The sequence below is a fragment of the Electrona antarctica genome (genome assembly GCF_951216825.1).
Source record: "Electrona antarctica genome assembly, chromosome: 7".
Taxonomy (NCBI): Eukaryota; Metazoa; Chordata; class Actinopteri; order Myctophiformes; family Myctophidae; genus Electrona; species Electrona antarctica.
The window spans coordinates 33,138,043-33,210,131 of record NC_136812.1 but is presented as its reverse complement, the minus strand read 5'-3'; the positions used below and the strand labels follow the sequence as shown (position 1 = coordinate 33,210,131).

Genomic DNA, 72,089 nt, shown 5'->3' with positions numbered 1-72,089 from the left:
CCCCGCACTCTGTCAGTACTCTATCCCAGGGCTGCACACACATTAATGCTACACTAATTAGCAAAGGAGCTGACCACCCAATTATGCACAGTTCAGTCAAGATTCAGAGGTTAAAGGGTGCTCTAATGCTGCATCACACACTTCAAAATGATCTAAATTAAAGAAAGTGAGGAGACTTTGGGGGTCAGCCACAGTTTTTCAAACATACGTTCTGCACTATTAAACACTTAGCTACTAGTTGAAGCACATATACTGAACTATTATATTACAGAATGATACAGTAGGTAGTACAGATCAATCAGTAATCTTTCATTCGTTTGGTACTCGGCGAGCCCGAAATAGCTGGCGAGCCCAGCTATTTCATCAAACAAAACATATTACACTGTACCATGTTGAGTAGGCTGACTGGTGATATTAAACTGTATTTTATATTACATACTACTACAGTATATAATTATGAACTAAATCATACATGCCAGCAGCAGCATCCTGAGAAGTGTTTCTTCTTTCTTTCTTTGAAACATTAATGCTCATTATCACATTAACTTATTATCTATAGGCATCATGTTAACATGTACTACGCCAATTATGTTCAACGATGAATGAATAATGAAGTAGTCCAACTGCACCAGGGAGAATATCATTCATTTTCATAGAACCAAGAATACAAAAGAGTCATTCTCTAAATAAACAAATCTGCTTATTCCATTATGAAATATCCTGTGTGCAAATATATGACAGCTCTGTCAATTCTGTGAGAATGTGTTACAAATTGCTAGGATTCATTCATCATACATCAATGCACTCAGTAAGTTTCACGGCAATCAGCAAATTCAACGTTGAGATCTTTTGTCTGCAATTTTGGCCCAAGGGTGAAGATAAGATAAGATAAAGACCATTACTGAGGAGGCGCTAAAGGCCGCGAGGATACCAAAACCAGTGGGGTTTTGGTAGTTCTCAAGATCTTATACTTGGGAACAAAGCGTTGGATGAATGCCTGGACAGATGGACGGATCGACTGAAGCTGGTGTGTTTTGCAAAGAGCAAGTCAAAATGGAACATGAAAGGATATCAAAACAGGGCTCTGTGGTATAATAGCTTTTGAACATCTACTTCTTCCCAAACTTTTTCAACAACCCCCAAATTGACACTAATTAGCCCAGACCCCCATTTGACGAGATTTGCCATAAGAGAAGATTTTTACGGCTCTAGCAGAGATTCTCAACCCGTTTAATTTCAAGGACCCCCAGTTTGACATGCATTAGTCTACGGGGTAACAGGTACGGTCGCCCCTATTCCATCTCGCTCCTGCTTTTTTTCACGACCTCATGCCGACCACTCGGTGCGGCGGTTCTTGTATTCTTTATTTTGTTTTACTGAGAATAAGGTTAGAAATACGTTTAGGGTTAGGCATAGTTTTACTAGAGTTAAGTTTAGGAATAAGGTTAGGTTTAGGCATAGTTTTACTGAGGTTAAGGTTAGGAATAAGGTTAGGTTTAACCGTTTCAGCATAATTTACTTAGGTTACTTTAGGAATACCAGGTGGCGCAGTTCCACCGGCTGTACGCCCGAGGCGAGTTGGTAAAGGGGCGAGTTGTTTGGTATTCATCTACGGACCCCCATTTAATGGCATTTCTATCTGTGGGACCCACAATTTATATTGTAAACTCAATGTTAATTTAACTCAGTGTACAAATGGAACATTTGTACACTATGGTGGTTCCAAGCTATCATTTAGCTGGGGACCCCCTGGAACTCCCTCAAGGACCCCTAGGGGTCCCCGGACCCCACTTTGGGAACCACTGTCATACAGTACTACTTTCTGAATGCAATCCATCCCAGCATCAACCAGCTTAAGTAACAACCAGACTTCCAGTTAGTGAACTTCAAGGTAAGATCAAAAAGCTATCGTACATATTTCTTCTTGTAAACTCATTAACCAGTGAAAGTGAGTGGCAGGATGGACTTGAGCCTGATTTATACTATCCAAATAGCTGATCTACAAGCTCACAATGTGTCGATGTAGATTGGCTAGTTGAACCATTTTAGGGATAAGGGGTAAGGGGTGGCGCAAGATAGAGCCCAAAGCCTGCAGTCTTAATGTTCTGCAGGCTTTGCAGTTAAACTTTAAATATACTGGTTGTTACATGTTGTATAACTAATGACAATTTTGTTTGAATGTTTTCTACATAGTCATTTGTCAATGTCAGATTAATATGCCTCAAATGACAGCAACAACAGTCTTTGTATGGGACACTAAATTCTAAAGCCTATAAGGGCTTATTGTTCTGTTCAATTTCTGTATAACTTCCTGCATGCATTTGTTAAGGTGGCCTTACACTAGCCGATAATTGGGCATTTTTGACGCTCGGGGGGTGCCCGACCGCTCAAAGCGCGATCGGGATCGGCCCGATCAACATCAAGAATGTTTGATATTTGCTCTGCCCCGCTCCGACTATCCTGTAGTGTGTGGTGCTATCAGATTTCAGATTGAAAAAAATCGGCTAGTGTAAGGCCACCTTAAGGCTATGTTCCAAGGAGTCAAACAATTTAAAAAAGAAGTAAACAGAAATAATTAGTTATACAAAAAATGATCACAAGGGTTGTCATATAAAGCCATGAAAAGTGATAGTGATATGTATTAAAATGCCCAGTGTCACATCATTAAATGGAGCCCTTATTGAAACCCCAACATTTTAGTGCACCATATTTAATATTCAGTACAAACTCAATAAATTACATTAAATTCCACCTCTGCACACATTATTCTCCTTCGTACTACATATATGTATAAAGCAGATTCTGCAGCACCTTGCAATTCTCCTATTCAAAAGATATTTTACACAATATATGCAATCAATAACCATGCTGCTGTCATCCAATATGCTTGTTAGAGAGCACTGTGATTAAACCCTGCACCTTGGCTATCATTTCTGTCGAATAGAAACCTTGTATCTCCATATTTCTTTTTATGCAATACTGTACTTTGTCATATACTACAGTGTTACACAACAGTAAAAAAGTAGCAGATCTAAAAGCACACAACACTTTGCACACATTGTGAGCCGGTAGATCTGCTATGTTTTTTTGCTATTTCTTGAGTGTCAAAGTGTTGTCCGTGGGTTTTATAAATACTGAACCCATAAATAGTATTAACAAGAGCTTGGATCCATTGGATCCATCGGAACACAGGTTCCTTTTTCCATTCCCTGAAAAGTAACAGTTTTGGACATACAAGGTTTCCGCCCAACAGCAACGCTTTGAAAACCAGAGGAAAGCTGCTCTCCATAGTCTATAACAACATATGAGTTATACCCACAGCCCAATTAGGAGGGATGTTTAAAGGAGCAGACTTGTGACCAGAAGGTTGGAATCCCACATGGGACACTGCTGCGTATCTGAGGTACTTAACCTGAACTGCCTCCGTAAATATGCAGCTGTAGGAACAGACATGGGACACACAATAGAAACAAGCGTTGCCCTTCATCTGGAACTTGATGGCCGATGAGGGTACCGTTTCTTTGCTTCCCGGCAGATAAGTTCAATAACTTTACACAAATGAAAAGTTTGCCGGTGTGTAATCAGCAACGGCAGAAGGCTACATATTATCCCCAGAGGCGACCATTGCTGCTTCTTTGTCCTAACAGGACCCACAGTTCACATCCGGTTTGTACGGCGATCATTTGTATTCCGTTCATATGGCACTGATCATCTGCCACCATCTGCATAGTTTTACTGCCTGTGATCATGGCGCTGTTCTGAGGGGCTGTCACTATGCTTTACAGCACTGTTAACGTCTGCCTCTGTGCCGCATCACACGAAATGGGCCATTCAAACAGGACTCTACACCGATGGTCCTGTATATGTCTGGATGAAATGTTCCAAAATGCATCTCTTCCTCACAGAAGTGCCTCAGGTGGACTCTGACCAGCACGTTGTGGGGTGATATACAGAGCCACTTAGGCCAGATTGAATTGAACCACTATCAACCTGGCGTCCCTATAGGGAATGTCATTTTTCAGAAATGTCACAAAACAAATCTAAAATGTTTTAAAAATAGCAAAAATATCTACAAGCTACAATCTTGTAGAATGGTAATTTTCATGATATAGTTGTATAATGTCATATAAAATAGAGCTCAAGGCTTAAGCAGTTAAAAGCGTCAATTCTTACTGATTACCAGGAGCAATATCATATGTGTTTACTTTTAACCTTCTCTGTATGGCAGAGGCACAGAAAGTATATTCCTATGTGAGATCTGCTCTCAGGGACAACACAGTCTTATGGAGTGGACCTCAATGGAAAATACAACTAGCCCTGGGATAGCTAAATGTAGTGTGGAGATAAATCATGTCTTTTACTATCCAATGAAAATAAAATTTACAAGTTCTTTGAATAATGATTTTCCAATGATCTAATGCTCAAGTCTGCTTCCTTTTGAGAGTCCCAGGTGACAGTGCTTTGCATATTGTTGCAAATAACATCCGTGTGTGTGTGTGTGTGTGTGTGTGTGTGTGTGTGTGTGTGTGTGTGTGTGTGTGTGTGTGTGTGTGTGTGTGTGTGTGTGTGTGTGTGTGTGTGTGTGTGTGTGTGTGTGTGTGCGCGTGCGTGTGTCGTGTGTGCGTTAGGGGAGTGCATAGCATTGTCCCTTTGGCAATGTAAAGCAGTCCTTTAGTGTGAATCACATAGCTGCAGGTTATATCTTCATATTCCTAAAGTGAGACTAGAATCAAAGCTGAAATGAAATTAGGCAGTAGAGAATTTTGTCATAATGTGTGTTTATCCAACTTCACATTTCACTTTTTTAATGGGTCTTGGGAAGATAAAATAAATAAAAAAATGAATGAATGGAGTGTATTCTGCCATTTTCCACTTTCCATTGTCATATTTTTTCATAACCATGTGCAGCAGGACATGAGAGGAATATGTATTGATGGTACACATCGGCAAGACACTGGGACATTAGTTGAGACCTTTCAACAGTGAAACTGGTCGACTCTTGGTCAATAATTATCTGTATACCGGTATTTAACTTTGAATAAAACAGTCCTGCTCAAAATGGCATGATGAGTGAAAAGGTGGATAATGACTGTATGCATGATACTGCATTATGATTTAGTCAACTATCAACAGTGATGAATGAGAAACTCAAACACGTAAAACAGATTAATATTCTTTTATACTTCTCCCCCAGAGACATGCTAAACACAAAAATAATAGTCTTTTAACCACTTTAAACCTGGCGTACCTATTTTGGGCATGGAAACATTCAAACATTTTCAAAAATAGCAAATATAGAAGATCTACAACATCATAACATGTCGCGTTGACAAGGCATGTTGTGAGCTTGTAGATCAGCTACCCCGCACGAAACCATCAGGGTTTATAAAACAGGGCTTACGTGGTTAACCATATGACAAGTTAAGAGAACGAACTGCCAAGAAAGGCGGTGGTGCAGCATCACTGGGGGAAGGCGTATTGATTTCTAAAATACATTCCTAAAAGGTCCCATGCCTAACTTTATCTTGACAGCAAGATTTGGCGAATACTTTGAACCCCTCTAGAACAAGGGCGCTAAAAGAATGCATAACAAGACAGCTTTCGCTGGTTGGTGTGGACTGGGTTAAGAGGGCCTTAAGGAGACACGCAGAACCGTCGAAGACGCTGCCTGTCTACTTTTTTTAAAAACGTGTGTGGAGGGGCGTCCGCGGGCCACAACCACTAATGGTATGGGAGGATGCAGGAAAAATGCTTGGCCCAAATTTGCATGTGAAAAGTGCCAATGGCGTGTGCGGATAACAAGACAACAGTGGAGGAGGAGGAGGAGGAGGAGGAAGAGAGAAATGGTGGGGACAGAGTCAGCAGCATCGTTAATATCATGGAAAAGTGGGTAAAATGAAAACTGTGCCTATAGGTACGAGGGGCTAATTAGCAAAGTTTTGTCTGCAAGTGGAATCCAGGGCAAAAGAGAATGCTTAGATTCAATATTCCCAAAAGATTGTCTTCAAAGCTAAAAACCGAGGATATTAAATGCATCAGAAATGATAACAATAATACGAGAGCGGGCGTGTGACACTGCTGGCGGCTTACGTCTCCCTCTCGTGCACTCTGAGTAGTCACATGTGTATGCTTTTAATATCCACAGTGAGATGATGCCTTTAAATAGACTCATTAGATACTTGTATTGTTGATGATTAAGAAAGAATATTATCATAGACATCGCTACAAACTTTCACTTAAGATAATGGTCATCGCTCAGAGATTGCTATTATCTTCTAAAGACACACACACACACACACACACACACACACACACACACACACACACACACACACACACACACACACACACACACACACACACACACACACACACACACACACACACACACACACACACACACACACACACACACACACACACACACACACACACACACACACACACAGTCAGTCATTCAGGGTTTGGCAGTGTGGTTGATTTGGCCACAGCAGTGCAAGGTGGAACCACTCATGTAATTTCCACTGTCCTTCTGTAAGGACTGGCCTCTGGAGGCTCCCGATTATTACTAATTAAAAGCCTTAACAAACACTCTGTCTGCTAGGACACGGTCACTGTGGGATCCTCACCCACTGATGATGAGATGGCACACTATATCATTTAACCAAGGTATATTTATTCTTTTTATAACACAGGTCCATGTCAGAAAGACAAGCCAAATCTATCTCTGCAACAATTAAGGCCGCTCCCATTGCCATTTTTTCAAATTTATCAAAATGTGGTGACAGCCACTGTCATGTAAATGGGGTCTCATGGTGCGGCTTGCCTGCTGGTAGGGCTGGTTTCTACCAGACAGTACTGTGTGAAAGTCAACACATTGCCTCCACTAAAACATTTCTTGGTATCATTTCATCATACTCAAAGCATTGAGTAAGTGTGAAGTGAACAGCAAAAAAAAACCCAACAACACTAGTACTGTATTAAACCACATTCCTACAGTAGGTGGCGTATAATGCAATTGAAGTCTGATTTCTAAATACAGTATGTCTCAGTCTGGATTCTCAGACACTGAAGCCTAGTTTGCCCGATGATGTCGCTCACTGAAAATAGCCGATCTTTAAGCTCACAATGTGTTGCAATGTGACGCAGCGTTTCTTACACCTATGTCATTATGTTGTTACCACAGCAACCAAAGGTCAACCATGTCTGAACCGTCTGAACACACAAATCTGATAATAATGTGGAAAGTCTGAAGTCACTCCTCAAGATCAGATTTGAGAAACAAACCGGATTTGCCTGCAGTCTGAACAAAGCCTTGGTATCACTTTCAATAAAATGGAACTAATTACATTGTTCCCACATCAGTAATTACCACCTCATTTTCATGATTGCAGCAGTATAGTTGGAGGAGGGGTGGAGGCGGTGTGAGCCTAGATCCTCTGAGGCAACCCTCATATTTCCAAGGCCAATTCAGCATGACAATAAGCGGAGAATTACCATGGCAGCACTGCTGCTCCGTGCCCTTTAGGTCCCCTCCAGCAGCTTGTTTACAGTGGGCCTGGTGAAGGTTGACTTCGGCTACTGTCAACCTTGAACAGGTCTGTGACTCCGGGGCTGTCCCATCCGACGCCTCCATCCATGTGTGGATCTTGGGAGGACTGAGGGGTCAGCTCAGTTCTTACACCGCCAAGACCTCTTGCCTAGATCCTCTGTCTGCCAACTCCACTTACTGTCTCTCCTGCATCCTCTCCGATCAGGAGCAGCCACCTCCGACCCTGATATGTAGCAGTGCTCTGCGAGACATGTATCCCTCTCAGCCAACAAGGAAGATTATGCTTTGTGTTATCTCTCACTATATGTGCCGTTCTGTGTTTTTTTCCCCCCTCTCTCAACTGTCTGCTCACATTGCATTACTGTGCTCGGTGCTACAAGACTCCAAGCCATTGCAAAGGATCAGCTTCTATTAGGGCACCTATTATCATCCCAATTCAGTTGCGTTTTAGCATTTAAGTGTCGAAAGTTCATGCTGAATTTTCCGGCGCTGTGCCTCGAGGTACGGAAGGCACATCAGGCATCCGCCAATAACATGTACTCTCTCTTTTCTCTCATCAAACACGCTGACTGACTGTAAAATTACAAGGGATTTCACAGGGCCAGAGTCGGGTGTGATGAAATGCTTGCCGAGAGTGCCTGGCACGGGCAATAAATGTTCACAATGTTCTGTCTGCATGCCAATGGTGCATTGTGCAACAAATATTAAGCTAATCATCACTCAATGTTGTCTTTTAGGCTACGCTGGACTTATAATCCTACCATTTCCAGTGCACGCACGCACGCACGCGCACGCGCACACGCACACGCACACACACACACACACACACACACACACACACACACACACACAATGAACGGCCCCCCACACACACACACACACACCCTCATCCCAGTCACACCCCAGGCTGTTCATCTCTAATGAAAGAGAAACTAACGCACAGACAGTCAGGATCACACACTAAGATGCCTGCCCTACATAGTGGCTTTTCTTTCACCAAATCCTTTGGCGAGATGTCACTGACATTATTTAAAGTGATTACATTTAGCAGAAGTGAATGTCATGGAACAACACAATTACTCTTGTGGCTGTTTTAGCCCTTTAGAGTTTAGACAATCTCCCCTACAGGTTACCCCCCCTCCCAGCAACCCCACCCAACCCATCAGTAAACACACGCACGCACACACGAATGCACAGGAGCACATGCGCGCACACACGTGCACAAGCACAGTCGCACACTGTATACACTACACACCACACTCCCACCACCTTTTGTGTCCTTTTTTCCCAACACGCAAACACAAAATGTCCTGTCAACCATATCATGTGAACCATATGAGTGGAAACTAATACAACTTATGTTTCAAACCAAGAGGAAGCATTTGTTGTCAGGGTGATTCTTTTCAATAAAATAGTAGGGCACAGCTAGTGCTTCAATCAATGTGCGCTTGTCTATATACTGTATATATATATATATTAATATATGCATGTATAATATTGTACATACATGTCTATACGGTACATAATGTGTATTATTTATGTATTCCTGTCTTCAATACTATACTGTGTGTGTGTGCGTGCGTGCGTGCGTGCGTGCGTGCGTGCGTGCGCACCGTGCATGCGCGAAGCTGTGCAAGATGCATGTACATGTGCGCACATAATTGAGGTTTTTCACACAAGGACATGCAGAGCCTGAAGCCAGCGCTTAATTGCACCAGCTATCATTACACGGAAAATCAACAATTTTAAAAATACACCGAACACCTTTCATCTTCAACCTCCTCTAATCGCACCAGTAAGAGCCGTCTGGAAGGGAGCTTGATGTAGTCAAACTATCTAAACAGCGCCAGCGGGTGCCTCACAATCAGCACCACTGATGCAGATACTTTTGGACACGGCGGAGTGGTGCAATGCTGCCTCCTCACACTGTTGCCATCCTATCACAAGCTCATCTCCAGTGGGGAATCACATGTGACCCCATGTGCCATGTTCGCCTGTTTAGCCCATGGTGAACAACAGAGAAACGAACCAGTCTGAAAACGCCAGCACAAATTGTTATACCATTCCCTACTGTGCTAAGCCAACATTCTTCTTTTTAAATAATTTGAAGACGAGTTGTAGCAATAATGCTTAATAATTTATGCAGTGTCGTGTGCCGACAATAACAGATCTACAAGCTCACAAACATGTCACTGATGTGGCGCACTGGAGCTTGTAGATTGGCTATTTTCAGCGTGTGACAGCGCGGTACGTCAAAGTATAAATCTGGTGTAACTGTTAGTGGCCTCCGTCTTTTGTGTAGCGGTAAGGACGCACTTGTCTCCTCCTTCCCAACTGAAGCGCTGGCCTTGGCCCTTAGGGAGATGATATAATGAGAAGCTCTATGCTTGCACTCTGTCTCATTTCAATTGTAAACGCTGCGCACACCCTGCACTTTGGACCAGTGATGGTTGCATTATGGGCCACGCTCGGAATATGACAGTCCATCATGTCCACACAATGTGCCACTTCACTTCTCACCGCTGTCTCCTCCAGTCTATTTTGCATGGACTTACAGTACAATTTTGGTTTATGGCACTTTGTGGGAGTTTATAATTTCATAATAGCTGATTTCTCATTTTGTCAACTTGTTCCCCCCCCCCCTCAGATGCATTTTTTTAACACAATATTGTATCCGTAATGAAATTACCACATGGTGAGATTACATGTGTAATCTAATTGTGTGTGGTTACTATGTACTATGTAGTAGTGTTAATATGTGTATTATTAATACAAGGTGACCTGATTGTATCACCCCACCAGTAACCTATTAAGTAATATCTCTGGACAAGTGCATGTCTAATGGTCTGTTCACAAGCGCTCTGCTTTCTATAGCAATTAGCGACAACAAGGTCAGCAAGTGAATGACAAGACAGGCCAAAGGTCAAGTCACATTTGAGGCAAGGAGTGCTGGCAAACTCCCAATTTACACACACTGGGCCAACCTATTAGCCTTAATATTGACAAATGCATAACAGCAGTGTCAAGTGCTCAGGGGTGATCTACTTTTTCCTGATGCGGGGCTCCCTCGAGTGCGGTGCAGAAACACATTCTCTTCAAACAATCCCAATGACAGCCAAATAGCCTGCTTGTCGCTTGTAAAAAACCTTCTAATGATGCGTGTCGAGGGAGCGCCCTGCCTCCTTGTAGCAGACGACTCCCCTGTGTATGAGGAAAGCAGGGGGAAAAAATAATAATGTTTCCCATTTCATTGTTCCTCATGAAGTTCAACACGCCACCAGAGCATCCAAACAAACCTCTCCTTCTCACAGGATTTCCAACTCTTCTATCATCACACTTTTTCTGATCTCCAAAGTCAACATTCATTATAATAACCATTAAATTTCCATTTTCCAACAGTTTGAGCCCTTGTGTGTTGACTTGAATATCCATTGGAAAGGAATTGGACGTGATAGGTACATGAGCGGTAGAGGAGAGGCCTTCTTCAGCAGTTCTCCTTGCATATATTTAGGATTCCCCTCATCATTCAGGCGTTACATATGCTAATTAGAACACACAGAAAATGATAACAAGTTGGATGTTGGGTGTCTGGGACTTCATGAAACGCTGGAGGAAAAGATATCATAAATATTACTTCTATATGCTGCTAATATAATGCCTTTTTAAATCCATCTCTTACTCTCTCCCTCTGCCATCATCAAACTTCAATTCTGAATCAATTTCTGCAATATTCTATTCAATATATATCAGCACCAAAGGAGTATTTTAAATGGATTTGTATTACTTTTATTTATTCATTGGGACATAAACTAAACCCAATTAAGACAATGCATCATCATGTTCATTTAAGAGAGGTGGTCTGGATATTTGATAAAAAACAATACTTTCCTGAGCAATGGACCGGTTAACAAGATCATTAGAGAAGCATAGGATAGAACGTTGATCTGAAGGGAACATGCTAGTTCATTGTCAGATCACAGAGCTTTTATTAAATACATATCTTTTTCATGTTCACTGAGCAGATGACAGGACAGCCAATGAGAGAGCGAGAGTGCTTCGGTGTCTTAATGCCAAGAAAGTGGGCGCGCTAACGGGCCCTGATTAGCTCCGTTTATCTCTAATTAATTACCTTTACCTAATTAGATGCCCTGTTTCGGCTAGACATGGAGTCAAGTAGACTAGATTATTAGTGTGCTCATCGGGCCTTTACAAAGGGCTGAAATTAATGTTACGTGCAAAAGAATCCGCCGTTTTAATTGCACAGGTGTTGCCTTATGGCAACACTTCATCATCCGCCGACTCCCCAAGATTATTAGCGGGGTTTCGTACAAAGGGACTATTCTGTGAACTGCACCCTGGCAACAGCTCATTAGTTAGGCTTGTTATTGTATTATTTATTACATTTGGCCCTCCCCCATTACCCATATTGATTCATAGACCCTATTTTTGTATTTATTTTTTACCTTTTCTTCTCTGTGGCTGTTATTTTCATAGCCAGTTAGTGAGGCCTAGGCTCACAGCCTGGTTTCATAGAGCACCAAGCAGTCATACAAAGATAACTAGCAGGTGTTTTATCATTGAACTTTGAGGTATATTTTGGAAGGCGCATGAACAAAGATTTCATCATTAAAAAAATGAAAGAGAAAGAGAAGAAATATATCTGACAGCTTCACATAGTATAGCTAGATTCAACGTGTTACTTTTTCTTTAAAGTAAACAAATAAAACTGGGGGGGGGGGGGGATTAATACATCAAATGATATTCATGTTATGTGTGTATGTTACATAGATATGTGTATACCGTATATAGACAGTAATTCAGTGTAAGGCCAATAGTTAAATAATAATATTAATACGATGACTTTCTTGACCACCTATAAAAAGTAATTACCTTGACCTATAGAGATTATCTTTACTTTTCCATTTAATATATTTTAATAAAACCAGTAAGACGCCTGGGGACGAGAAGCGACCTCGCCCTAAAGGGCGTGCACGCATCCGCCTCGTTGACGGCAGACTGCGTGGCGAGCGCTGGCGCTTTGGCATGGGGGGCATCAGCTATAGCTATAGATTGTCTCCATATAAGGAGCTCAAGGTGAGGTGAGGCCTTCGTTATTTCACCTAGAGCTCCATATATGGAGACAACCTATATCTCCATATATGGAGACAACCAATAGCTCCATGTATGGAGACAACAGCGATATCCATCGCTGACATCAGACTAGTGTAGAAACCTCATAAATGGATATACACCCCTGGCATCGTCATGGTGATACGTACTCAGTTGGCTGGCATCGTCATCATGACACGCATCTAGTGAACCATATATAAGAAGAATCCGAGGTTTAGGGAGCTAGCAGCTCCTCACGAGAGACTCCATTTCCTTCCGGACGAGACAGGATATTTGGCCTTACAACCCAAATGTCCTCAGTGATATCTGGCTTTACAAACCGGATATCGTTGGGTTAGAAATTTCTGCATCCCGGTTAAATTCGGATCGGACACCACTGCAGTGGGATCTAACGAGACAACCAGCACTGGTTCGACCTTGATGTCACGATGATGTCACGATGACCTGGGCACCCGGGGGGTTGCCTGGGGTGACCAGGGGCTGATATCACGATGACCTGGGGGCTTGCCTGGGGTGAGCGACGGGGATTTGAGTTAGGTGACATCACAGAGTGACGGGGATTGTTGTGTTGTTGAGTGACGCAAAAAGAAAACACAAGGTTTCATAGTTATCTGCGACCTTTGGTCGCAATAATAGCATTACAAGTATTTTGTGTTGTACTGAATGGCATGTGTGTTGTTCCAAAGGGCGTGTTGGACAGTATCTGCAAAGGTATTTGTGTTGTGTGTCTAGTATTAAAGAACAAGGTCTGCATATTAATGATAATTGTAACACCATGTTTCATTCACAGTTTATAAATAATTTTTACACTCATAAAAGAGCTGGGTCAAGAAAGAGCTCTCACTACCAAAAACTGTTATTAGTAGTGACTGCCAAATGAGGTTAGGGTAAAGGGCTGAATGATGAAGATAAAAATAGGATGCATGAGTGACAATGATACATATGACCATGACAGCCATAAAGAAGGATGTCCTTGAATGTCAGCGGGCGCCGGGCAGGTAAAGTTAAAACATGCTATAAGGTCTTTCGGATTGCCAGGGATTCCCTTATCGCTCTCCATCTACATCAGCTGGCTCTGTTTCTCCCATCCAATCTGTTGTTCCAGAGGAGACGCAAGGGCGACAGGTTGAGGAAGTTTGATGTCCATGTATTTAAGACCCAAAATTGCAGATAATGCAGTGGAGAGAGAGAGAGAGAGAGAGAGAGAGAGAGAGAGAGAGAGAGAGCCTTAGGGGTACAGTCTACTACTACATATGGTCCCTTCCTGGCTGTCTGCTCCACCTCTTCCTCCTCACCACCACTTAAGGGTGATTTATATTTAGTTGTGTGCCAGTGTCGCGCACTGAAAAACAGCCGACCTACAAGCTTACGTTATGCGATTGTAGATCTGCTATTGTCAGTGCAGGGCACTGTGCACAACGAAGTATAAGTCAGGCATTATGGCCCGTTGCAACCCTATCTTATGGCACCTTTGCCAATAAGGATGGGCAAGACAGCTGTAACCAAGCATGCTCAAGGCCACTGACCTGGAAACGTAGTCCAACCTAACAAGCCCACTCACTAGCCTCCGAATGGATCCGCATGGCCGCAAGACCAAGGATCTTCCCTCCCACCTCATAACCCATCACTATAACATTCAGCTTACTGACTGTCAGTGTTAATGTTGTCTTACAAATAATACACGTTGGAAATGCACAGTCTAAATGCGTATCTAGGAAAATGACAGGGCCGATTACACTGACAGTATTATCCAATACAATCTGACATTTAGCTTACCAAGTTTGAGCATTGGTGCCAAGCTGCTCGAGATGTTGCATTGGCTCTCGTCTGAAGGCATCCCCTTTTTAAGCTTTCTAACTGTCTTCAGCTACCTGTGATTGATACATTACGGTAGTGCTATAAGTGAAGGCCCCCCAACCCCCCATCTGCTGTCTCTTGTATGCTTCCATCCTTGACAAATACTTTATTTCATCACTCGTCTGTAAGATATCACACGATGCGACAATCCTTTAACAAGGACCACTTCAAATTTATTCAACGATGCCCTGTTACTACAGAGCCATGAAATTTCTCTCAGAGAGACGGGCATGCCATGTTTGTTCAATGGATAGGAATGAGTGAAATTAGCAAAAACGATGTGACACAATCTGTCATCAGACATTACGAATCAATGGGCTCTTCGCTCGCTCTGCCTATTCCCAGTGGCTTTAATTTCTTAAAAGTACAGCAGGTATTTTTAATGTGTGATGAAGGGACCTGTTTCACATCGAGCGTGAAATATATGAGGGACATGTGACGTCTACTACGTGACCCCCCTGTCTCAGAAGCTGTTTGGAGTAGATGGTAAGAAGAATTCAAGCATCACTCTGAGATGTGCAGATGGGCTTTAAACTGAGGCATCCTACTTGTGTCACGTTTAGAAACAATTATGAGTCCATTGATGTAGATGGAGAGATGGGAGACTGCTCAATTTAGATGTTTAGCGTTTCAAGTCGGCTGACAACTCTGACTAAAGAGAAAAGGATGAACCCTATTGATACTACGTAATGATAGACGTTTTGCCTTAACGTCTCTTACACCTGTGTCATAATAATCTTTCATCACTAGAGACCAGACGAAAGTGACCTAAATTTGTTCCATATTGTCATTTGATATAATAATCTGTCATTACATTATACATATATACACAGTAAAGATTCAGTGTGTTAATCTAACTATGAAAGTGTAATAATGACCCAAACAGCACCTACTTTCAGAGTTGGATTAACACCTTTTCGATGTATGCATGATAACATAGATATCCAACACAACAGCACAATATACAATCCAGTTCACAGTAGCTATGGTGGCTGTGATGTAGGCTACAGGCCGGAAAACATTTTTTTTTAACTTTTGTGCTGCAACTTCTTTCAAACCGATGAAAAGTTGGATAAGGGCTCCTCTGCAAGACAAAGGTCACCCATCCAAGAGCACAGAGTACATCCTCTTCCTCGCCACCCCATTTCTCTGGAAGTGTGGCTGAAGTGTGGGTGGAGCATCGGGGGTGTCTGCCTCACTCTTTCTCCCTGACACAGTCCCGCTGCACTGCTGTCCTCAGCATCTCCGTGGGGCGGTGACTAATTGGCCCCGTAAATCACTGCGCGGGCCGCACGATCCTCCGTTTATTTTTCCTGACAGTAATTTAGTGCTTGCTCTTTTACACACTTGTCATCGCGTGTTTTTCCTCACATTAGAGGCTGGTGGAAAAAGGACGGTAATTAACGGTGCGGCGCACAACTCGCCATGGCTCTTTCATCATGGTGTGATAATTGTGCTCCTTGTCTGTCACAGTAACCTCTCAGTTTCCCCTGGAACTTCCACAGCGCTATTTGTCAACCCCCGAGAAATGCAGAGATCTGGGGGCCGAGCTGCAATTCGGGCCCGCCTCGCTACCAGTTTTCCTATTTGTACCAGGACAGGGTCATTTATATCTCCCACCAAACTTGTCAGAAATATTAGCCTTATCCCGCGCAAGAAGATAAAAGACACATGGTAAACACACCTGAATGCTTGATAGGTGAGGATTTCCCCCACAACCCTCCCCCCCTATTCTCTTATTCTATTTTATCCGAGGAGTGGGGAGGGGGGGGTCACAAAGGAGTTGGCATGGGACAGCCTAATAAACAGTCCCTGCATTCATAGTGCTGAGATGCAAAAGCCTGGACGGTGGGGATGCGCAGAACAGCTGAGACCATAGAAAATCCATTCACTGAGCTAATCTATTTACAGGCAAGCCCGGTTCACCCATCTCTTTAGAACTTACAGCGGAATAATACAGTGTATATGCTGTAGAGCATGTCATATTCTATTTTTATCAACTGTGGGCAGGTGATTCACTGTCTACCTTGTTATCCTCTGCTGTTCCATGCTGCGGATGCACAGTATCCATCACCCATAACCTGCACCCCAGAGGTTAAGTCATCAATAACTTTTCTGCTGAAAATATTGCAGGGGACTTCAGGTTTGCGTAAGGTCCTTTGACTAGCTGTCCACGTCCCTCTCCGGTGTCCCCCTGCGCCCGTGCACCCCCTCCCCTTCTCCCAGCTCCCCTGGATTTTTTAATATCTTTATTCTCCTGTCACAGACAGGGGCTAATGGGATGTGTGGTCAAGATTTCAGGATCCATCACTGACTTGCTGAAGAATTAGCATGGGCCCCATGCATCACCTGCCAGAGCTGTCAGGCCTGGCGTCTCGTGCGCTTCATTATAGCGCTGGCACTGTGCTGCCTGTCTCCCCTCTGCGCTCGCTTCTCCCACCAGCCACACACCACAGCTGAAGAAAGGCCCTGCCACGCCCCTCAATGTCAGCCCTGGTCACCAGCCACTAAATTAGGATACACTGTCGCGTTTTTTTTAGAAATTAGGGAGCGGAGAGGACATACCTTCCCCTCTGCTGAGAATGCTCTCAGAGACAAGCGATTCTCCCCTCCCTCCTCTTATCCTTTCACTCCTCTCTCTCTGACATAGCGTTTTCTTTTTTTAAATGAAAGTTGTTGTTTTTTTTATCAGGAGTGGGAGAAAAAAAGACCATTAGGGTAATTAAGCAGCATTTGGCCCCTGTTGTGCTTGAGGAACTGTTTGATTACTCATGTCCCTGTGGTTGGGAGTGGGAGGGGGGTACTGCTCTCATTTTCTTTTCTTTTTTTTTGGTGGCTGACCCCTATGTGCCTCATTCACAGCCTGGACCCAGAAGCCCCCTCGAGAGCCATTCTTCCTGTCTCCTCCGCAGTGCAGATTAGGCCAGCAGTGCTAAAGAAGGTCACAGTGAAAATGAAGAGAGCAAGGCAGGACTACAGCTGGGGACCCTGCCCCAGTCCCCCCTCTCTCTCCCTCTCCCTCTTATTAGCAAATCAAAGCTGCCTCCACAAAGATCCGCTCTCCTCACCTGATTTTGTCCTTTTCCGCTAATCACATAGCCACTTTGCCTTGACTGACAGTTTTCTTTATAATTGGCCCATGATCTGGCAAGGATCTAATAACCAGGAAAATCCCCTCTGAGGGTCCACCAGGCTCCGTCGACCTGTCTACACACACGCTCTCCCTCCGCCAGCCCCCTGCAACCATCTCCCCCACCACCACCCCAACACCATCTGTAAGGGGCTGTTGCCACGACACACTGTTTGTGCTCGGCAGCGGCAAGCTAATCTTAACGTTCAATAATGGTGTGAATATTCAATGAGCAGCCTAGGCAGAGGATCCGCGGTAGCAGACTCTAATTACTGTTCATTTGCCAGAGTATCAAAGCCTAATTACTGTTCATTTTAATGCTCCAGAGGAAAGGGAGCAGAGTCAAGGCAGGGTTAGAGGAAGATGCCCTCGAGAGATCAGTCAGTCAAGTCTTTAGCTGTCGCTGTCTCTCTTTCACACTCTCTCTCTTTAGTACAGCCGGTTCATTGTCTGTTTATGCACGCACGTGCCTTGTTTATGTGTACTGTGTACATCTGTATGTCTTTGCCAGTGTACTTTAGCGTGCGACTATAAGCAAACATTCCGAAATGTCTTCAAACAAACACGTTAATCAATCTCAGAGACAGCATAGCAGCAGAGAGAAGCAGAGGGGAGTATGAGGGGGTAATATGCCGAAATGATGCTCCGTTGTATGACAGTGTTGAAAATAGCCGATCTACAAGCTCAAAGCGCATCGCATCTGTAACGCATTGTGAGCTTGTAGAACTACTATTTTCAGGAGCATGAGAGACGATATAGGGCCATGGTGCCAAGCTTACCATTTCTTTTGCTCGGTCTTCTTTGTCTTTTTAATGTGTTTTGGGTAAATATCAGACAAGGGAAGGGAGGGGACTGCCGTCATATCTTCCAAGCCTTCACTAGAAGAAAGCTGCTTTTTTCCTTCTCCCACTCTCACCTAATCCTGACAGAAGCCACTGCAATCACTATCTGCCACCCATTTGACAGTTTCTGTCACCAATTAGCAGCTAAATCAGCATCACCCCAAACAAGAAAACGAAGCAATTTATATGTCTATTATTTAGCGCTGTCTAAGTGGGGATTTTTTTTCTCTCTCTCTCTTTTCCTTCACACTCTCTTCCCTCTCCATTAGAAAACAGACTGCAGTGATTTTGGCTCCTCTCTGGTCCGCTCAGATCTTCAGGCTCCCTGCAGCAGAGCAGGAGGCCCCTATGGGCGGGGAATAAACCCTGTCTTCCCATATCAGGAAGTTTGTCTTGTGAATCTTTCTACCCTTGTGCTCTGCGAAATTTACAAGGCATCGACAACCCCTTTTAATGAGGCACACCAAGCTGTTCGCCGGCTTTCCCCATGATAGGATGCTAAATGAAAAGCCACATGCAGCACGTGCAGTTTGTTATCATTCAATCTGCTTGAGACCGCAAACTGGTCATTATCCAGCCATTATTTTCCTTGATTTACAATCGTGGGCGGAGGAGGCGATCGCCATGGCTTGTTCTCCCCTCTGTGGCACGGGTGGGAACCAGCTTGAAAATTAGCATTTACACGATCCAGCTGAGCAGCTTATTAGATCTGGATATTTATTTTCCACTTAAACCGATGTTTGATTACACTTTAATAAAGGACAGGAAAACCACTGAGCTGCCTGAGGCTGCTTGATCCTGCCCAGGAGTTTCTTTGGGATTTTTGTTGTAATGAAACAAGAGAGACAAAAAGATAATGAAGCTTAGGCGGTTTATAACGGTGAAGCAGTTGAAGATGATTTGCAGGACAGGGAGGGAACACAGGGATAGAGGGGGAGGACCCTGTAAGAAGAAATCATTCTCTATTCCCTCAACACGACTGAGCCATTCCTGTCAGTCAAAAAACAATCATATGGGATAACTAAGAGATTCAAAAGTAACATGCAGAGCAGATCAAAATAGTACTTCAGGATCTAATACAACAAAGGGACGGTGTGAGCCCGCTGTTAGGGAGAAAATACATAACATCCACAGCGTAAAACATGTCATGATCTACTGTATTATGTTGGTGGCAAACAACACTGCCATGTTAGCTCTGTGCAGTGCTCTAGTTCAGTCTGTTCAGAGCCCCTTCAGTCAAGTCTAAACCTAAAGATATCTCTGTGCAGTGCTCTAGTTCAGAGCCCCTTCAGTCAAGTCTAAACCTAAAGATATCTCTGTGCAGTGCTCTAGTTCAGAGCCCCTTCAGTCAAGTCTAAACCTAAAGATAGAGAACCCAATTATATCCAAGTCAAGAGAAGGAAACTTAACCAGAGGCAGTTGAGCTAATAATAAAATAGTGGATTATGTTTTTTTCCCCCTGCTTCTATTTTTTGATTACCATTATATTCTGATCATCATGGAGTTGGACCATGATAGCATAATATGGCACCATGATTGTCTTGGAAAAGAGTGTTACTATATGATTGTCTGTTGTTTTGTTTTGTTTTGTAATCCTCACATGAACACTTCTTTGCTGTGATTGAAATCACAGCAATAGCAAAGCTGTCCTGTTGGACAGGACTTATGGGACTGTAGAACAAATGGGGGTGTCAGTCAAAGCGAAAGCAGAAAAATGCAAAGTACCAACTGCCATTGATTATGGACATTCGATTTAAGCCAAGTGATGGCGCACTTGAGTTAATCAATATTTGCCTTAAGAAGCCATTTGTAACCTGGTGACATATGATGAATATGCTGCAATAGTATGTATCTCTAGTGTACTGCAAAAGGTCACCATCCATGATGGGGTAATTGTAGACCTGGGATACTTTCAGGAATACATGTGTTCACTGTTCATCTTAAATGTGATTTCGGCATAGACATGATACAGTATATATCTTGATATAATAGACAAACGTTGGCAAAATGGCCACTATAGTATATACTATATACTATATAGTATAGTATTTTTCAAATGGTTGAAATCTAAGTCTTTCTGAAACCATGGGTAAACTTGAGATATAACTTGACTACTGCCTTTCTAAGAATACCATGCTTACCCCCCACCACCGGTCCACATAATGCTCCTCTCCCACTCGCTGCAACTAGAAAGCTGGTTGGTAAACTATATTTCTACCGCTTGTTGTCCACGGAACGGCACAAGCACAGAAAGAAAATGCAGAGGTGAGCCCTTGGCCTGGAGTGCCCCTCATTTAAGACGATCGACAAAATCAATAAAGTGAAGTATGTTTCCTCGCTCTTTTGGCTCCATCCCGTCTCCCGGAGCGTTCCCTCAAGTAACCTACTCCAGCTGAGCTCTATTACTGTAGCCCTTCCCCCAAGTGTATACAGTGTATCCTCTACCACTCTGTCTTCCCCTCAGCAAATGAAACTACAGCAGCACAAAACTATATGTTGTGTTTTCCTTAATGGTTCACGCAGCTGTGGAAAAACAAGCTTAACCATGTGAACCCTAGCGTCCCTATTCTGAGCATGTCAACTCATAATAGGCAAAAATAGACCAATATTCTGCAAAAACAGGTGAACATACGGCAAAAATAGGCAAACATTCTGCAAAAGAAATCCGGTAAGCTTAAAACACGTCACTAACGGCTAGTTTTACTCTATAAACTAAATTACTAATGCAAACTGAGCACGAACTTCTAGCCACCCAGACCCATTTCAGTGGGTTGGGAGTACTTGCCTTGACAGACAAAATCCTTCAGCCTTCCAAGCCTTCAAAATCCTTCAGAGTAACAAAACATGTGATGCCATCACGGTACAGTAGTCTGCTTTTCAGTGGATACATGGAATAAACACAGGCCATTTCTCAGTACCACTCAAAGAACAGACTTGTAACGTTTCTTGGGAAGAATGTTCTCATCAAGTTAACTTGGGGAGAACATTAATTAGCAGTTAACAGTTAATGAGATCAGAGAAGGCATGTTTCTATTTTGAGATGGACACACTGCAACTCTTTTTAGTGGGGCAGCCCATCTCCAAAAGAGTCAGAACAAATTTTCTTTACTTTCCCCAAATGAGTAATTAGTCCACTGTAAACTGATGATTTCTCACTGTAAATGTTGTCAGAATATATTTTTTATGACAAAATAATGGTCGTTAATTCTACCAACATTAACACTCGTTGCTTCAGAAGACGACATTACTATTTTGCCAGAGGCGGACTGTATTATTACACTACAATTTCGGGAAATCGATGTGGGCAAGTGGTCTGTATTAAAAGTCGAAAAACATCTTACAAGAAACACTGGCTTCAATGCTATGTTAACTGTATCAACACAATCAGCACTAGATCTTTTATTTTTTTAAGTGTTGGAGTTTGGAAGCACTCATTTTCATGCATCGTGCTATTGCATCCTGCATTATGTGCAAATTCAAAACAAGTGGTCCGCAGGGCTGTTCAGTGACCGACGAGTGCTTCCAAACTCCAACACATTCAAAATAATCACAGAATGCACAGAATTTCTTGACAGAAAGTAGTTCATAACATGTCTACGTGGATTTTTATGAAACAAATGCTTTGCAGACTGAAAGAGCATAATTCAAACTTGCCTTAGCGAAAATGTTGGTGAGTTCAACGTTGTTTAATACAAGCAGATTTCTATTTGGATGAACTAGACCTGTACGTGCCCGTCGCAGTCGGCCACCGGCCTACTTGGGAACGATGCAACTTGGGAACCTAATGATATACGTTGTCATAGCACCCGTTTTAAAGCTGTAGTGAAATGAAAAATACGTTTTTCACACTTTTAGACCATATCCGTGGTCATCATATGGGCACCCCTAACAATGGATGCCAAAGAAAATGGGCAAATTCTAATTTGTGTGTTTTTATATCAAAAGTCCATAAAAATATATTTTTTATTACTTCCTGAAAACGAAAACGTGCTGCGTGATGACGTGTCGAGGCCCACATCGATAAAAGCCAATAAAAATGAAGCTCACCCGTTTAATTCCCCATATCTCCGCATCCGTCCAGCACAGCTGCTACTGATTACAGAAATCCTCCGTTTTTATTCCCATTCAAGATAACATCCAGACAGTGTATTACTCGGTTTCAACTTAATCATCACGCTAAAATATGTATCTGAAAACATTATAGGGTAGAAATAAGCCACATAACAGTAAACTGGTACAGCATGGCCGTCTATCTGACTTGTAAACAAACATACACCATGCGTTGCGTATAGCATAGCTACCGTCCCTAGCTACCGTCCCATCGCCTGACGCTCTGATTGGTTCAGAAACTTCATAGCGGTGTTTCAACTTGAAACCGTCTGAAACTTCAAAATAAAATGTCCACCATTTCCGTTTCACTACGCCTTTAAACTGTCAGCCGGTGGCCCACTGGCAGAGCCTAACCAGAGCCTTTTGTGGTGGTTCTGGAGAACCGTGGTTCCGACCGACTCGATACCTGGCACTGCACTCCCTGTGGGGGTGTGGAATGCGTGTGTCGAATGTGAAGTCGGTGGGTCAAACTGTTCTCAAGATACGTGCATTACAACCGTACACACACGTGCGCACGCACACTCTAGATTCAACCTAGCTCTGGTCCATATAGCTCTAATGCCATTGCATTTAAAGCTATGTTACCGATGACTTCCGGGGCTCGCATAAATGCATTTATGCGAGCCCCGGAAGTCATCTGTAACATAGCTCTAAATGCAAGTTGCAACGGCATTATAGCTATGGACCAGAGCTAGATTCAACCCAAGAGCAATATATCCATCCTACAGTATGCCGATCCTCTCATAAAGAAATAACATTGTCAACGTCACTTACAAATAGTATGAACATTTAATTCTATATTAAATGAGAACACTTTGCAAAGGACAAAGGTTTGATCATTCCCTACTGTATAGGCATGTATTTTTATACTGTACTTTATAGCAGTCAACTATTTCATTTACTATGGTGTAGTGCTCAGTTGCTCACCAACAATAGTGCCATCATCGCCAGGAATCACAGTCACCATCATCATCGTCATCACCCAGGTTGATGGTCTGGGACTCTGGGTCAAAACATTTCAGTAGAGTTCCTGAGAAGATGGTATAATTAAGTAAATCACTATCACACATTGGACAACAAACAATTTCCATGTTTCCATCCATGTTCTTTCACAGTAAAGGTCTTTCAGCTAGTCAGTGAGAAGAAAAAGAATACTGATATAAAATTAAGACTATGCTTAGCCAATGTCATCACCCTTTGCTATGACAACCTGTAGCTAGTTGGCTAATTCTCAGCTAGGTCCTTGCACAGTAATTTGTGATGCTGAGATAAAACAGGCAATTAAAAACAAAGACAAAACAAACAAGCAACCCCTGATTTTAGCTGTGTCCTCTTACATTTCTTTTGTTCATCTTCTTTCTCCAGACATAGACTGTAACCTAGCAAACTTATCAACATAGAACTGTTTGTTTACTTTTACAGGCTACAGCCACCTGACTATGGGAGGGGAAGAGGGTTGCCAGTTTGGTGACTTTTGTCAGCAGAACAGTGATGTAACTGTTGCCAGTTATCGTTTATGGATTTTGCAGACAGTCACAGTGCAGCAAGCTCTTTAAATATGCTCATGCAGGCCTAACATTAAACAAGCAAATATGCAACACAATTTGTTTTATGTTTTATTTATTTTTATTTTTAAGACTGAATAAAATATCCCAAATAAAACAGTAGAATGGCTATCTGGACAAAAGTTCATACCATGTTGTTCTCACAATGTTAGAATCAGGCTCATAAGCTATCCCCAGGCCTTTTCTGTCAGGCTCCGCTGTAAACTAAAGTACCATAAACTGATAAGCAAAAATGCTAGAAACGAATCTTTGAAATGAGCATTGTTTTAGTACAAAAGCTTTTAATACACACCCTGAAGAAAGCTTTGCCCTGAAAACATCAGCAGTTTCAATGAATGTCACACACAAGAGAAAGAGGTGCAGCTATATTCCACTTTATTCTCAGTATGCCCAATTAGCAAGCACCTTGCTGGGTGTATGCTCTTTTTCCCCCCCTTCTTTTTTTTTTCTTTAAATAGAAAACTATCTTTAAAAATGAGAGAAGTCTTTGGTCCCTGACCCTGTTTACAGTTAGACAGCATCAGTTCTTCTATCCCATTCCAAATTGAATCTTAAGACATCAGCTGGCTGGTCATAAAAATAAAGTTGGCATATATGGCAAATTTAAGTACAATGTTTTGCTAGCAATATTCAATACAATGTAAAAAATATCTAGAAGTTAGGCATCATTTTATAAAACCACTATTTGCAATATAAGAATATTCTGTGTAGAGTATTGTACTGTAATACAGAACACCCGAGTTGGAACTTTTAGTTATAAGTAAACGTGGGCTGAACAGATCCCTAGTCCACTCATGGTCTGCTCAATGATGCCTTCCATAAACAAGATGTATTCCCAACTTATCACTTGAAGAGTAATTATCAATTGAAAGAGCATATTTAACTTTTAGCAGAGCCATGGGATTTCTGTATCACTTCCTGGCAAAAATACAATTGCATGATAAAGCCTTTCTTTCATCGCCAAACTATAGCCTGTGGCCTGGGAACCATTTCCCCATCCATGTGTTAAAAAAATACAACAAAACCGTTATAAAACAGCTCTGCTTACTTCAAAATATCTTTGTTCTCTATGCAGTTGCTCTAATAAGTGCTCTTTGGTGTACGTGTAAGAGATGAGGTGGGAAGAAAGGCTTGAGTCTCTCAGTCTGCAAGGTCAGATCTTTGGGTTTTTCTATAGACCTAGACCCCGAGGAGGTAAATTGATTGTTGAGTGTTAGGGGAGGGGTGGGAGGTAAGCATTTAACTGCTGACAGACAAACTCAGGCCCTGCAGGGGAGAGCAGGAATCACATTGCTTGACACCATTTCCACAGGCCTGTGTTCCACAATCCTCTTCTGTTCAATGGGGCAAGACCCTGTGCTTTTGTTACAATTAACCTATTAGCGGAAGCCTTTCATTCACAGGTGATTCGGCACTCCCTTGTGTCCCGGAGTTGTGAGTATTTTTGATCTGGAGGCCCCTTGCAGGCTTGGACCCTTCAGACATTGGCTGTGTTAATGTATTATGTTGTGTAGGTTACATGCACTGTAGCATGCACCCATACCATATTTCATCAGAAACACTAGGTTAGCAAGAGCACTGTTCTGTTTACATGAAACCATGTTCTGTTAAAATTACTAGCATTAACTGTGCAACGTATAGCCTTCCCCTTTTTATTCAGAATAAATGTGATATTCCTGCCACATGTATGACACGCTATACAACCTACAATGAAAACAAATGACTCTTATCCTCGGCGTAAAACATAAAAGTATTTAAAAATTGACCCCTAGGGTCTGCTTTGTCCGTGGCTGGAGGCATTATTATACCCTGGTTGTCACAAAGTACCCCCTCAGGTCATTACTCCCGAGCAGCCGTGGAACGCTTGGCAGAGAGCAGTAGAGCTCCATTATTTGGGATGTGGAGGAGAGATGAGCAGCACCGAGAGGAGAGGAGAGAGAGGGGAAGGTAATGTTACTGGCTATGGATCTGAGGAAAGGGAGATCTACATGTAGCAAGAGATGGCACTACTCTGACATTTTTTTGGGGCCTAGCCCAGGCCTGGATGCCACCCATTTGGGACAGGTTTCTCGGTTGTAGGTAGCTAGCTGGTACTCAGCTGGCACAGAAATACTTGACCCAATCATGGACATAATTGCATATTTTTTCATCTGTTTTTCATTTGATGCATATATTCTCTTTAGTTAAATGGCTTCCATCTCTCGAGTTCCAGCTCATTGGAGTGTAGATGAAAGTGCCATGTTTATTTGTGTATTAAATCAAAGCAAAAGCCCATTGAAATGGATGTTAGCGTTATTATTTTCTGAACAAAGTAAAGGAATATGTGTCAAGCAACACGTGTCATGAGGCAGAATGCAAAATCATAGTAAACTAGAAAAAAAACAAACATGAAACAGTAGGGATCTAGTGCCCATCCTAATGAGTAAATGAAGAGCAGAGGACACATTTTACATAATTTTCAAATGTACTGTAAAAATCACACCCGTGTGAAGTGAGCGCTCATCATCATCGTACATCATCATCAAGAATGGTGGTCCCTTATTGGCCAAGCGTTCCCACCGACATCCGTTTTGTTAGCCGATTTGCTCGTTTACATATGACGTAAATTTTCCCTTCTTTGCCAATGGCGTTTAATGTTTTGATGTTTAATTTACGTCATATTTGGTGGAAATTTGACCTAATTTTTCCTTTCATTGTCAATGGCAAATATTGAGATGTGTGGGGACAAGATTTAGCGGACATTTTACCTGAATTCCACTTTTATTGTCAAGGGACAATAAAAGGACAAAAGCTGTATATAGGAGGGGCTAGCGTCCCTCAAAATACCCCAAAGTACTAAGTAAGGACTAAATTATTATTGTCTCCACCAGGCCGAAGGCATGGGGAGAGCGTATGTTTTGTTGTCTCCACCAGGCCGAAGGCATGGGGAGAGAGTATGTTTTGCACTCCGTCAGTGTGTGTGTGTGTCCGTCCGTGTGTCCTTCCGTCCGTCCGTTACCAGCTAATCTCCGGCACCGTTAACCCGGTCGATGCCAAACTTTGCACACACACTCCCTGGATGCCAACGATGAACCTCTGCCCCGCATTTTCCAGAACGGCCTGTTATAGCGCCACCATGAGGCAGCTTTTCACATTTTTTACCTAAAACTGCACCGATCTGCGTGAAACGTTGCATGCACACTCCCTAGAGGCCAAGGACAAACCTTTGACCTGCATTTTCCGCATCTGCCTTTTATAGCGCCACCAGGAGGCCGACTTTTGTAAAACACATTTTTTTATATTACTCCTCCAGATTCTGTCCAAAAATCTCACAAATCGTTACACAGTATCTCTATGGTCATTTGCTCAAGTCGGATCTGTCCGATATTTCATATTCCATCCTAATTGGCTATAATTGGCTTTCACAGTTTGCAAGATTGCCCCGTTTTGAACAAAAGCCTCAAATCATGAACACAGCATGCAATTTACGTGAAATCTTTCACACATTTTCTTACTAGGCTGAGGAATATATCCCACCCTTTTCACATTGGCCTGTTATAGCGCCACCAACAGGTTGATTTTTGCAAAACACATTTTTGGAACAAAATGCCTCAAATCATCCAATTGCCATCAAAGGCAAACATGTTTATATTACTCCTAAACATTTTGCCAAACATCTCACACAGTCCTATCCTCCTGGTGGAGACCTGTGCCCAGAAGGGCACTTTTTCTAGTTACATTATGTGTCTGTAATCATAACCTACAGTAGGCCTGCCTACATGTGTTCATGTCTATCTACCAAACATGAGATACCATTACCACTACCATGCCTATGCAAAGCTAGCTCCAACAAATTAGGAGTCTAGGACACCAACATAAAGCACATTAGTGTATGTTTTGTTTCTTTAATGCAAGAACAGATCAGATAATGGGATGGATCATAATGATTTCATCATATCAATATGTTGGATGTTACACAGCGTCGGTAAATGCTGTATTTATAACAACTGTGAAATGCATCATTGGGCTTAATCTCACAGGTTTTTATCAATGCTCAGTAGCCATGGTTTTGGAGCCTTGTTTGCTTCACCCAAGCATGAGAACCAGTGATAGTTCGCAAGTTGTGATTTGAAAAATAAGGAAATACTTATCCTTTATGTTTTACATAAAGATACAAGACAATTAAGGATGTAATGTAGTAACATTTTTGACTTTCCATTCAATTACACATTGCGCTGCATGCAGTGTGTAATAGGACTTTGGTTGGAGACCAGCGTTATCATGCACTGTGTTCTCATTGAATCTCTTTTTCCATGGGTATCACAAGTGCATGTCAGAGCGTCAATCAAACATGACGGCTATTTACACTCACAGGGTGAGATGAAAGGTTGCAGGCCCATCACTCAGGCCCCTTTCAGCTAAGAGAATGGGAGATAAGACAGACTAAGAGAGAAAACCCTGTACATTTTTATATTCTGGCTGTCTCACATGCTTTTGGTAGACACACAACCTCACATCTACACCTGGCGCAGGTACTTGAAGCATGCATGCCTACACACACACACATGCACGCACGCACGCACGCACGCACGCACGCACGCACGCACGCACGCACGCACGCACGCACGCACGCACGCACACACACACACACACACACACACACACACACAGTATGCTTGTTACTGATACACATGTGCGTTTTTTGGTCTTTGATGTTCAAGGTGCCATATCTGTTGTGTACGTATGTTGGTCCTTTCAAATCATATCCAGCACTAGGAGCAAAACATGTAACAAAGGCAAAAAAAAAAAAAACATATTCAAAAGTGTCAAATGACACATTTGGTCTTTGATGCTAGGCAGATCTTCTGTGACATAGCAGCAACTTGATTCAGTCCTATTACAGGGCAGGATAATTGACACCGGCTGTTGCAGGAAGTGGAATACAGTAGGCTGGTCTGCAGGTTAGAGAGAGACAGTCCTAGGCTGTGACAAATGTCCCAGTTCAATAACATACGACGAATTAGACCGTTCCTCACCCAGCCCAGCTCCTAATCCAGACAACAGTCTTGTCAAAACTTGACTATTGAAAGCCGTAGTCTGAAAACCCACCTTTTCAGACTCATGGCCCGTAGCACTTGCCCTATCCCCTTAGATAGCACTTTATGTAGATTTAGATAGCATTTTATACAGACTTATAGCATGTTACGTAGACAGTACTAGAATTGCATTTTATGTAGTCATAGCACTTTATAGTACATATGTATAGTATAATATAGTATAGTATGTATAGTTTATATATATAGTTTCATTATATAGGTACTCCACTGTTATGTTCTTAGCTTACGCATGTTTCATGATAACTACTTTTTATGTATGTGTTGTATGCCATGCTTTTTGTTATTGCTTAATGTAAATTGCTCTGGATTAAGAGCGTCTGCTAAATGCCTAAATTGTAATTGTAAATTGTAATCCCGACTATCTCCGTCTACCACCATTTCAAGGTGTCTGACACTGAATGTCGCTTTGCATGAGGTCCACATTCCGCAAGTAACTTAACCTGCATTAAAGGGCCCGTATCTTGTGCCACCCCTTATATTACCCCTTATTATCCCTAAACTTATTTTGAATGTGAATGTGATATGATCTATGACACACATGTGTAATAGTTCAACTAGCTGATCTACATCGACATGTTAAGTCTGTCATTCACTGTCAGTGGAGCTGCTGCAGCAGACATCTCATTATGACATCAGCAATTACAGTCTTGGCTCTCTTCTTTCCAGATTTGACAGAAATGTCTCATTCACAGTACTGGCTTAAATCTATCATTATATTGTATGTCATTTCTGATTTAGGACAGGTGTTCCACTGAGTTCTTGGAGGCCAGTCTATAGTACTATGATTTCATGATTTCAGGGATCTTCATATATGGGCAGGGACACAAACAGACACAGACAGATGTATATGGGCATACATGGGATACAGACAGACAGAGAGATTTGGGGATTTTTGGATGACTTTCCAATCAGCACAACACACCCTCCAGTTCTTACAGAGGACAGTTACACAGACAAATATTCTGTGTGTGGAATTCTTTGCAGCTAAAGTAGCTACTGTTATATTTATTGCATCTTAATTTCAATTTTAGGCTTTCAGACACCATTTCTGGTCAAAACAATGAATGTAAAATGACCTTTCTCCAACAACAGCAGTAAAATAATGTCTCACAGAATTATTTGATTGAAGCATTAATCTTATTTGTGCCATTTGCATTAGATTCCATTACCAATGTCTAAACTACAGAGGCATAACCAACTCACCTGGCTTAAACTGGTTTGTTGTTCTGTTAAGATTCCTTGTACCCAAAATGACAATATAGACAGTGTATGTACAAAGAGACGTCTAGCTGGGAAAGTGTGGGTGTGAATGTGATATGATCTACATTCTACAATCTACAAGTATACCCATTTCATTTCCAAGCAAGCATTGGTTGCAACTGAACACTTGAAGCATAGCCTATACGTGCAAGTCAGCATCATCTTTCGTTCACATACTTCTTTTCTTACTTACTTACTTAATTTCCAGATAATATTTCAGTTTATGCCAACATTGCAAATATTGACTCTGAAAATATACTTTTAGGATGTCTAGCTCTATGTGTCAGTATCACCAATCAATCTAAGGTACATAAACCAACCAGTACGTGAAATCTTTACTGACTGGCTGTGATAGGAAATACAGCATTGAAATCCTGCTCTCTAAGCTGTGATCAGGCTTGAGAAATGCCTAAGGGGTTGGAATAGAGCAATATGGGCTCAGCCATTTATCTAAAACCCTATACCAATCAGCTAGTCAAAAAAGGAATCATGGAAATGAATTTAAGCATTCATTTGAAAACACCAGAATACATGTTCTATAATTAATTTCTGTAAAAATAATGTATGCTTGAATTAATTTGCTAATTATCGGCTGAGGAGAGCTTTTCAAATAAACAGCCTTATGGAAAGTCATAAATTGTAGCACTTGGCGGTTCATCATATGATTGCCACTGTATAGTGCCAGAAGGTGGCACATTTATTAGTATGCAACAGATGGAAGTGTGCGTTTTTCTCTGTGAGGATTCGGAAATTGGTCTTTTGGTAGCAATATAAATATGATGAACGGTAGCCTATAACAGGCGTTGGATTGCACGCAAGGACAAAATGTCCAAATGTGCAACAAAAGTCATGCTGTACCTGCTTTGCAATCGTGCCATCAATGATTGATCTACACCCTGCTGAGCCACTACAGGAAAAGAGGGTTGCAGAGCCTATAATTTAGAGAGAAAACAATGCATGAGCCCGTCAGGTTGTGCATCCATTTCAGCACAAGGCATTCCCCGGTGAAGATAGATCATTAGACAACCAGGCGCTCTGCAATATGGCCTAGTCAATGTCACTGAAAAGATGGGACAATAAAGTGAGGCAGGGGGTTGCAATGGCGGAGAGCGCATGGGGATGTATTAATGTCACATAGGCTTTAGCCTACCTCCTTAAGCCCTGCAAAGAGTCACCCAAGCCAATTTCCATTATCATATTGATTGAAATAGTTCATCACAGTGTAATTTTAGGTTTATCGCCACTGGGTTGGGAATAAGACCAAAGCATTATCCCACAAAAGCTATTGTTCCTGGGGACGGGTTTCGCTGTTCCAGTTCATTGATGGAGTTGATTAAGTTTAAATGAAGCAGACACTGGATAAAAGTGAGGGTATTGACCAGCGTGCGCTGTGGTGCGCTTGAAAAAGCCTGATACATGCGGAAAAGCAAGATTTGCTAAATGCTCTAATCTTCAATCAAATCTAACATCAATACAGACAAAGTTTAGTAATGAGAGATTCAATGAAGCATGTAGCAGAGAGAATTAATCCCCCTCGCCTAAACTGAGTTCAACTTTGAAGCTTGCTCCTCGGGATAGATAGTTATCTAAATGCTAAATAAGAAACGTATTGTACTTTTCACAGCATGCTAATCAGTTGTTCATTTTGCCTCCATTATTTGTTCTCTCATACATGCCTGTTGTTGATCTGGTGATTAGATCAACCTTGGATGGCTGAGGAGAATGGAATAAGGCACCTCCCTGTGGGATTTGATGCACACCATCCAGGCCTGTATGGGACATAGCCACATGCTCCTTTACAGTTAGATAGGAATATGGGAAATTGGGCAATTAATAGCATTTCAACTATTGTTGCATTCAGGCAGCATACTCAACACTGACCTACAGGTTAATTACTGCACACAGTGAATCTTGAGTATTAATTTAACTTCGAGAGTACAAATGGAACCAAGTACACTCCCAGAGTTATAAGGATAAATGAACACTGAGCATTTGACTGTGTAGCTGTAGAAAGTAGGCCTACGGCAGGCCAAATGTGAGAAATGTGAGTGTTTAACTGATGCATGCAGTTAAAGTAATCACTGTAGACTATTCTAATTTGAAAGTGGACGATTAGGCGAATTGGGTATAGGCTAAATAGAAAAGTGTTATAATGAGGTGGAAAGAAAAAAGAGCTAGAAATGAAGTCAGACACAAAACTGTTTGGAGAGTGTGTAGAGAAAGAGAGAGAGAGAGAGAGAGAGAGAGAGAGGGAGAGAGAGAGAGAGAGAGATTATGGAAGTTGTTTTGGTTGGGAAGTTACAGTTTAAAGTGTTTTATTGTGACCGCAGGCCGCATTTACTATGAAAACGTGCATTTCCTGTCAGTTCGTTAGTCAGGCACCCCATATATGGTGACATTGTGACATCACGTGACATCATCAGGGATGGAGATCCCTGATGTGATCAATCTGGTGGTGTTTAGTGTGTTTAATCATCAAACTGAAACAGGCAGTGTGTTCTTTGACTATAGCCTATAGTCTGTTTCACAAAGAGTAAAAGTCGACCTACCGAGGATGCTTTATTATGACCGTAACCCGTAGGAGTAGTAGGACCACTAACCGTTAGGAGTAGTAGGACCACAGCATCAGTTATGACCGTAACCGTTAGGAGTAGGACCACAGCATCAGCTGGCTGGAAGATGAGGCGAGTGAATGAGTGGAAACCATGAGCCTGCGCTGACATGCAGGCCTATAACAGGTGACAACTCCCTGAAGTCGCTTTTTACACAAGCCTTAAGTTGTCAGGTTGGAATGTAGCCTATTCTTTTCTATGCAGCCGTATAAGGGTTAAAAAGACCATAACCAATTTATTACACCGAACTTAGACCATATTTCAATCTTAAGCATAGTACATACTGACTCCTCAAACTGGTTATATAGGCCTAAATCAGAAAGGCCATTTAATTTGCGCATGACCCAACGCCAGCTATTTATTTACTTGTTGTAGGCCTATTTATAGGCTAGATGCCATCTCATTATTTGCATTATTTGTAAATTGTAGGATGAGAATTGGTGTTGTCAACCGTGCTGAGGATTTGTACCCTTTTTTTGTTGATATATGAGCTTTGGGGACATGAAGTGTGCATGAGGTATATGCTGTCAGGATCTCATCTAATCTGCATGTTTGTTTCTTAAACAGGGCATGTTCGCTTATCCTTTCTTCAGCAAATCGACAGGAGATACAACCCGGAGAACAGCAATAAAACAAACTGTGCTCTCAAAGGTACGTGTGACTTTGTACTGGTGCGTCTGCCAGATAGCTGCACATGCTCTGTCTTTTCAACTGTCAGTTATTCTCCTCTATGTTTTGACATTTGCTCTATATTCGCTTGTCGCCTGAAAGTTTTAAATTCACGAATTGGCTCGAGTTGCAATTAGCCTAAATGGCTTATCGGATAAATTGAACAAGAAATGGATGTAGGTCTATATTTTGCCATAGAATCATCATGGTTTATCTTAGGATCATACAAGGACAACGTTTGTTATTACAGCTTAGCTAGAATATAGGCCCTTAACTGAATAAACTGATATAACCTAATGATGTTGAAATAACGCCATAGGCCTTCCTACATCCAGACAATTTTGGTTTTCATGAATGTGAGCATTCTTGTAGGCTATTCAGCTTTATAATGGGCTGAGTGTGCGTCTTATAGACTTTAAAAGCGTCTCTGAAACTAAAAGGCACCGTATTTGCAGCGCTAGGAACATGTGGCCCTTGAGGGCGGGGAACAACCTTACACGGGCCAAATTTAACTCTGTCTAATGTAGGCTTACATGAACTTGAACTGTTAGGGATTTATAGGCCGCTATCCTATCTGATTCCTTCAGTTTAAGCTGTGAGCAGTATATAACAACGGCAGGCCCACACCGACCAATCACAAATTAATGCACATAGAAAGTGCATAGAAATGTAGCCGACCGTAAAGCTATACCGTTACTCTCTATTGATCTGCCAGCTAGATATAGGATAGGAACATAATTTATGTTATATGCCTATACCTTAAAGCTCCTATATAGGAATTTTAGCCTCTTAAATAGTATCCAAATTATAGTGAACGTGAACGTACCGCAATAGATTTGTTCCCCCATAGGCTACTGCTATACGGGTTGGCTTCCACTGCTGACTTTCAGAACGAAAGGAGCAGTGTCCCCTGCCGTCCAATAAGATAATTGCAGTAAAATACACAGGCTATGCAGTACAGGCCTACAGGCGCTGGGGCTATTTAGCCTACTTTACTTGCAATTACTAGAAATTGGTAATGCCACGCGCCAATAACTGTTTAGACTCATTTGACTCTATTTTCTCCCACAATTTAGAAGAATGGGCTACCCTAGAATACAAATGAGCTAATTGAGGAACCAAATAAGGCTTTTTACTAATGGTGTGGCTATAGGCCATTATGGACACCATATAGGCCGTAACCAGAGACATCGTCAACGTCTAAAAAAACCGTTTTTTATGAAGGATAGGCTAACCTGTCCTGAAGACGCTTTTTCCAAAGCAGACACGTGTTGTTTCTTTCTTTTTCGATAGAAGGCTATAGGCCTACAGACAATCTAGTGCACGAAATCATGTCTGAGTCTGACTCGTCATTTCTGGCTCATATTCTGCGTTTCTCTCCACATCCAAATCAAATGTCTTTCGTTTTATGCCTGTCAAGCTTCCAGTTCAGTGATGTAAAAAAACGAGGTCAGCTTGTGCCTAGAGGGATGAAGGGCAGCTGCTCGCTGACCAGTTCTCCATCACACCTATCTTTATTTCTAAAGGCATGTTTTGAGACTAATTAATAGGAAATAATGATGTTTCCAAAGGTGCGACATGCACAATCGTGAATGTCAAGACTATAAAGCACATTGTGTTTTGCATTATTGTTCTTGTAAATCTATTATATGACACATTTGCTGCTGCATGCAGGGTTTGCAGGCTAACGTATATATAGGCATAATATATGGCTAAACAATTGCGAAATGTGTTGTTTGTATAGGCTATATGCATAATACCTAAACCAAATTGTCTGTAATTGGTCTATATTTGTAGACTATTAGGCTATAGCCTATATGTATATAGCTTGGTGGTATTTTTTATAAGCCTATAATGTTATTAGATTCAATCTATCTGCCTGGCTAAATGAAATGCAGCTGTCGGCTTGAGAGACCGACCAATATAAGCTAGCCTGGCTACTGTGTAGTAGATGATTATTACAAATAAATGTAAACGCATGCACCATATCGCACTTGTCTGCTCTGCCCAATTAGCTGGAACAATTCTATAGCCCAATAAGTCTGTCTTTAATTATGTCTCAATTTGACGCCGGCAAAACCAGTCTATAATTCAGTAATTAAAGTCCTCTCTGCCCCAGTGCCTTTAGGGCAGCGCATGATTAGGACCTGTCAGCTGCTGGAGTGAACAGAACCACTCATGCGTGTTGTGCAACATGACCCGGTATTGTTAAACCTTGTCAACATATTAACCTGAATTCCCTAGTCATCATCACTGAATTGCTTACATACGGAGGAGTCCACACAAGCGGAACAGTGTGTAATTGAAAACGAAAACTGTTGGTGTATTATAGTCCAATAAAATAACCTTGATGTCAGATGACGGCCCGTGCCGTGGCCTGCATGGGTCATATTGAAACTGTCCAGTTTCGATATAGGGCAGGCTATACCTTCATGGAATACAAGGCTTTAATGAGGTGTCAAAGACACACGTCGTAATTACTTTTTATTTAATCTATTTTAATTCAGCTGGAAGTGACTCGGCTAGTGTGCACAGTAAAAAAAACAAAAAAAACAATGACATGTGGTCATTAAAACTTGATCCAAAGACAAGACAATAATTGACAAGAGGTGAAAGGCTGTTTTGGGGCCAAAGTGGTGCATGATCCAAAACACTTTCCCCCCTTGTCAAAATATATTGATTTATGATCTTCTGAGAGACAGTTGATGTCTTCCTTATAACCAATGTCTGACTGGCCATTAGGGGAGGTCAAATGGACTGGACGTAAAAGTTTATATATATATATATATATATATATATATATATATATATATATATATATATATATATATATATATATATATATAATATTATAATATAATAGATTATATTATATATATATATATTTGTTTAAATAATTATGATTTCCCATATGTTATGGATATCACAAAGTAAATGATATTGTGCAACAGTAAAGTTTAGCAATCTCGTCTTGAAGGATAACATTTAATTGAAGGCAATTTCATGAATAATTCCATTCACACTACTGTAATGTTTAACACATATTACATGGATATAGTATTCATGGCACTATCCAGGAGCAGCTAACGAGTGTCTGGACAGGGAAGACACTGACAGAGAGAGTGGGCAATTTTGCTTCAGCCACAATCAGTGCACCTGAGTTTCCTTTGGTGTATCCAGAGTTAAATAATTGATGGGAGGATAAAAGCTTTTGTGGTGGAGAGCTAGACAGTCAGATGGTGGTAGAGGCAGGCTGGCAGAGGATCCACAACCCCCCTGCTCCCCCCCAAACCTCACTCCCACTGAGCTTGCCCCTTGCCGTGTGGTGGCCTCGCGCTGTACCTTCTCGGACGGCTGCTTGAAGTGCAAATCTGTGTTCCAACTTGTTCCTGGTGCCTGTCAGCATGTTTTCCTCTTGTCAGCAGCGATTGAGTGGGGGCCCGTGTCGCACCCTTGTACCACCACTGCAACAGGATCATTGACAGGCCAGTGACACTGCCCAACCAGATAATGGAAACCTATTGATTTTTTCTACTTCTTTTTTCCTCTCTTTTCACACAGGCAGTCTGTGGCACTTCAGAATAAACCGGCCAAAGTAAAGGTCATGATCAATGGTCCTGATGCTGCCACATACAGACAGTGAGTGAAAAAGACAGGACTACCAGACAAAGCGCTTTCTTGTGGAGCAGAGTTTAGGATGGAACACACACAGGTGTGCAAATACACCACAAACGTTTTTGTTCAGTTTTTGTTTAGACAATATAACTTGCTGTATTATGCTTCACTGGCACAGAAACTGACCAATAATTAACTTATTGTTAATTGTTATTATTTCTGCATGGTTTATTTTATTCTTCTGGTTTACAGGGTGTGCTTGCTGTTTTAATGGAGCAATCTCCAGAGAGGAGCCTATTGATATACATGGTAATCGTGAGCATGCACTGGCCCCTTCCTACTGGACCTGCATGGCAGATGGTGAGTGTGGGTTCTACGACAACACAATTCTTTATGTCAGACCTGCCCACCCCCATCTCTCTCTCTCTCTCTCTCTCTCTCTCTCTCTCTCTCTCTCTCTCTCCCTCTCCAGAGTGGAATAATGAAAAGCCCAATCCCTGGTCATGGCTAACTCAATCTCATTATAATCTCTCTTTTTTTTATTCATTCGGCCCCTTGGGATGCTGTCTGCTAGCAATGTGGCTCCAGAGAGGGCATCTTTTGAAACAACCAGGAGTCCTAATGAAGTCACAGAGTGGGACAATTATTTCCCAAAGAAGGAGCATTAATGTACTTCAAAATTCCCTCTGGAGAAACATGATGACAATTGGTTTGTACAGCTTTGATCGTTGCTTTAGACACTGCCCAGGATAAACTGCGGGGTTAGCCCCCTTTGCCACTGGTAAGTAGTGTAGCAGAACCAGATGCGACTATCAAGCACTGATTACATACTTTACAGCTTGCAGTTTCTATTGGTAAACAATGGCACACTCTGCTGTTAACAAGAGGGCACAATACAAAACAGTGAAGGAAGCATTTTATTTACATTTTACTTTCACAAGATTGAACTTAAGCTACAATATAAACTGGTGAAAGAAAAAGAAAATGTATTGCTGGTCATGTTGGTATGTTCATTTACGGGTACATTTTTATAGGAGTTGAATGAACTCTCAGGACTTCATGGAGCTATATCATGCTGATGCTTGATGTGTGTGTTATTGTTAGGTTTCTCTGGGAAATAAAGAAAGAATGTCACTCACCCATAATAGTTTTGAAAAATCACTGTTTTCTGAACATTAACAGTCACACATTTGAGATTAGGATTATGAAGAACTGGAGGCACTCAAGTGTACAGTAATTGATATATCTCAATGTACCAGATGACATACAATTGTCATTCAATAAATATTTGTGTTTTGTTTAAAAGCATTGATTGAGTTATGTTACACTACAGGGGATGATTTCAAATCAATCAATCCATCCATACTACTAATTAATTATCTAAAAACAATCACACTTGTGTGAAGTGAGGGGCGCTCCTATCATCATACATCATCATACATCACATTCCGTGCTCAGCCAATCAAATCATCACAAATGTCATTCCGGCCAATCACTTTTGGCGTCTTCACTTTTCTGTCCTAACTTTTATCCTCAATATGTACTTTGCTCAGCCAATCAGATCATCGCTATGTCAATCAAATCATCGTGTTTGGGTTCACACAGACAAAGCTGGGCATTGGAGGCCCTCAAGAATAACACTAAAAAGCTGTAATTTTCAAAATGTTCTAAAATATGTCTTTATTATTAGTGCACCTATTTATTGTATTGTAATCTAATATCTAATCTAATACGAGGACCTGTACAAAAAGGACAAACTGACACCAGTGCTTGAAATTAAACACAGACCGCTCAGATGTCCTTAAAATTGAATAGAACTGCATTCCTAAAATAGCATTGAGATGGGCCCGAAAGTGGAAACAAGGCAGGCCAAAAACAACCTGGCTAGAACTGGGACCTCAGAACTGAACATCGCAAACCTAACATGTGGCGATCAAGTAAGTCATTTATTTAATATGTGAAAAGGTTTGGCACGCCTCTATTAGTGCATTAAGCTTGTGCAATTATACACCAGTGTGTATAAAAGTATGTTTCTCACAAACCATAAGAAGTAGCTTTACCACACTTGATAGGTATGTTCTAAGAGTCACAGCTGCTACACATCAAATAATTACACCGATTGGCCTCATGGTGGCACTATAACAGCCCACTTGTCAACTTTAACTTTTGAACCATAAGCGTACAATCAAAATGTATTTCCCCTGGCCCCCATACCTAGGCCACGCGCATTCTCTGCCATTTTATTTTCTTCAAAAGTCAGTTTTTGCTACTCTTACAGATGTCCAAAGTTCACAAATATACTGTAGTGTATATCATGAGTTTCAGTTTCATTTCTTCTGTATACTGTATATCATCTTGGTTATAACTGGTTTCCAAAGTATGTGGGATGGGCCTATATATATATTTTAATAGATCAAGAACATATTTTGAAAACTGACCCCAAATTTCAATGTGTTTCAGACGCCTCAATTCATATGAGCACTGTTACGTCTGACCATAATGGGCACACCACAAATGTGTACTTTCCTTAGTGGACTCACTCTGAGCCCCCCACCACAAGTATAAAATGCACTTTTTCAGAGTGCGTCCACTAAGGAAAGTAGGCTTGAACTAATTACACAAGCCGCCTTTGTATTGGTGAGTATAGGTAAGACGTTCTTTATATTTACGCTACAGACGAGAGGCTGGTCTGCATTTATGCGAGCGTAGGAAGAGAACAATCCCATAGCTCTAAGAGCTATGGACCAGAGATAGACATCCCCTATATGGGCATGAGATCCCCATATATGATCCACAATCCTACCACCCACCAAGACAATTTCAATATAAGATATAACAATAAAATATTAAGAATATAAAATAGAATGAATATACTTTTCAACATTATCTGGTACAAGTCTACAACTACGCTAACAATAGTTGTCCTGATTTCTTTTAATTTAGCTAGTTAGTTTAATTTAGCTAGTTTAGCCGCCCCGTGTCCGAAATGGTTGAGAAATGGCAGTTACGGTGTGAGGGTCCCCAGGGGGTCCCTCTAGTCTACTGTACTGTACTGTACTGTACTGTACTGTACTGTACTGTACTGTACTGTACTGTACTGTCACTGTACTGTACTGTAACACCCCAAATCATCATATGTACAGTTAATATGTGTGTTTGTGTGTTAGGCTGCGCAACAGTGACACTTGGTTGTGAAAACCAACCAAACGCTATTTCGTGCTCAGACAGACCCAGCCAGGGACCCAGGGACAAACATAGCTGTCTATAGGAGTGGTTGCACCACTCAAAAACATTGGATATTCTTGGCAAGCGACATGACCTTACAAGGACCCCAATATAGGTATACAATTAGGCCTTATTCTGACAAGCACCAAGTGAGTAATTTTGTTATAAATCCAATCTACCTAAACCCTGCAAAAGTCTCACAAGGCACAACTACCAATCAAAGTGACTACTAGTCAAGCCAATCACAGCACTTCCTTTCCGGGAATTGTTAGAATCCAGTTGCATAAACATAAACGCTCCCTAGCTAACTCTGACAAAAGCTGCTACTTGACTGAGTGACCCTACCAGCCAGTCGCAATATACTATTACATATGTGCTAAAATGCTGTGAAGGCGCAATATACAAATCTTTAAATTAAGATTAGCCACCACAAAAAAAAGCTGAAAGCAATGTTGAACTTTGGGTTACTATACATTGTATACAATATACAGCATGGCTACCAGGCATGATACCAAGTCCAAATCTGTCCTGGTACTTTACCCCTTCCATTTTGCCTACTGAAAGCTCATTGGTGACCTAAATGATTTCTGTGGTGCTAGAACCACCCCAAGGGTCATAATCATCAGGTATCTTGCTCGGTGGCGGGGTTGACGCCAATGTCACGCCATGCGTAGAACCAATCAGCTTCACCAATCTTCACCATTTGAGTCGGTCCAGTGCTAGGGCCTCGGCTTCAGCCAACGACAAGCCCAGTTGGTATTCCCACAAATAAGTACTTAAACTATTTTTATTCATTGCTGGAATTCATTTTGTTTGCATTTGTTATGTGCTAAAAGTGTGATTTTGAAACCCGTTTTGCCATGCAATGAGAGCATGGCGAAACTACTACTAGGCTACAACCAGTTTCTTGGATACACAGCACAGAAGCGCAGATAAATCAACAACTTATATAATGCCCAGATAGATATAGTATACAACCCAATATATAACAATGTTCAACATAACTTTCAGTGCTTTTTGTTTGTTAAAGTGCGAGTATTTATAAAATATGCTCATATTTATATTACTATAGCAATAATATTCTTTATCATGCAACTAATTTTGTGACTTCTGTACAAAATGTTAGGTTATTAAAATTGAATCAGTCCTGCTGTCAAAGCAAAATATAGATATAGATATAGTCTAAAAATTGTGCAATATATGCTAACAAGAAAAGCAAAATATATAATATTTTGTGAATTGCGTTAAACAGGTTCATAATGTACAAATATAAAATACTCAGTCTATCAGGATAAATATTTCTGTAACGATATAGAATGCTTATATAATCATCAAAATGTCCCATGTAAGTACAATCAAACATACAATGAATGTCCTCACATTGCATCTAGCTTACAGGCATAACTGGGAGAGAACTTACATAAAACGCACTGGAGAAAGTAGTGTGCACATCAGATAATGCATAACAACTTCAATACGTATTCATTTACTGAAGTGAGTTTACTCTTTGAGTGCAAAAAACCTTAAAGTTCAGTTTTCACACTCAGTAAATACTCAAATGTGGGTTAAATTTACACTCAGTATTTTGCTGTGTACTCTAGAAGCAAGTATATAAAGATAAACATGAACAGTGCCTTTGTCATATGATGACAAATATTTAAGTCTTGGGTACAACACAAAGTACTGCCTTACCCGTAATACGTACCCGAGTCTGGGTGCATAGTTAAAACAGTGAAAACATATTTATTTAAGAACTAAGACTGTATGTATGTGTAATATATATTTTGTTGATTTAAATATACCATATAACGATTTTAAGAAATGAAGCTTGCTTATTTTATAAGCTGTTTGATAAGGCAAATACAAAATTAAAAAGGCGTTGTATGTGCAATGTGTGTGTATGTGTGTGTGTGTGTGTGTGTGTGTGTGTGTGTGTGTGTGTGTGTGTGTGTGTGTGTGTGTGTGTGTGTGTGTGTGTTTGTGTGTGTGTGTGTGTGTGTGTGTGTGGAGAGAGAGATAGTATAATTGAGGTACAGTACAATTCAATAGATATACTGGATGCTGGATTGATAGTTAACTGACATGTTGATGTGTAAACAACCTAGAACATTTAAGAGGCAACCTGAAGTTCCAGAGGGGCGAGGTGTTGCTCCAGGTTTGGCTTTTCCAGCTTTGGGTGCTCCAGGTTTGTGTTCTCCAGCGGAAAGTGGTGCATCTGTTGAAGACCAAACACCTCAACCATCCTTGTCCCTGAGTGAGGGACACTAGTGTGCATAAGATGCCTCTGCAAATGCTTGACCCAGTCCTCCTGGACAGACAGCGGACCCTGGAAGACTAAGTCACAGAATCTGCACAAATGAGAATTGGGTGAAATTTAACACGGGAAACAGTGATTAATTTTCCTAGACAGCAAAATACTGAAGTAAAATATGTAGTCATAGGCTTGGTCCAATTAAGCACCTGCAGGTGAGTCTGTAGATCTTCTCCACAGCATTCAAGGAGGATAACACCTTCTTCCCGTGTCCTGATCTTGACTTCTTTTGTTTAAAATCATAGCCTAGAGAATGACAAAACAAGTCAATAAAAATGTACCATTTTTGGGGAATGAAAATCTGACACGTCATCTCAACAAGAGTCTAAAAACACTGCTAGCTGCTAGCAGGTCCTATATCCATTCTGGAATCAGCCTATAGCTTATGAGATAAGTTGTGTGAAAAGTTGACGTTTTGGTACTTTTAATTCATTAAGGCACAGGCAGCATACACAGAAGCATTTCGGCAGGAAGGCTTGACGCTAAGACTTCTGGCTTTTATTTTCTTATTGTGAGTCTTTGCGTGCTATGTTAAATAGCTGTCAAACTTTCAAACCCATTAAACTACCATTAACACCACAGCCCTCATACTGGAGGCCTTGTGTTAAAAGGCCTTTTGTTTAGTATTACATTTGCGTGCAGAGTCGTGGTCGCTGACACTTACTCGTTTCTTCCAAAACGGTGAACCTCTTCCTGCGTGAAAAGGCTCTGAGATGACTGGACAGACTGACAGCACTGGGGAAGGCAGTGTTACAGTGACCACAAGCCTGACCGGACTCACATTCATCTGCAAGAAAAAGTATTCAAAATGTTGGTTTGTATGCAGTTAGTCATCACAGCAGGAATATATCCTTACTGACCTCTTACATTAATAGATTCATATAATAGTTTAATAATGACAATGAAATGAAGGCTGTACTGCAAGGTTATGAGAAATGATGCATTAATCGCGACCGAACTATGGAATCACATGATGTCACGAGACCTGGGCACCATATATGGTGCCATATATGGTGCCTCGGTTCGTCCCGTTTGTGCTGCGCCAGGTCGCGCCGCGCCCGTTTGTGGCGCTCGCACAACTTCTCGTCTTTGCATTGACTTTGTCTGTAATCGCGCCGCTCTAACCATACAAGTCTGAACGTACCTTTAGATCTCCATATGTCAGAAGAACCTGTTCTGACATTCCATATGTTGATCCTTCCCCATCCATCCTTCCTTTTCGATGTCTCCTTTTTGACTGATACCTGTCCATTCAAACTCTAGACGGGCCTGCCCCAAAGTTATTAGTGCAGCCGTGTCCGGTAGCCGGCCGAAAACTAGAGTTCTCAACAGGCCAGGCCCGGGCTGGGCCCTCATCAAATCCTGTACACTCAAGAGAATGTCCCCGTTACCACCCTTAGATCTACATACTGTATGGAGCTGAACTATTCTGACATTCCATATGTTGATCTGACCTCATCAAACCCTGTACACTCAAGACATGCTCCTTATATGGCCAGTACAGAATTAATTCCATGCCAAAGCGCCATTGCTCGCCCAGCAGTCTTCCGTCAACGGGGTGGATGCGTGCACCACATTTCTCGCCCTCAGGTGTCTTACTGGTTCACAGTACTCTAAGTGTCTCAGATTGCAGAAGGAATGCAATATTGTACAACGTAAAACTGCTATTCCCTGTGTGCCCTAACCGCTCTCTCCATCTGGTTTGAAATACTAAGGATGTGTTTTCCATTCTGAAGTAAGTGCTGGTGATAATGTTTAACACAATTTAATGTCTTCAGGGGGCCTATTTTCACTTACAACACGCTATGGATGTCATGGAGGGTCGTGGATGAATTTGAAAACATCTCATGTTTTGTTGTTTGTCTTCAAACAGACAACACATTGTGGCTGCCAACACCGCATCAATATGTTACATAAACAATACAGACTTCCATTGCCCGTTCATGAACATTGAGAGTGACATTGGTTATGTACTGTATATGTAAATTATATATGCATGTTGCTTTGTGAGTCAGATTTAAACTTATATTAACTACCTTATAAGAGAAATTGCCCCATTGATAGCACCTTCTTCATATTATGTAATAATAATTATAATAATTATGTAAGAATATTGTAAATTGAAATGTGGTGACATAATAATAATGTGTGAAAGTCTTAAATGTACCGGTAACTCAATAATGATGTAGCCATATCAAAAACGTGCACAGCATGACAGCAATGCATTGTTTCATAACAATGTAAATCAGTAATATGTCTCTTTTGTAATTGTAATCCCAACCTGCCAATAGTGTAGGTTTCATAATGTTTTGTATGTCACTGCAGCTGCTGTCATGCTGTGAAAATGATTCGCAGGGTTTTAACTAAGGAAACTGAGTTTATCCTTATCAAGACTGTTCTTTGTACCTGATTGAAGGTTTGATTTGGATCGACATTAAACAAAAGCCTGTAAACACAGCTGATGTGATTCCAGCTCAACATCAAAGTGCTCTCGTGATATTTTCATTCATTTCAATTTCAAAGCGACTTGGGTGACATTTATTCTTCATGTGTGTTCCAACAAATCAATTGATTGTCAACATTCTTTTTATTTTTATCACACAATTGAGCTGGTAGCTGTATAATCAACTGATTTAAATTGTGAGAAACATGAGTGTCTACACAGTTCCTAACAGAAGGCTGTATGCAGCACATTTAAACATCATAATAGTTATTATATTAAACACCAAAGGCACCTAGACAAGAGACTTCAAGAGAAAACGTGAGATGTTTCAGCCCCCACTAACATCTGCAGTCCATTCTTTTCATATCGAAATTATTAATAGAAGGATGATTGGTACTTTGACTGATACTACGTTAAAATGATTTCAAATAAGTAGGAAATAATGCTGGTAAAACTGGCAACAAAAACATGAAAATGGTATTATATTGTGCTAACTAAAGCACATTTCAAGTTGTACTATACAAAACCAAGTACAGTAAACATTTACATCTTTGAAAGAGCTTATACATGAAGTTTTGATATTGAAGAGTAGGAATTTGTGTGCAACTTTGTATGCAACTGAAATTCACTAAAATGTGTTATTCCCTATGGTGAACACTGTAACACTGTAATATATATGTATGAACATAGTCATACAGCTTTCTTTACGCACAGCAAAATCCACAGTGTTGTAACTCCCAGAGAGTGATAATTATAGTCAAATGAACACTGGGGACTTTCATGTGTAGAGAAACACTTGAACAGAGCTTGAGCAGCTCTGTTCAGAACCAAGGCTCCCTATCATTATTGGTATATGTGTATGTATTTGGGGTTAAAATTGATAGCACCATTGTGTTAACAGTATATTCAGACAGTGTAGCAAGGTGGTAGATGAGATTACAGTTTTGCTTATCTAGTTTCTATTTTTGAGATAGAATGTTTCATGGGCACGAAAAGTAATACCATACCATGAGTCCAACTTGACTCCTCACTGATCATCTGTGCCTCCATGTTGAAGTGCTTCCTGGTTGTGTATAAAGCCTCTCGCTCCTTCAGCTCCGCTGCCTTCTTTCTCGTCTCCAGAAGTTTGACCAAAGTGCTCGAGGGCGTCTCGTCAGCAGCCTGTGCTTCCTCAATCCCCTTACTTGTCTGGCAGAACTCTGGCTCTTGTTTGGGCACACAGCTGCCCATTGGTACAGTATTCCTCATAGCGTACTGGATTTCCACTGGGATCCCAGGGGGCATCAGAAACAGGCTGCCGCTGCTGACAAACTTCTGGGAGATGAATGGACGGGAGACGAACTGTTCCTTGTTCAGGATCTGGACAATCCTCTCACGCTCCCTCTTGTCCTGGAGGAGTTCAAGTAGTATGGACACCGGGGACTTCTTATCGCTGGTTATGGTCTTCCCTATTCGTTTTAGGTGGCCCCTTGCATGATTGGAAAGGCCCGTTTTAGTATCGAACCAACCCCAGCACAGGGGGCATGTGTGTCCTTGTGACTCCGGCTTGTCAACTGTAACAGTTCAGAGAGTGAGAATAATAATGAGTGCTGAAGCACCATACAAGGCTAACTCACTTATCTTCTGTATTAATTCAACTGATGACAATTCTGATTGAACTACAAATATATGTATCACAGACAGACAGTAGCCTTTATTTGCCCTGGGTGAGGGGGTGATGAAAGCTGCCATATCAGCTCTAGGGCTGAAATGCAGATGACCAGCTAAAGTGCTACTGTGCACTGGACTTTCATCCAGTGCACTTTCTGAGCTTGTTTCGCTATTTGATGTATGTACAACTAAGTATATACCATTTAAGTGTATAAGGCAATGGGGTACTGTATGTTATACAAACATTATCACCCAACATTTGTCCAACATTTATTCTCTTGCGCTTGAGTTTTTATATGAATTGCTGTACAGTCACTGTTTGGTTAACAACCTGCAACAAAAATAAATAATTAATAGCATCACCTTTTTTGAGTTTCCTTGTGCCAGAGGGGATCTTTCTGCGGATACGTGGCTGGCGGTCCTGTAACGCCACTTGCTCCGGTGAAACCATGTGTCGAGCATTGTAGCTCAACCCAACTCGGTGGAGGTGTCCTCGCACGTGGTTGGACAGGCCTACTCCAGACTCGAACACGGCGGGGCAGTAGGGACAGGGTTTGTGCTCTGGCCCGGACGTGAGTGGGAACTCAAAAGGCTCAGTCTTTGGCATGGTGGCGGATGTCTCTAGGTCTAGGGAATCATCACAGACAGCACTTTCGATGTACTCCTCTTTGATAATGAGTTGCTGTATGTCACTGCAGTCATCGTCTCCATCATCATCATAGAGATGCTTTTCATTCTCACTGCTGTCCGGAAAGTTGGCTGTAGTTTCACCGGCATAGTGACTGGAGTTATAACTGTCCTCATAGTCTCGTTTGATATCCTCAGGGCCGGTATCTTTTTCACAACTTTGGTTAGGTTTGTGAAATACATTATCATTCATCTGTTCAGGAAGCGATGGTGCTGACATGTTACTTTTTGATGGAGACTTTAGGGCTGCTTGCACTTGTGAACTTGCACTCGCCAAGGCATTTTTCTGTCCTTGACTGGTCTGGTCTGATTCAGCCTTCTTTGCCGTGAGCACAATATCAATGTTTGAGGGAGAGTTTGCATGTTCTAAGTTGTTCTGGCCGTCCTCCTCTGCATAGGGTACACCTGGTGTCATATCTATTTTGTCTCCTGGCTGTGGAGATAATTTGCCACGCTTGTCAGTCTTGCACAAAGATTGTGACAGCATGGGTGCTGTGAAGTGATCACTGCACCTGAACTGTGAAGAGTGTAGAATTTTGTAGGAATTCTGTGTGTCAGCTTTTTTACCGGCCCAACAGGTGAAGTCAGCTCTTTTCCAGAAAGTGGGCTGTGTGTTACATAAATCTGGCATCAAGTGCATTAGTTCTGAATCAGCGGTTTTGGGTCGGTCATTGAGCTTCAAACGTCTCACCTTGGATTCTGTATGCTCATACAATTTATGAAATACTGGACTGCCCCATTCATCATGTAATGGTTCTTGATGTTCCAGTTCTGAATGCCTTTTTAACATTTGTCTGTCTTGGCAAGTGAAAGAGCACAGTTTACATTGGAACTGAACCAGGTCCATTAGCCCTGTGTCATTAGTATGACTCCAATGTTGTTGCTGGTGATGTGTCTTTAAGTGCATAACATTTAAGTGTGTTTCAAGTGCATCTTCAGTCAGTGCTACATAGCTACACTCCTCACAGCAGTAATAGTGCTTTACATTCTCATTTGCTTTGGCATGCTGGACAAAGGTTTTAGGGCAATTGCTTGCAAATACACACCGAGGCCATTGTAATGTGGCATTCCTGCCTTGGTTTTCAAGATTTTTGAGACCTTTGATTTCCTCCATGAGTTTTTCAAGCCTCTCCTGGTGAATAATGATGTGCTTCATGAGGGAACTGCTATCACAGAACGAACGCCCACACTCCCTGCATATAAAGGGATACGGAGCATTCTCCACCTGATCATGCCCATCTAAATGATACATCATATGTCTATGCAAATGTATTTTCTCCTGGAAATTAACATTGCACAGTGCGAACAGTGGATCCGACTCAGAATGTTCCATCTTCAGTTGCTCAGGTTTAGCATTAAAATTGCATGCTACTTCAGAGTCGTTTTGCGCGTAGCAACCTTTTCTTGCGTTGTTACCAATTAGTAGCTCGCTGTCCATTGTTGTGCTGCTGGGGTGATCTTTCAGTGACTCGATGGGATATTTTAAATTAGGCTTTGTACCAAAAGAAACATATTTATTGGCACTGTCAAATTTATCTACATCGATGCCACTATGGGAACCATTGTGAGTGTGATTTAAACTGTTGTACACCTTCTCTGCAGTGCCAGGCACACCCCTCACGTGTGTATTGTACTTCCTCTCAATTTGGCTTGTTAAAAGAGGTGTCACTCTGGCCTTTCTCTGCAGCCGGCTGTTAACAGTGTGGCCCTTCCTCAAGGAGTGCACAAGCTCTTTCGCTGAATCCCATCTGGTTGTTTCTGTCTCATCATAATCATCTGAGCAGCCCTCTGACAACTCTGTGTTTACATCCCGTAGAGCTCTTGTTTTCACCGCCTTGTTTATCAGAGGCCGACTAATGTGCATCTGGTCTGAACCGTCACCTGACAGAGTGGAATAGGGCAGTTTAGACTCATTCTCTTCGGAGTGAGATGGCGCGTTGGCACCTGGCTGCGTGGGCAGTGTTTTCAGGACAAGTCCCGCTGTGTTCCTCCAAGCGTCTGATTGAAGCTCACTGGGTGGCAGCGACACCTGAGGGCTCGTGTCCTCCTCCGGTCGCCACGCGGCCTCCAGGACATTGTTGGAGAAAAGAGTGCCTTTGTTCAGGACCCGGCGTACCTCTGAGGTGGGGTGTGAACCAGGTCCATTAACAAGTGTTCCTGAAGGCAATGAATCGCCTGCATTGGGAACAGCAGGGACACCGCTGTATACAAATGGATTTGGCTGGGCTCCATTTAAAGGATTTTCATGTTCATCTGAGGACAGACCCGTGGCATTGTTCTGTGGGGAGGACGTGTGACTCTGTAATGGCTCCTGAGTGCGACCCGGACTGTCAGAAGCAGATTTCACATCTTTGTCCTCTTGTGCTTTCGGCTTCAGATCAGACATAGCAGCAATACTTTCTGAGAAGAAAAAATAACAACAACATCAGAATATCAAAATATGTACAGCATATATACATATGCACTCCATATAGGCCTACTGTAGAATATCACTTCAGTGTACATTAAAAACAATAATTTAACTTCACCAAATGAAATAATAGCAAGACTAGAAAAAGTGCCACTCGGGGCACAGGTCTCCACCAGGCCAGGTCGGGTTGTGGCCTCCTGGTGGCGCTATAATAGGCCAATGTGATAGGCCATTTCTTCTTATGCCTTGGATGGCAATTGGATGATTTGAGGCATTTTGTTCCAAAAATGTGTTTTGCAAAATTCCACCTGGTGGCGCTATAACAGGCCAATGTGAAAAGGGTGGGATATTCCTCAGCCTAGTAGGAAAGTCTGTGAAAGATTTCACATAAATTGCACGCTGGGTTCATGATTTGAGGCTTTTTGTTCAAAACGGGTCAATTAGGATGGAATATGAAATAGCGGACAGATCCGTCTTGAACACATGACTATAGAGATACTGTGTAACGATTTGCAGGATTTTTGGACAGAATCTGGAGGAGTAATATCAAAATAAATATTCCCACCACTTCTACATGCTCACATCACGTTGCATTTGCAAGGTGCTGTGAGCTTGTAGATATCCTATTGTACAGCATGTGGTACCATTTGTAGGATGGAGCAATAAGGCATTGTTCTACGGCACATTTATGATTTTCCAACACCCTCTCTCACCACCTCTATTCACAACAAACCCTGCTGTTAGCCCCGAATACCTTGGTGAGGATGCTTAATTATGTGAGCACACCTCTGGGACACAACCTTCCCATCTCTCCCCCTAAAGTTCTCAGTTGCCTGCGAAAATTGACCAATTTCCATGGGAACAAAGTACACATCTCGTCTTTTCACTCCATGATGGTGCCAACGCAGGTCCCAGCACGAGACTGTTGTTACTTGAATCCTGACAAATTGGCAGCCGCACAATCCATGTGTAAAACACGCACGCACGCACGCACGCAGGCACGCACGCACGCACGCACGCACGCACGCACGCACGCACGCACGCACGCCACACACACACACACACACACACACACACACACACACACACACACACACACACACACACAATTCTGTCGGGGAAGGGGTCGACTGTCAGATGTATAAGCTATGAGTCACTTTGTGTTGCTGATTGATAACATATGTGTTTGTTTGTTTTTAAATGTAATAAAAAATAATACCAGGCATCAAAAATGACAGATGCAGCATTGTGACATACAGTAATATCGCCGTTTAAAACCACATTATGTGTCCGGGGCGCATTTGGCTCCACTACTCTAAAACGTATGCTCAGTGGATTTGACATCCAGCGCTGGGTTGCTCTCTACAGGAAGCTGCGGTGCTAACGAAGTGGTAAATTCAGTGTTAATGAGTGGCTTCACTGTTACCACCTCAAAGGTAAAACCTTCCGAGCTCCATATTCTCTCCATCTGTTGTGGTGTTAGAGGTTCGAAGGGAGAACAGACGCTCTGCATTTAAAGCCAACTTCACGGCACCCCCCTCTCCCCAAACAGCAGGGTGACGAAGCCATCAAAATATCTGAGCTCGGAGATTTACAGGCCTCATTAGCAGCCAACTCACACAGCCTGCTGCCATATGCATTTCTATATATGTACAGTATACACATACTGTATACAACATAGTTATATATTGTAATGTATAATATATATCATATACTGCATACACAATTACACATGCACACACCACACACACACACACACACACACACACACACACACACACACACACACACACACACACACACACACACACACACACACAGGGTTCAACAGAAATGCAATTTTTAAAAATTCATTTGCTTCTATTTACTTCATTTAGTCAATGTTAAAAGGCTGACTTTGCCTTGCCTGAAGATATTTACAGGGATTACAAGCTTAAATACATTTAAGCTGTATGCACAAATTGATCTGCTTCTATGAGCTCCTGCTAATGCTTCCCACTATTTTCCCTGTTTTCTCGCTTGTCAAATGAGAGTTAGTGGGAGAATTACTGTCTGCTGTTGAGCAAGACAACACGTGATGGAGGGCCCTTTTTCTGTTTCTGATTTCATTTTGGTTTGTCTTTCACCACTTGAGGTAACACTCTCATTGCACCTCTTCTTTAGGTTCATGTAGAAAAAACAGTAAGGTGATAATGACATGAAATCACGATTTTGTAGGCCCGACGGAAACTTTCCACTCTATATTTAACAAGCAGCTGGCCTGACTTACACATTTCATCATATGAAACTTTTTTCTTACATTTGACAACAATGACATGAAATCAATACAACACATTCATTCTAGAAGAATTCCATGACCCATAACAAACCTGAGCATGACATAACAGTATAAAACAGTTTCTGGGCACACAGTGGCAGCTTGCCTTTCCAGCATACAGTACAGTACATTGCAGGCATGGTCACTTGTGCGAGTGCATGGGAGTGACACCACCTGCTGAAGCAAAATTTGTTGGGCAGTTCTCAACAGGCCCGAAAATTAAGGCCCGGCCCTACCTGGGCCCTGATCAAACCCTATACACTCAAGACACTGCCCCCGCTCAATATATGGAGCTGACCTGTTCTAACATTCCATATGTTGATCTGACCACATCAAACCCTGTTCACTCAAGACACGCTCCATATAAAATTCATTCCATATGTTGATCTGACCACATCAAACCCTGTTCACTCAAGACACGCTCCATATAGAATTCATTCCATATGTTGATCTGACCACATCAAACCCTGTTCACTCAAGACACGCTCCATATAGAATTCATTCCATATGTTGATCTGACCCCCCATGCCAAAGCGCCAGCGCTCACCCAGCAGTCTGCTGTCACCCAGGCGGATGCGTGCATCTCTCCCTCAGGCGTCTTTACTGGTATCTTGTCATGCTGAATGTGTGCAATGTGTGGGATGTGACGCACAAGTAATGATTTAATGATTTTCTGGTTTGTCATTTGGGACACACGCCAAGACCCAGAAAAGGCAGTACATTTTCCCAGAAGCAGCGAGTGCATAATCCCGCAACGGCATGAGACGCGGCACTGCCGGGGCGGTGACCGCTGCTCTGTCGGTCCGCGATCCAGCCGCCGCAACTGGCGGTAACAGCTGCGGCGGTGCCGGAGGGAGGGGCGGCATGTGCCGAGGGATTATGTCACTCCACTGCCGTTCCATCTTGTGGCTGCCGATTCACGCAGCAACTGCCGGTAAACTGCCGGTAACAGCCGCGACGCTGCTGGGAGAAGGGGCGGCAGCTGCCAGGGAAACTGGGGGGATTATGACACTCGACTGCCGCTCGCTTCCACGGCAGTGCTTCCGGTTATCGTTAGGGTAAGGGTTCGGGGTTGTCGGACTGATGCCGCCGAGAAATACTGGCGCCTGCCGCAGGTGTTGCGCGGCTGATGCCATGTGTTGCGTCGTGCTTGGGATGCACATGCAGATCCGACATACCAAAGGTCCGACATGCGGAAACAACGGTCGGACATGCGGTCGGACATGCAGTTGAACATGCGCTGCTCCCATGCTTGCCTTGCGGTTATGGTTAGGTTAGAGTTCGAGGTAGGTTGACTTATGACAGTCTAATGACAGTCGGAACTAAAGCCTGTACCTGTCGTGCTTGCTTGGGGTAGAGTGTCGGACTGATGCCGCCGAGAAACACTACCGACTGCGGCAGATGCCGCTGCCGGAAAATGCACTCGCTCTCTCTCAATTGACAGATAGACAGATCGAGATATATATATATATATATGGACGTCATCTCGATAGCAATCTCATGCAGGCAGAGGCCAGTACTTTCATGGAGATAAACAGGCTGTTTTTCTATCAGCATCTTTATAATGTTAGCATGGTGAGAGGCGAGGGTCATGAGCTTCTGATTGTGGAGTGTTCAATCTGCGCACTGCCTGCATAATGCACTGTCTGAAAAACATTTCAAAGAACGAATTATTGATGGAAAATAGTATTCAATTCTTCACAACATCACATGTTATTATTTTAAAATACTATATTGGGGAGCTGTTGTTCATTGGTGCCCGGCACCCTCCTGAACACCCACTGAAGCTCCCCACTCATAGACACTTCAACAAATCTGTGTGTTTTTCAGAGAAGAGAACTTTTTTTCTGGGTTTGAAATCACCTACAGTACAAGAGTTAAAAGTAATTGGGCATTGTTATGTTTACCGGTATTGCAGGGAAATACCATGGTTGAAAAGAATAGCATAACAATAACACAGACAGGCCGAGGTCAACAGTCTGCTTCACACTGAAGCGTAGTGCAAAGGTCAGGTATTATATAAGAACGAGGGCTTGTTGCTGTGGGCTTAGAAGGCTGCTAATGTCTAAGCTAATTCCGTCTTCCACCTGGACTGAGTGTGCACCCAGGCTGGCAGCACAGTGGAGGCTGCTGGAGACCAACAGGGACCAGTCAGCCAGACAGACCACTTCAACATGCTGGAGTTAGTCTGTCTATATGGATCAGCAGCCATCTATATACAGTACACTCTCCCACACAACCCTCACCTTCACTGAAGTAATGTCAGAACAGGGCAGAGGAGGTTGGGGGGTGCGGCCCCTCAAGTACTGCACTACAGAACTTCCTGGCTAATGGGATCTATTGATTTATTTGGCACAATGTGAGTTTATGAAGCTGCCTCTCTAGTGTGAGAGTATCAAAGCGTGGCTCAAAACAAACACAGTGAGATGCAGTTTGACACTTCAGTAATCCCAAGGTGAGTGTGGTCTCTGTCTCTCACTCATGCCACAATAAAGAAACAGTGATGTAAAACCAGATTTATACTTTATCAAATGCCTGTATCACTTGGAGATAATAAATTACTGATTTTGTATCATACTGAAAAATATAAATTAGCCTTGCTCTGGTCCATATAAGGACTTAGTCCTTAACACTATGGACCATAGTAGCTACAATTAGCCATGCGTCCTGCAGTTAAACGTCAGACAACCCAAAGTAACAGAAATGTGCAATAACCTATTGCATACCATGTGTCGTACCATACAGTCATTGATGTCACATCCTTGTCTATATCACTGAACAATGGTGCAAGAAGATTTTAGAAGCAAGGCCAACGTTTTCAGAAAGCACTTAAGATTTCACCAGCTTGCACAGGAGAAAATAAGGAGGGTTTCACACCGTGCCTTTGGATGGATTACATCGTCTTTTATCCCCCTGAATTCTTGTCAACCAAAGGTCATTTCCATAATAATGGCCTGCATTCTCCCTAATGGGATTTTGGGCTGTGATTATGTATGCCAGTGTCTTGAGCAGACACTATCAGCCCTGTCATCGTGAATTGTGCAAATGTAATTACACAAAGCCTTTGATAACTAAACAATGTAATTTACCGCTAGAATAACAAGATATGCTGGATTTATTTGACTCAAATGATATAATAAAGGGAATTGCATAAATCCCTTTGGCAAATCCTGCAGCGGAAATTGCCAGAGCAAAGTTTAATCACAAATTGCTGCAAAAGTATAATTTACAACAATAACTAGGCCTACGTTGTATAATTAAGTGATCAAACAATAGAATGACGTGTTTGCAAATATTTTGTAGTAGTAGCTTTCCTGAATTGCCTGGTCAACACTTAAGCCTTAATGCTTGGGTTGTGCATGGTGTCACGCACTGGAAATCTACTTGAGCTCACAACACTTTGCACCGTGACAATTGTGAGCTTGTGCTGACACCGGCGCACAACTATGTATGAATGAGGCCTTTAGTATACTATAATTAAGTTTTTGCAAAATTGCAAGGTTTGTGTTAAACTGGTCAAAGTTGAGCCAAAGTCTCAAAGCAACACATCCTGTCCAAACAAACGATTTGGCAAAGACTCATCGCCAGGGGTTAAATGTGAAAACACACTTTGTACCCAACCCAACCCTCCCACCACTACAAACCCTCCTCTTCTACAAGGGGGAATAAATAAAATGGCTGTGATGGTGGATTTACTGATGGAAAAAAGTGAGAACATTGGGAGTGATAAAAGGGGACAGGGAGCAAGTGACAGTCGGGTTAAGAAAGAAAGAAGTCATGTTCAGTAGCAGGTAGCAACATCAAACAGCGAGTTCACAGGAAAACCCATGCAACCTTGTCTTGGTGGGGGATTGTCTGTTGTGCGGAGTAGATTATCTGTTCGAGCTTGCTGACACGGCCTCATTTGCTGCCCGTAGAGTTAGAGGGGGGATTAAACGATATAAACTTTGAAGCTTTAAAACAATACCTTTCAAAATTAAACGGATTAAGGGAGGGATGTCTGATGGGGATTTCCCAAGGCTTTGTTAGTTTTAAACTACTCCTTTTTCTTCTTTTTTTCAAGAAGGGAAAGGGAGAAAAAGCAGTGGAGAGAGATTTCTCAGGCATGTGACCGTTTTAATGAGGCTGCTCTCACATCGAGGAGGGCAGTGGGCGCAGGAGGGCTACCGAGCAGATGGCTCTCATCAGCATCCTATCTGCTCTGTTTAGATACACGCGTTTTCCTCTACCCAATACCGAAAAGGAAAACAAGCCAAACCATCGCCAGAAGCATCTATCCTCTTTCCTGCTTTTGGCAAGCCGTGCCTAGCCTGTTGAAATGGCACATCTCCATTTATTGCCCCCCTCATAACAATATGCATGAGTTGTGCAATTGATATACATAACCTCTAATCTGTTACAAGTATGCAGAGAAGATGCAGCTCTGGTGGTGCCAGGGTATTTTTATTTATGGGTAGTTAGGGTGTTGACTTTTATTAAATGTTATTATTACCATACAGCTTGTATATACAGTGCATATGCCGAGAGTAAGCGGGATGGGAGATGCCGCTATGATTAGGTATGCTTGGATGAATACCTAATGGTTGCGATGGAACGGTAAAGAAAAAAATTATAAAACGTATCTAACTTTGTTGCTGCCGTGTTTGCTGCAGACATGTGACCAATCAGATGAAAGGGCGTGGGTGACAAGCTCCTCTCCGAATTGAGAACAGGTTCTACGGAGCCAAGAAGACATCAATGAGCTTTGGAGAGATGTCATAGCATTGCAGCTATCGGGATGTAAATCTCTCATTACCTTTCTTTAAAAGATAATACGGAGGCTCAGTCGCAGTCAGAGACGCAAGGTAACAAGGCCCTCACACTCACTGTAACCATGATGATGTAGGCCAGTAGTTCCCAAACTTTTTAGCCTGTGACCCAAAACAGAAATTAGACATTTGCCCCTGGGACCCAAACTAGTGAAAATAGCAGATCTGCAAGTTCACAACGCATTGCTTCGCACCACGTTGTGATTTTTTTCTTTATTTATGGAAATGGACTTGATTTAGTTTATTAATGAAACACTTTTGAAATATGTTGGAATGCATTTAATTTTGATGTGACACAAAAAAGGGAATATTTACTTCCAACCCATAAAAAACCCACTGTTTGGGAACGACTGATGTAAGCAACCAAAGACCAACTGATTCGTCAATAGTCAACACGCGTGGGTTACTATTATTAGAGCAGGGTTGACTTGAGTAAACAAGAGCAGGGTTTTCTGTGTCATCCGAGGCCGTTGGCTGAGTTTTTGGAGAGCTGCAGCTGACCAACAATAGCAGCGTTTTGATTTCACAGAGTCAAAGATTTGTCACTAGTTGATCTACAGGGCAAAGTGACCCTGTTGTAAGTGAATATGTTGTACTGTACAGCTGTGCGAATAGAAGAGGGACGATAAAAACAATGTGGAAGCTGACAAAATGCCATTTATCCAAGCATGGATTATCAGAACAACTGGACAGCTTGAATACGGTAGCCTTGACAGCAAAGGGAATCCCTCTTGTCATTTTCCCAAGGTCCAAACACACACGCATGCATGTGTACGCGCAGTCGTGCATGTGTGTGTGTGTGTGTGTGTGTGTGTGTCACACACACACACACACACACACACACACACACACACACACACACACACACACACACACACACACACACACACACACACACACACACACACACACACACACACACAGACGCACAGAATTGCACACATGCTCACATTGCACACACATGCACACTGGGGAGAAAGTGTAGGAGAAAGACTTGTAAGATGATTATTCAGTGCTGCTTGTCAATTGCACCTTTTCAACCTGGATCAATGACTTGTCTTGCACCAGAGCCCTGTACCAGCACCAGTCATTAATGTGAGTGCCAGTCTATCAGCTCCAGCCCCAAATAAATCAAAGGGTCGGCCACAGAAGAAAAGGGGCTAATATTTCCTCAATAACCCCAGAGAGACTCCATGGAGAGATGCAAATTGCCTCCCAGGAGACCCCGGGGGATGTGAAGGAGAAACTTGCTGGGAGGCAACGGGAAGCTAATGAGTATAATGGTAAATGTATACAAGGAGAGGGAGAAGCCCTCTCTATTCATACCAATTAATACAATCTTATCAATGGAGGTGTAGCAGGGAGAGCGTGCTGTCTAACCCTTGCCACTGATCACAGGGCCCTCCTCCCCGCTTGCACCTTGTGAGTGCCTGTATTATTCAACACAGGCTGGGCTGTGGTCATTAGCCCTGTGGGAGGCTGGGCCAGGCCTGGGGGAGTTAAGGAGATTCTTAAAAACCACTCACTGCCCCACATCAAAACAAATCGGCCCAAATAAAAGGGCTTCAAAAAAATGTCCTTTTTTTTAAGCGTATAAGGGATCCCCCGTTGTTCTAAAACCTTGTTTTCCGAGGTGCTGAAACGGTGCAACTACCACCTCCCATCAAGTACTCCACTAATATCCTGTTCGTGGTTTATTCAAGTTATCAATCGTACTTCATCTGAGATAAAAGGATTACTGGATATTATCATGCTGTGACACAATATCACAACACAAAGCAAAGTTATACTTGCAATAGGCTATACATGCATAATGGTAATATATTTACGTAAATAAATAGTACAGAATAATTACGTTTAGAAGATTGTTTCGAAAATAAATTATTTATTCGATCTATTTGTTCGTTCACTTGTTTTATATCATTAGCAGATTGTTTTTTCCTCCATGTTTGATTTTTTTTTTTAAAGCGCCACTCTGCTGTTCAAAGGGAGCAGTCGGGTAATGTAGAACAAACACAGCATTTCCAAGGCCTCAGAAACCTTGGACCATTCTATCTGGAAAACCAAGTCCCAAATCTGAACAAATACTGTAAACACACGCACGCACGCACGCACGCACGCACACACACACACACACACGCACGCACGCACGCACGCACGCACGCACGCACGCACGCACGCACGCACGCACGCACGCAACACACACACACACACACACACACACGCATGCATGCATGCATGAACGCACTCACAAACAACTTGATGGAGATGTTTTGTTTCTTGGAAATCTTACCTTCATTTTCCAGTACTTTGTTTCACCAACAGATGGCACCTGCAGCCACAATGGAAACACCTGTCAACAAGTAGATCACATTTCATGACATAAGTGGCCTTGACCCGTGACAGACAAGCATCCATCATACATCTATATCCATGTCCATATTTCTTGCAATCGGAGATAGATTGAGAGCTTTTTTCTTTTGTTTAATGTACACAATATTTTTACTGAATCAGTGGAAGACTACAGGAACAACAGAACTGCACACAGTAAACTTAAACCCTAGTTGATTGGAGTCCCCCAGGGCGCTATACTAGTCCACCGCCTTTTTTTTCACTCTACACTAAATATAAAAGAATATCTAAAATAATAATAATAATAAGAGTTTGTAGATCAGCCCATTTTGCAAATGTTTGCCCCAGAATAGGGACGCTAGGGTTCATGTTGTTAAGGAAGCATTCAAACAGCCCCAAAGGCCAGACAACTGCTTCAGAAGCATAATATGAAAGAATGGCCCTGATCTATCATTTTGAAGGTCATTCATCAGGGAGGAGAAATATGCCTGACGGAGGCTGACTGGAGGTGGATTTGCCTCCCAGAGAGCACTGAAATGAAGGTTAATCACTATGTAACTTCCTGTGTGTGTAATACCGTACTCCAGTGTTCGTTCAGCACATCTCTAAAAGCTCAACATCAGCATAATTGCAGCTAACCTGTGCCCCGTGTGCTCAAACCTCTAAAATATCACATCCAGCTCTGAGAATAAATGGATGATTTAATGAGGGAAGTGCTGACCACAACCTCAAACAGGCATCATGGAAAGGTTTAGCTGTCTCAGAGCTATTATGCGGCAGAGCCTCACTAATCCAAGCCCTTCAAGACTGGCGGCGGTTTGAACTTGAGGAGTGTTTTGGCCAAACACCAGTATGTGAGAATAAATATACCGGTACACAGTTCTGATGTTCAAAATAAAGCGAGGTCTGTCTAGAATCTAGAGTGACAAACTTCTGGTTTTATCCTGTCAATCAATAAGAGACACTGGATTGAGATCTGACAGATTTCCAGGCAGTGAAAGAATAAACCGATTACTCAATAACATTCTCGCATCAATCTACAGCAGAATAGTATTGTTTTAGCTCTGGTTGAGATCAAACTGAATTGAACTAGAAAACAAGCTTTGAACTGCAAGAAGACTAAATGCACTAATAAATCACAATTCACTTTGATAGCAAAATGTGCATGAACCTGATGAAAGTGCAATATGCATTATGTATCAAATCAATAGACAAATTACAGCATTTGAAATGGTATTGTATTGTAGGATTGAGATAGACCCTGACGAAGACCTTTTGGTCGAAACGCGTAGGTCCTGTTATTTATTTGCCTTGCTCATCAAATAAACTATTACATTTTTCACCAAAGACGGAGTGCCTTGGATTCCCTTCTTTTCTTTTCAAGTCTGCAACTTACACCTTGACAAGCAGTACAACTTGGAGGAAGGATACCTTTTGTCTATATGGTTTTACTTGTATCACCAAAGAGCACCCATCTAAGAGCCACTAACAGATCCCTGCAGCGCTTCCATTCCTCTATTTCTGTATTGTAGGATGAAGAGATTTCTATCATTCTCTTAGCAGGGGATTGAAAATACCAACACTGTACACTAAATGGTTTAAAAGCATCTCTCACCAGTCGTCCACTTTCAGTATTACTATCATTATCATCATTACCTGCTATTACCATACCGTATGTGTTAACAGCAGTCACGGTAGTTAGCATGGCTTTAATGGATCCTTTGAGTGGAGAATTAACAGTATCAGTGATCATATTCTGCCCCTTAGTGGAGGAAACGGTCTATAGCCAGGCTAAAGGGGGATAACAGCCAGGCTTGATCAGTAGTGATTGAACAGTAGGCTGGCCATCCCAGCCTTCTGCAGCATGTAGCTTACCACTTGAATCCAGCCTTTGATGGGCAACAGCAATCTCACCTTGCTGCCCCCTGTTGAAGACTTTAGTACCTGAATGCCTGGCTCTCCCTTAAATCAAATTCCTTCTCAGGATTTCAGAGGAATTTGCTCCCAAGGCTCGCTTAAAGGGAATACCGCTTGATACTGGCGTCTTGGTCAGACACAGAAAAGAAAGAAAAAAAGATAGGCCTACAGCTTAATGCAGAGCTCTGTCACAGAAGAAGACAACTAATGGTTGAATAGCTTGTGTTTAGCCTGGAGATGCTCAGCAGGTGGCTAGCTACCATCTATGTTTGGAAACAACATACAAAAATGGTCATTGATCTTTCAAGGTTGTAAAGTTATGGCAGACTCTCATCATGTGAATTGTACTTAACCACTTTCAACTTGCCGACCCTATTTTGGCCATGCCATGAGAGAAACATTTCCAAACATGTTAATTTTTTTTTTTAAATAAATACCATAAATTGCACATCTACAAGCTCACAACTTTGCAATGAGTAGCGACAAGAGTTTGTAGATAAGCTATTTTGCTATTCGTCTGGGGCTTAATTGGTTAAGACTTGTATAATGTACACATTATTTTAATCAAAATTTCATTTAACAAGCAACATTTTCCACAAATATGAAAACTAACAAAGAATACATGACTGTGAATTGTGTCAGTTATCCTGCTTCGCACACAAAAAATAATAATAATCAGGGTTTCGACATCAAGCTTGTCACTCCCTACGACCCGCCAAGCGTGGGAGTGTAGTGGCACTGACACATGTAACTGACATCTGAGATTTAATTTGACTGGTAATCACACCCAGCTCCAGTACCAGAGTGTTTCACACCTTTGGAGCTTGCAGTTCCAGGTGTTAAAACTATAAACATACAGCTGTGTCTCCAAATCATACCACCTCGTCAGAGACGCTCACATTTTTGGTTATGCCCTATAGCTGCTATACTACGACTGCCATGTTAATATTACAGTGCACGTACACTCGCTCCGTTTAAATTATGACACAACTTACTTCAGCTTAAATAATGAACATGTCAAATACAGTACTATCCTCAATAGCCAGTAGTAGCCTAATGACATGCAATGTATCACTGTTGTGTAAACATCAAAAATGAAGAAAAGAAAAGTATTAATGCTCAGGATATTTTCTGTGAAGCACTGGTGGAAACAATCTAAGTTGATGTACTGTACTTACATGCTGGAACAATGTATTGCAACAGCATAGCAGTTTTTGTTTTATTAATGAAATTTGAGTCCTCATGATACGTTAGTATTACACAGATGGTGTTCCGAAAGAGCAAATACACTGACAAGAGCCTGACTAATGTATGTGTCCGCTGTGTGTGTAAGCCTACACACCGAGTCTAGAGGTAGGCTTGCGCCCATATTGCGACAGCATAGCAGTCGTTGTTTTATGAATAAAATGTGAGTCCTCATGATATGTTTATATTACACAGACGGTGTCCCGACCGAGCAAACACACTGACTGTTTTACCAACAAGCTGGATTCCCTGATCACATTAACAGGGTATGTGCTACATGTACCTTTGAAACATTTTGACATGAATGACATTTGTATCTTCTGCAGTGTTTATTATGTCAAAATGTGGTTTGATCATTACGACGATTCTCATCACTTTGCAACCAGTCAAGAAATAATATCATCAGCAAAACACATCACACATTGCTCATTGTAGAAATACATACATACATATTGTAGCCTACATACATACTTACATAAATACACACACTTACATAGTTATATAACAGTAAGACGCCCTGAGGGCGAGAAGCGAGGTCGGGTGCACGCATCCGCCTGGGTGACGGCAGACCGCTGAGCGAGTGCTGGTGTTTTGACATGGGGGGGTCAGATCAACATATCGAATGAATTCTGTACTGGCCATATATGGAGTGTGTCTTGAGTGTACAGGGTTTGATGAGGTCAGATCAACATATGAAATGTGTGGAGTTTGCATACATGTTCTCCCCGTGTCCCCTATAGGTACCCTGCAGTAATCCTGGTCTCTAAACTACCCCTGGTTGGCAGGGACTAGCCCCCCCAGGTTGGCAGAGGAAGTGTAGTGCCCAGGATTACATTAGATAATTGAAATAAATGGGTTGCAAAATGGGATAAAAAATATTATTTAAAAAAAAAAGAAATGTCAGTACAGGTCAGCTCCATATATGGAAATCTACGGGTGGCAGCGGAGGATCTAGGAAGTGTCTTGAGTGTACAGGGTTTGATGAGGTCAGATCAACATATGGAATGTTAGAACAGGACAACTCCATATATGGAGATCTAAGGGTGGCAGCGGATGATGAGGGCCCAGGTAGGGCCGGGCCTTCATTTTCGGGCATGTGGAGAACTCTAGTTTTCGCCGGCTGCCGGGCACGGTTGTACTAATAACTTTGGGGCTGACCCGTCTAGAGTTTGAATGGACAGGTATCAGTCAAAAGGGAGACATCGAAGAGGAAGAACGGGTGGGGAAATGATCAACATAGGGAATGTCAGAACAGGTCAGCTCCATATATGGAGATCTAAGGGTTCGAGGTTTGAGGTCAGATGTAGACTAGAGTTGCTGGCCGGCTCCATATATGCAGATCTAGGTGATGATCCAGTCTTTTTCATGTATGGCTATCCAGGGTTTGATGAAGTCAGTGTCATGATCTTCATATATGGAGACGATCATATGGAGCGTGTCACATATGGTGGCGTGACGGATGGAACGACAGATGCAACGACGGATGGACTGACAGGTTTTGCAGGTTTTCATAGTAATCTGCTAACCTCTCATGACATAGTTTTATAAGTATTAACTAGAATATGTATCTTGTTCAAGTATGGCAATATAATCAATATCAGAACAGATATTTAGGGTGGTCGGACTCGTAGTGTATGTCATGAACTCAAATTAAGGTAAATAACGGTTTAAACAGCCACCATGTCAATGAGTTTCTGTGGAAAGCTGCTGCCCTTATTCCTGTGCCACTGATATATTTCTGCAGGCCTCAATGTTCTTGGAGGATCCACCTGATTACTAAAATATCTCATCTCTGCAGCTGTTCCTTAGCTGAGTTGCTAATTCAGGCCAATGTACTCCCATTTAAGTAGTCCCTAGTTCCCTGATGCCTTCATTTATAGCTGTGTAAGCAGCCACTGGAGAACACATGACTGTTTGCTATGCTGAGCATTCAGGGACTACAGGCATCTTGGTTAAAATATTTGACCTTGCCAAGTGACACATAATCAATTTGTTGATAACGTGCCTCAACCACCTCACTTATTTAGTGTGTGTACTCTCTCTCTCTCTCTCTCTCACACACACACACACACACACACACACACACACACACACACACACACACACACACACACACACACACACACACACACACACACACACACACACACACACACACACACACACACACACACACACACACACACACACACACACATGCTGCAGAAGCTACAGCTACTGTACATGCAGCTGTAATGATATCTTCCCACAGCTTATCGTGTGATCCTTTGATACCTGCAATTACGTCATAAAGCAGTGCACTAAATTATGCAGACCAATTTTTACAAGAACCCTATTCACAAAGCCTTGACATATAGACATGGCGAAGACCTATACAGTAACTATCCGACAAGTTCAACAGACATGAGGCAGGCATGAATGGGGTAACAGTGACTTATCAATGTCCCAATGTCCCAATATTTTGGTAATGGCCTCAGTTGATTATCTGTCCAAAGACTATATGGCGCATGGTCAATGTAAAGGACAGAATAAGGGTAATTTGCAAACAACCCATAGAATCAACTCACCTAGAAGAGGTGACACTGGAATGGAGACAGGTAGGTGCTTTATGCTGACATAGTTTAAATCCATTAATCTCCCAGTGTCAATGATAAACACATACAGCACCTCATGTACTGGACTGTAATGGAACTGTATTGCCATTTAGTTTCATTTTTCATTCCAGGCATTTTAGCTGACACTCTTATTCAGAAAGATTATACACAGCAAAATCTGGAGTACCAACTTAACTCTCATGTAAAATGGGTCTATACACTATCTCTGTCAAACTGACACTCCAGATTTTCCTGTGTACTGAGTGAACAGGTAGATGTTCTGGGTCTTTCCAAAGGACATTATGAACATACTGGGGGTCTCAAAGTTTGAACATGGATCCCTGCAGTGTGTGTACTGTATTCGAGAAATGGCTTCCTAGTGCCTACTACACTTAGACTACCTCTTGGCCCAGTGTGTGTACTGTATTAGAGAAATGGCTTCCTAGTGCCTACTACACTTAGACTACCTCTTGGCGGACATCACAGAAAAGCTCCTGCCATGCTGCTCACACTGTGACCAGTGAGCATTCATGTCTTTCTTGATAAAAGGTCTGTCTGAATCGGTGCCCAGAAATCTACGTCTCACTTCATGAACTTCAATAGCTGACATTTTAGAATAATATTTTCTTGTCTGGACTGACCATGTACAAACTGTAGGTGAGCCACTGTAAGGTACAGTATGTCTAAATGTTTTATAAATACAACTTGATTCACCATTGGATTTAGGTTAAATCAAGTATGGCAACTGTAGTGGACTAACGAGCCATCTTATCATTCAAACTGACAAAATGTGACAGAGTGTACAGTCTACAGTACATGATATTTTGTTGGCCTACTTTCAATTCAAATGTGATTTTCTTGGTCATCACCAATTACTTTGCATTACAACCAATGACTCATGTTTCTACCAGACCATTGCCAAGTATTAAACTTATCTTGTGCCTTACAGTACAGTACGTGTAATTGCTCCTTCATGTTCAACGTTATTGTCCCTATGGGAATATTTGTCAAAGGTACAGTGCTACAGTCCGTTGCTTCACATAAAAACATAAAATCATGAGAACCGTTTGACACGATGCTAAACAGTTGCTTCACATAAAACATTTGAACATAAAAGAGACATTTAACATTGACAACATGACTGCTTCTGGAATGAGTCTAAAGTGCTTATTTAATGCACATTGCTCTAATCTTTCTAGAACCATAAAATGGTTACTATTGCACTTACCAACTAAAGTAGCCTATATTTTGTCTTCAGTCTTGATTACATCCATATAGAATATAGATCATGGTAGAATCTTTCTAGAACTAATAGTCATATACCGGTATTCATATTTAATATTTAGTGAGTACTTTCTAGTGTGAGATAGTCCCACTCTTGGCCTGACCTCAAAATTTAAAAAAAATCTTCTAAATCCTCCAGTTTTCTGAAATAAATATTTTCATGGTTTTTCAAAAATAGCAGACCTACAAGCTCGTAGCGCGCCACTCGGTGGCGCGCTATGAGCTTGTAGATCTGCTATTTTTCAATAGCTAAATTATAACATAATGTTTAAAACACCAAAAGCGGTTCCCGTACAGAATGGATTAAAACACCAAAAGGGGTTCCCGCCCAAAATGCGTTAATACCATGTTGAAATCACAATCTTCTTGATTCTCTGAAATATTGATTTATTTTACAAAATATTAAATGTGAAAGATATTTAAAGGGCTGTTCTATCTGTCCCCATCTAAAACAGTTACTTTCCAGGGTATCACCATGCTCTTATGTTGGAAGCATTCTATCTGTCCCCATCTAAAACAGTTACTTTCCAGGGTATCACCATGCTCTTATGTTGGAAGCATTCTATCTGTCCCCATCTAAAACAGTTACTTTCCAGGGTATCACCATGCTCTTATGTTGGAAGCATTCTATCTGTCCCCATCTTAAACAGTTACTTTCCAGGGTATCACCATGCTCTTATGTTGGAAGCATTCAGTGATGCTAACGACCCAAGATATAGGCTTTACTATCAAGAAAATGTTCTAAGTGAAGAAAACATGGACTAACCACCAATGTCAGTTCTCATTTAGCCAAGTAAGCCCTCCAAGTGCATTACAATGTTTGGCCCATGCAGGCAGTGCACATTTTCATTTGATGGTTCAAAATTGGACGAGTTTCCCCATGAAATGTAAACTACTTCACTAAATTCTAAACTGTTGATTGACTGAATGAATAAATGAATGAACGAATGAATGAATGAATGAATGAATGCATGAACGAATGAATTAGCCCAAGTAGGCTAAATGTTGTTAAATTTGGCATACTTGTTTGTATGTAGTACATTGGATGTCCTATGCTAATGGAGCAATATGTTCCAAAATAACTTGGCACATGTCATTGCACAGTAAAATAAGCAATGTAAACATTACAATTAGAGGACGCAAATTCTGATTGGCCGGAATGAGTTGATGTATGTATTTTTTAATTGACGTTGACGTTTAGTTATAGTTATAGTTATAGTTTTACTGAGGTTAGGATTAGGGTTAGGTTTAGGCTGTCAATCACAGCGACTGGCCAATCACAGCGCGTCCTTGCACAACCCGTGTAGGCTTTGGTATGACGCGCCTCAGGCCAGCCCAGTTAGGGCCCAGGTAGGATCGGGCCTTCATTTTCAGGCCTGTTGAGCACTCTAGTTATGCCGGACACGGCTGCGCTAATAACTTTGGGGCGGGCCCATCTAGAGTTTGAATGGACTGGTATCAGTCAAAAGGGACACATCGAAGAGGAAGGACGGGTGGGAAAGGATCAACATATGGAATGTCAGAACAGGTCAGCTCCATATATGGAGATCTAAGGGTTTGAGGTTCGAGGTCAGATGTAGAGTTGCTGGCCGGCTCCATATATGCAGATCTAGGTGATGATCCAGTCTTCTCCATGTATGGCTTTCCAAGTTTCCAGGGTTTGATGAAGTCAGTGTCATGATCTTCATATATGAAGACGGTCATATGGAGCATGTCACGAGGCGTGACGGATTGATGGCCATATATTGGCGTGACGTGTCATGATGCGTGACGGACTGATGGCCATATACGGTGGCGTGATGGACGGACTGACTGACTGACAGGTTTTCATAGTAATCTGCGACCTACAGTCGCAATAGAGGGTATGCGCATGACATCATCATCATACCCAGAAGTAATGCGGGAACGCCTATACTGAGTGGCAAAAAACTACTTTCTGGCGTTGACAACAGCCCATACTATCCAAACAGAAAAGTCCTATCTGATTGCATTAAACGACATTAAACAATGTTAAACTCACTTTGCCACTCGATTTTCCATTCACTTTATGCATGCGCATACCCTCAATCATATTTATAAGGGTCACGGATGTTGGGCAGGCCAAAAAAAAGGGGTTTTAAAAGGGTAGGTGCCAAAGCACCAAAAGTTCCATCTGCACGTGCCTGCTATCATTGAACATCAATGCCATTTGAATATGAATGGAGGTCTGATCCTTTTTATCCAAGCCCCCCGATTGTTATTTTTAATAGAATCATCCATCATGGTGGTTTTTGATGTTATTTAAACTTTATAGAGCAACCAATGTTAATCCTCTTCTCATGATAGGGTAGCCAGGCAGTTTCCTAAAATATATTGTAAACCATCTTGCCCCCTCTTCGCCCTTCCCCTTCCAATCACCCCACTCAGTGTCTGGTGTAATAATATTGTATTACCATACCATACCAACCCTGGGTCATAGGCTATCTCTGCAGCACAAAACCCGGAATCCAACAACTTAAGTTACAACAACGATTATGTTTTTCTAGCATGCCCAGGTGATAACACAGCGGACGGACAGCTACAAAAAAAATTAACAAATAGACTCGAGCGTTTTAAAGTCTACAACCACGGTCACCTGACAGCACAGCACAGCCTAGGCTAGATGCACCGCCACCAACGACATCTCTCTACGGTCAACGCAAGATGTATGGTACGGACGGAGCAATAACCGACAGGATTGACGCATCCTTCCCTTATGACTGTGTCGCCCTCCAAAAAAAGGAGATCTACAAGCCCACAAGGCGTTGAATCGTGACGCGTTGTGAGCTTGTAGATTGGCTTGTTTTTTCGCCGAGCGACACGTACCGGTCGTAGTCGTACGACAGCCGTGTTTAACACGAGCAAAGGTCTACCGTCTAATGCTACCTCAGGCTCTAATCACGTCCCACCTGGCGACACAGTAACACTGCGCATAATGTAATACCGGTAAACAGCAGGCAACGACAAACCTACCTTTCGAAAGCCGTCACATAATTTGCCACTGAATGATGACAAATGTGTCATTGGACTTGAAACTGTTTTGTCGTCCACCGTCCATTTAGATTGTCGCCATTTTGCTTAAAATTACGCAGGTTTAACTGTGGTCCTGGGAAAGAGGGATGTTCACACAGTTGAGGTGGGAAAGTGTGCACGTCAGCTTTAATAGCACACCGACCGACCTGCATGGTACATCAATGTTAGTACAGTACAGTGGCAGTTCTGCAGGAGATCAGATCGAGGTGCGGTGGACACTGGACACCAAAATAGATCTGTAAGTATTAAAAAAAAGAATATCCCAAAAATATCCATTAATTTGTGACAATGTCAGCTATACCTACAGAAAATGATCCCGTTAATTATTTAGGGCGGCAAGGTTGGGTTTACAGAATTCTCAATCCTTGCATATCAGGAGGAAACTTATGTCCGCAGTAAAAGTTTCAAAGGTGATGCTCTGTGAACACGCACGCGCGCTTACACACACACACACACACACACACACACACACACACACACACACACACACACACACACACACACACACACACACACACACACACAGTACAAGATTATGTTCATTATATTCATGGCATGCTGCAATTGATTGATTGATTGATTGATTCCTTAATTGATTCATTGAAGTATTAACAGTTTGCAGAATGGGTAGCCTACATTTCACATGAAACTGTGGATGACACACTGATAAAGCATTACACTTGTTTATAACAGGGTCCACCATTTCCAATTCATCAGAACATTTAGAGACGTACAAATCTATATAAAAAACAGGAAATCATGTAAGGAGGTAGAAAGGGAAAGGAAACATACAGTAAGGGGGAAAGGGGGCGGGGGGGATTCAGATTTTACGGGGGCCAGTTTCGAATTGCAGCCGACCGTAGGTGCCCTTTGAGAGCAGAGGGATTCGCATAGTCTTAATGGCTGTTGGTAGGGCGTTCCACATTTTGGTGGCATAGGAGTGAAAATAATCGAATCTTGTGGACTAGACCCATTGCAAGATGCTGCTCAAAGTGGGCAGGGGTTAGGGGGGTTCGGGGAGTGAGGCCAAGTAGTAGCCTGACCAGTTTGTTTTGGGAAGTCTGGAGCCTTGTTTTAAGGGCCTTTGAGGTGCTGTGGTACCAAGAGGTGCATGCATATTGCATAGTCGAAGAAACCTTGTACAAGGGCTCCTGTTAGGGTGTTCAAGGTGTTTTTGTTGACCAGGGAGGAGATCCTGTACAGTGTACAGGAATCGTGTTCTTTGGTTGACTTTTTTTATTACATTGGTGGCCATTTTATCATTCCTTATGTTGATCTGACCTCATCAAACCCTGTACATTCAAGACACGCTCCATTATGGCCAGTACAGAATTCATTCCATATGTTGATCTGACCCCCCATGCCAAAGCGCCAGCACTTGCCCAGCAGTCTGCCGTCACCCAGGCGGATGCGAGGTCGTTTCTGGTGTATTGACTCTATTCAAACAGTATACGTTCAACTTTACTTCTTATGTTGCATTTAATGCTAATATTGGTCTTTTTATTTATTTCACCAATCATATCATTGATTTATTCTGCTGCAGAATAAATCTACATATATATAATTCCATATGCAATGACTAGAGTATCATTGGGCAGTATCTATACCCTACATAAAACTCACAACTTGAGTCTGATATCTGACTTTTTATGTGCTTACTTACTTGAATCAACATGAAACATGCTTTACTCGTGGTTAGATAATCATTCATGCGCTTGTGCTACACACACAATGTTGTATAGCACTGCTGTATTTTCCTAACCACTTATTATTCCAAAGACAACTGAATTTAAATGATATTTTGAGAAACACATGTATGGTGTCCAGGGTGCAAGCCAAGCAATAGTTTTTACATTCCAAATCTTATGAAACATTAATTAGATGAAAACAAATAACTAACAAAAAAATCTTTCAATGTACATTGCTCCAGTGACTGCTATTATCAACAAGAAACAGGCTGCAGACAACCAAAATCTCTGAAAATCTAGTCTGTTGAATATTTATAGAATGGGCAAAATATGATTTATTTATTATCAATAAATTATTAAATGTGTGGAATGCAGATCATTAATCATTAATGGTCATGTATTGAGAAACCTTAAGACATAAATATTTGTGCATAAATATTTATCAACTCCGTGCCACTTTAGATCAACTTTGGGCTCTTGTCCTTATTCAAAAGTGATATGTTAGTATCAAAACCATTTTCCAGTCAGTTATTTGTGCTTCCCTAACTATGATCTGTGCTTGTCATTGTACTACGCACTGAGATGGGGGAAAGCACAAAGCATTTCCCAAAGAGTGTCTTGTCTTTCTGTTTGAGATATGGGGATTGACACAAGCCCTCTGTTTTCAGA

The 72,089-nt window shown here is 42.0% G+C and overlaps 1 protein-coding gene across 1 annotated transcript; it reads right to left on the bottom strand.

Moving 5' to 3' along the window:
- Positions 1-42,773: 42,773 nt before the first annotated feature.
- znf644b (zinc finger protein 644b) lies at positions 42,774-69,748 on the bottom strand (the record flags this gene model as incomplete). Its single annotated transcript, XM_079505472.1, has 7 exons — positions 69,673-69,748; positions 59,583-59,642; positions 48,712-50,154; positions 47,431-47,826; positions 46,437-46,970; positions 43,124-43,220; positions 42,774-43,011 (listed from the first exon to the last, which is right to left on the bottom strand). Exons 3-7 carry the CDS (start codon positions 50,138-50,140, stop codon positions 42,774-42,776), a joined length of 2,694 nt encoding a protein of 897 aa, XP_079361598.1. The 5' UTR covers positions 50,141-50,154; positions 59,583-59,642; positions 69,673-69,748.
- Between the last annotated feature and the right edge of the window lie 2,341 nt (positions 69,749-72,089).